The following is a 71,170-nucleotide window of genomic DNA, read 5'->3' on the forward strand; positions in this document are numbered from 1 at the left end:
ATACTTACTTTAGGCAGTTCACCATTTTTGGTAGTACTGCAAGTGTTATCTTCATTTTTATTTTGCTGATCATCATCATCATCATCTTCAGACAGAATCGGAAGACAGGAAGAAGAAGAGGAGTCAGAAGACGAACTGTCTGAATCGGTATCACTGAACAAGAGTGAAATTTTATTTATCAACATATATTCTCCCACAATCCTTATTTTTTATGAAAATAAAAAATGATGTGTCCATAAAAGCCCTGTGATGACATTAAGCACAGAGTCCAATATTTGTTCATCGCAATCTGCTAAGATTTATGGTTGCCACCAAAACAAAAAGTCCCAACTTTGGAGGTATATTGCATGACTGTAGGAACATACCTTCATCTTGGTTCCAAGCTTTGGTTGGAAAGCAGTGCTTCTTGAAACTCTGAGCCTTAGAAAAGTTTAATAATGAGCAAGAGACTTTGAAAGCACCCAATTTGTTAAACAGTAAGATAACCTTTGAAGCAATGAGAGAAGTTAATTTGCTCTTTTTGAGGCTTCTCAAGGCTTATTAAAGCTTTATCCTTGTTTAAGACTCTAAAGAGAAGGGATTCCTACTAGAGCATTCATCTGTGGCCAGTATGTTTGTATCCCCAGCAAGTAATGTTTGGCTGTGCAAAAAAGCATCACAGAGATGCTGCAGAAAAAGTTTTTTAGCATTATTCTTGTCTCACGGAAGACATACCAGGCAAAAGGCAAAACACTACCATGCATGATGACTCAATGGATTCGAATTACAGAAAGGGAGATTCCACCTGAACATTAGAAAGAATTTCCTTATTATAAGACAGGGGTTTTTGTGTGTGTGCGTGTCAGGAGCGACTTGAGAAAGTGCAAGTCACTTCTGGTGTGAGAGAATTGGCCAGGATGCCCAGATGTTTTACCATGTTATAGGAGGCTTTTCTCATGCCCTCGCATGGGAAGCTGGAGCTTACAGATGGGAGCTCACCCCACACCCTGGATTTGAACCGCCGACCTTTCAGTAAGCAGTCCTGCCGGCACACGGGTTTAACCAATTGCACTACCAGGGGCTCCAAGACAAGGGTGAACATTAAGACAGAGGCATCAAACTGATTTTCATTAAGGGCCACACCCAGGCATGTAGCCGGGGGGGGGGGGGGGGGGGGGGGCTTGAGGGGCCCGAAATTCTCAGGGTGGTCCACGAGAAGGCCTTATATTTATTATTTAAACTATTATGTTTATTCATATCATGATCTGATCACCATGCACAATATATCCCATATGCACGAGGGTATTGGGATAATGATACAAAAGATTTGCTAGGGTAGATCCTCTCTCACGCAGACTCAGCTCACCGGAACCAAAATCCCAGCCGCCACCCCCCCCCCCCCGAACCAAAATCCTGGCTACGGGCCTGGCCACACCAGTATTATGGTTTCCTTCAAAGGGCCACTGGATACAGAGAGCCAATTATATTTTCTTTACAAAGTGGTTGGTGCTGTTTCGTTTTTGCCAAGATGCTATTGAACAACAATGCCCATCACTTCTGATTATCCGCCATGAGGACTAGGGATAACAAAAAATTGCAACCCAAAAACACTTGTGGCTCTGACGTTGATAAAAAGTTAAAGGACATGGTTAAATCATATCCACAAGCCTTGCATCTAAATCCAAACCGCACTATTCTGACTAAACAGAACAAAGTGAGCCTTCCAGATGTTACTGGGGAACAACTCCCATTAGCTTTAGTTATTATGTCTAATGAAGAATATAAGAGTTGGAGTTCAGCATCTAGACAGGCACATAAAATGACATAGTGGAACGAATTTGACCTGCGGGACTTGGGTTTGACACATGTTGCAAGATAAAAGGTCAGGAGACCATAAAGAGCTAGGTATGTTTAGCTTGCAGAAGAGAAGGTTGAGAGGAGACATGACAGCTATGTATAAATATGTGAAATGTTGTCATAAGGAAGAGGAAGCAGACTTGTTCTCTGCTACCCTGGAAACTAGGGCTCCTTCCACACAGCTGAACAAAATTCCACATTATCTGCTTTGAACTAGAATATATGACAGTGTGGACTCAGATAACTCGGTTCAAAGCAGGTCTTGTGGGTTTTTCTGCCTTGATATTCTGGGTTATTTGGCTGTGTGGAAGGGCCCTGGGACTCGGAACAACGAGTGCAAATTAAGGGAAAGAAGATTCAACCTGAACATTAGGAAGAACTGTGGAACTCTCTGCCTCGGATTGTGGTAAAAGCTCCTTCTTTGGAAACTTTTAAACACAAGCTGAATGACCACCTGTCAGGGATTACTTTGTGCTTTTCCTGCATAGCAGGGAGTTGGACTAGATGGCCCATGTGGTCTCTTCCAACTCTATTATTATATGATGCTATGAGATTGTGGCATTCCCAGTAGGCATTTGTAAGCATTTCCTCACAGTATGTTATTTTTTCTTCTCCATTATCCCCATCTAGAAGAGCTGGAAATAGGCTGCTGGATCTTTGGCCAAGATGTTGAATAAGAAAAAAAAACTGCACCCAATACACATTTTCTAGAAACTCAATGATATCAGAGAATGTGTACATGCCCTGATACCATCTGGCCCATAAAGAATTGTTATGTGAAGGATGGGGTTGATTTTGGTTGACAGAAATCTGTCTTACCTGTTGATCCCCAGGTGTTTTGGCCTACAACTCCCAGAAATCCGAACCAGTTTAGCAGAGAGTGTTTGATGACCGGGACATCCGTAAAGATAACAAGGTGCTTGTTTACAAAGCCATTGCCCTCCCAACCCTGCTCTAAGTCTGCGAAACGTGGACTGTCTACAGATGTCACACCAAACTCCTGGAGCGTTTCCATCAGCGTTGCCTCAGGAAAATCCTGAAAATCTCTTGGGAAGACAGGCGGACAAATGTCAGCGTGCTGGAAGAAGCAAAGACCACCAGCATTGAAGCGATGCTCCTCCGCCAATAAACTCCGCTGGACTGGCCACGTTGTCCGAATGCCCGATCACCGTCTCCCAAAGCAGTTACTCTACTCCGAACTCAAGAATGGGAAACGGAATGTTTGGTGGGCAGGAAAAGAGATTTAAAGATGGGCTCAAAGCCAACCTTAAAAACTGTGGCATAGACACTGAGAACTGGGAAGCCCTGGCCCTTGAGCGCTCCAATTGGAGGTCAGCTGTGACCAGCAGTGCTGCGGAGTTCGAAGAGGCACGAACGGAGGGCTTAAGGGAGAAACGTGCCAAGAGGAAGGCATGTTAAGCTAACCCCGACCGGGACCGCCTTCCACCTGGAAACCAATGTCCTCACTGCGGGAGAATATGCGAGTCAAGAATAGGTCTCTTCAGCCACCTAAGAACCCACCCCCAAGACACCAAGGAGCTACGAGGGATTACCTAAGTAAGTAAGTAAGTATTTCTGGGAGTAGAAGGCCAAAACATCTGGGGTTGAGAACCACTGCTCTAAGTGAAAGTATTAGTTTAAAAAACAAAACCATGATTTTCAGGTTTGTATAAGCTTCTTTACTGGTGGAAACTCATTCTTTGGAGGCTTTAAACGCAGGCTGGATGACCATTTGTCGGGGGTGTTTCGATTGTGCTTTTCCTGCATGGGAAAATGAGGTTGGACTGCATGGCCCATGCAGTCTCTTCCAACTCTATGCTTCTATGGTTAAATGCAGCTTGACAGTGCAATACACTGCCTCATAGTGTGCTGACACCTTTTTCTTTGGAGGTTTTGAAACAGAGGCCGGATGGCCATATGCTGGGAGTGCTTGTATTGTGTATTCCTACTTGGTAATAGAGTTGGACTGGATGGTCCTTGTGGTGTGTATGATTCTATGACATAAGTGATAAATTTGTTGTAAGATCTAGAGGAAGCGAAGAGAAACAGGCCTTTCAGGGAGAAACTTGAGGAGATGCAACCCACCTTTCGGATTCGGAAGAAGCACTGCCACTGATTTCCATGACTGTGGACTGATCCGACCCGCCATTCACATCCAGCTGAGGCTGAGAGGGACTCCTGGGACCTGGTGCAAGGCTTTCTCCCTCTCCTTTGGGGCCAGAAGCCAGCTCCGCTCCCTCCTCGAGGCCAACCCTTCGCTCCGTCTCCTCCGATTGAGAGAAAGAAGGGCCCTTTCCGAGTGGCGGGGCCCCCTCTTCCACTGCAGGCAGACTCTCTCCATCAAGGGAAGCGCCGGCTCCCTCAGGAAGCTCTTGTGGGCCGGAGGGAATCCCTATGGGGCCGCATTCTGGCGGAGGGGTTGAAGGAATCCCTATGGGGCCGCATTCTGGCGGAGGGCCGGAGAGAAGCCCTATGAGGCCGCATTCTGGCAGAGGGTCAGAGGGAACCCCTATAAGGCCGCAGTCCGGCGGCGGTGCGGCCTTTTCCCCTCCCCCCTCCCGAACGGCTCCCTCGGCAGCCACACTCAGCGCCCTCAGCTGCTCCGCCACTTTTGAGCCACCAAAAGCCTCAGAGGCCTCCTCCTCCTCCTCCTTCTTGCCCTCCTCCTCCGCCTCCTCCATGCCGCACGAGATCCGCTCACTGCAACAACACGCGTGCTCCGTCGACGTCACGTCCGGCCCAAATGCCTTTCGAATAGCAGGGCGCGCGCCGGCGGGTGCCTTCCTGTTCCTCGCTCTAAGGGGCGCATGCGCCTCTATCACTTCTGCGTTTTCTTTCCCCTCTTCCCCATCTGGGTATCACAGTAGACAGGAGCCTCCGATGGCCAAGGGGATAAAAGCCTCGTGACTTGAAGGTTGGGTTGCTGACCTGAAAGCTGCCAGGTTCGAATCCCACCCGGGGAGAGCTCGGATGAGCTCCCTCTGTCAGCTCCAGCTCCATGCGGGGACATGAGAGAAGCCTCCCACAAGGATGGTAAAACATCAGAACATCCGAGCGTCCCCTGGGCAACGTCCTTGTAGACGGCCAATTCTCTCACTCCAAAGAGCCATATAACCCAGAATATCCAAGGCAGGAAATCCCACAACATATGCTTTGAACTGGATTGTTGGAGTCCACACTGCCATAGAACCCAGTTTAAAGCAAGTTAATGTAGGATTTTATTCAGCTGTGTGGAAGTGGCCTTAGTTGGCCAGCACCAATAGAAATTGATACATGCCGGTTTCTGAGGCCCCTTCTACACTATCATACAATCCAGTTTATCAAAGCAGATAGTCGACGTTATTTGCTTTGAACGGGATTATATGAGCCTGCACTGCCATATAATCCAGTGAAAGGCAGATAATCCTGATTTTATATGGTAGTGTAGAAGGGGCCTGAGAGTCACTATTAGAAATAGGCCTAATACTGTGACATACCGTCAACTCTGTATTGACTTGATATTAATATTGAAATATAGTAATCCAAAACAAAGAAACTTAATTTAATGTATTACTTTTATTATAAAAACAGTGTTTTCCCAATTTAAAATATTATTGCTTTGCTATTTTTAAGGTTGCTTGAAAGTTCTTAAAATCTTAAGGAGTCCTAGAGTTGTCTGAGACCCCAAGGGCCATCCAGTTCAATCCCATTCTCCCATGCAAGAACACACAATCCTAGCGCTCTCGACAGATGGCCATCCAGCCTCTGCTTAAAACACCTGAGAACAGATGCCCTGAGGCCACATCATCATCATCATTGGCAATCCCTCACGGCCAAGTATGATTGCCTTCCAAGTTTAGGATCTTGTCAGTGGGCCCATAGCTGGCTGTACTGACCTATTCTTGACCTGCATGTTCGTTTTCAGTGATGACATCAGTTTCCAGGTGGAAGGCAGTCCCAACAGGGGTTGGATTGATGCGTCTTCCTCTTGACACGTTTCTCCCTTTCACCCTCCATTCATGCCTCTTTGAATTCCACATCACGGTTGGTAACGGCTGACCTCCAGTTAGAGGGCCAGGGCTTCCCAGTTCACGGTGTCTATGCCACAGTTTTTAAGGTTAGCTTTAAGCCCATCGTTAAATCTCTTTTCCTGTCCACAAACATTCTGTTTTCCGTTCTTGAGTTGAGAGTATAGTAATTGTTTTGGGAGACAGTGATAGGGCATTCGAACAACGTGGCCAGCCCAGCGAGGTTGAGGGCAAAGTATCATCGCTTCAGTGCTGATCTTTGCTTCTTCCAGCTCGCTGACATTTTCCATCTGTCTTCCCAAGAGATTTTCAGAATTTTTCAGAAGCCCCCACCACCGTGAAAACTATCAACGTATCTCCTTCCTAACCTCTGCTGGGAAAATCCTCGCAAGAATCCTTCCAAACTGCCTTCTACCTATTTCAGAAGATATCCTCCCAGAATCCCAAAACGGCTTCTGCCTCTTCAGATGAACAGTGGACATGATCTCCATTGTACAACAGCTACAAGAACTATGCAAGGAACAAAATCAACCTCTGTACATAGCATTCCTTGACCTTGCAAAGGCATTTGACACAGTGAATCACAGTGCTCTTTGTACCATCTTCCAAAAAATCAGATGCCCGGACAAATTTGTGAATGTCCTGTGGCTCCTCCATTATAACATGATGGCAACATTCTTGGACAGCAATGGCTCCCAAAGTGACCCATTAAAGGTGGAATCAGGTGTCAAACAGGAATATGTTGTTGCCCCAACCTTATTCTCCATCTTCATCACTATGATACAGCACCTGATTGTTTGGAAGCTACCCACCGGCATGAAAATAATCTATTGGACATTTATTTATTTATTGTGTCAGAAGCAAATTGAGAAGACAGTTATAATGTATTTTAAAAAACCACATCTATCAGACATACAGCAAGCTATTGAACCTCAGCATATGGAAAGCCAAAATCAACGTCACAATAGTGTATGTTATAAAACTCCAATGCACTGATGATGGCATAGTCTGAACTCATTCAGAGGAAGACCTACAAACCACTTTCAACACCTTTGCAGAAACATGAAACTTTTGACCTCACTGAACATTAAAAAAAACCAAAATACTATTGATAGGAACAAATCAATCCCTCTGCAATGCCAGAAGTACAGCTTAATGGTGTAACATTAGAAAATGTTGACCATTTTCACTACCTTGGCAGTCACCTCTCCACAAAAGTCAACATCAACACTGAAATACAACACCACTTGAGCTCTGTGAGTGCAGCATTTCTTTTTGAATGAAACAGAGAATGTTTGAGGATTGAGACATTTGTGGGCTGTGGCGTAGCTGGTTAGTAGGCAGCTGCAATAAATCACTACTGGCCGAGAGGTCATGAGTTCGAAGCCAGCCCAGGTCGGAGTGAGCTCCCAACCATTAATAGTCTAGCGTGCAGCAAAAAAGACAGTTGCATCGGCCAAGTAGAAAATTTGGGTACTGCTTTATGCGGGGAGATTAATTTACGACACCATAAATCTTTCCAGCAGCATGCGGAAGAATGAGGAAGTACTCCATCAAGGATTTGGCGTCACAAGTGGACAGTGAAGCAGCAACTCCCCCTGTGGCCAGAATCGAACATACCCTAATGAAGCTGGAAGCTGGAAATGTTAAATTGCCTATGTGTCTGTCTATAGATGTCGGATATCTAATGGCATTGAATGTTTGCCATGTATATGTGCATTGAGATCCACCCTGAGTCCCCTTCAGGGTGAGAAGGGCAGAATATAAATACTGTAAATAAATAAATAAATAATAAATTCATAGGGAGACCAACCCTGTTATATGCTTGCAAAACATGGACCATCTACAGACATAACACTCAAAGAATCATGGAGTTGGAAGAGGCGTCATGGGCCATCCAGTCCAACACCCTGCCAAGAAGCAGGAAAATCACATTCAACGCAGATCCCAGATTATCTGCTTTGAACTGGATCATATGAATCTACACTGCCATATAATCCAGTTCAAAGCAGATAATCTGGATTTTATATGGTAGTGTAGCAGGGGACTAAGAGAGGTGTTCTCTCTAAAAACCTTCAAGGCCCCATTTATACTGTCCATTTAACACCGTTTCAAACTGGGTTTCCCTGTACGGATGATTACAAAGGAATTTACTAATCCCGGAACTAGTTTGAGGCCTATATGGTGCATAGGAAAATTATTTTCCTGTATAAAATGGCAAAATCAAGGTTTGGTTTTTGGATTTTTTTAAAAAAATAATCAAGCTGTGAATGTTTGAATCTGTCAATGAAGATTCTGCAATAATAACAACAACAACAACAACTTCTTTATTCACGTGGCGGCTCACATGGGGACCAAGCCCAATAGTATACAGTAAAATACAATAAAATACAACAACATAAAATGCAATACAATCGTAATAAATTAATACATACAGTAGAGTCTCACTTATACAATATCCGCTTATCCAACATTCTGGATTATCCAACGCAGTCAGCCTTTTAGTAGTCAATGTTTCTGTAGTCAATGTTGTGATATTTTGACGCTAAATTCGTAAATACAGTAATTACTACATAGCATTACTGCATATTGAACTACATTTTCTGTCAAATTTGTTGTATAACATGTTTTGGTGCTTAATTTGTAAAATCATAACCTAATTTGATGTTTAATAGGTTTTTCCTTAATCCCTCCTTATTATCCAACATATTCATTTATCCAACATTCTGCTGGCCCATTTATGTTGGATAAGTGAGACTCTACTGTAATTGTAAAAACACACCATCACACAATAAAATGTGGCCAGAGGTCAAAAGCAACCAAATGGTACTTCGGTCTTCAGTCTTGGGGAGGAGGGGGATAAAATTGTAATTGTGCAATATCTTGGAGGTATTAATAACCTGGGGCAGAAATAAAGTGCAGAGGATAGAGGTTATAGATAGAGGTGGATATAGATAGAGGTGGGGTTCAGTCATCTGTTCATCTTAATCGAAGGTGGTTTGAAAGAATTAATAGAATATTTTGTCCCAATTAGAGTCTATTTATTGAATCGGTGAAATTTTGATAAATCAATGCATATATACATTTTGCTGATTCAATAAATCTAGTTTAGTAGGCTCACTGAATCAACAATTATGTCCTGAGTCAATATTTATGATGAGCAACATAGCCCACCAAGGATGATCTATCTTTTAGCCAAAGGGTTCCTCTGTAATTTCTTTGTCCTTTCCATTTTCCTCTCAAGAACATATAAAATGGTTTTCAGGCCTATGACTATTCATGTGAATTTTATTCCTTGAAAGGAAGAAAGAAATGACACAATTGGCTGTAGCCTGAGGCAAAACAAGAAAGCTCAGGCAGAGCAATATATATATGTATCCCAAAGTCAAGGTCATAATATTGAAAGCCAGGCAAATTGTTTCAGCACGAAAAAATAGAAAATATCACTTGTGTCTCTCTCTGTATCTTGCAGTCCAAATATAATAATACCATATTTTCTCAAGTCTAATGCACAACTTTTTTGCCTAAAACACATCACCAAAATTAGGGTTTGCATTAGTATAGAGTAATCTAAGATCTATACTGCCCTATATCCAGAGGCGATCCACCGGTGAGGCCAATTAGGCAGTTGCCTGTGGCGCATTATTACTGGGGGTGCCATTGAGGCGCCCCTGCGTTTGCCGGGAGTCCCGGCCCGCCTAGACTGCTCTGCGCGGCACCAGGCCAAAGCAATCGCTCCGCGCGGCCTTCCATGTCTGTGCGGTCGATTGGAAGACCTGCACACACACATAGGCCCATCAACCATGCTTTTTGGGCAGTGGGCCTGTGCGTGTGCGCAGGCCTTCCAATTGCCCCCGTGGACAGGTGGCTGGGTGTGCGCACTCTCCAGAGGGCTGCCGCTGCCACCACAGGTATTTTTCAGCGATTTGTTTGGGGGGTGGGGGTGCCAAAATTTAGGGGGGGGCACCAAAATTCTGGTTGCCTACTCCCCAAAATTACCTCAGGACGGCTCTGCCTATATTCCAAGATCTGATCCCAGATTATCTGATTTGAACTAGATTATATGAGGCCCAATCTCCACTGCCATATAAAAATCCAGATTATCATGCAAAACACATGCTTTCTTTTCCTTCCCCCTGTCTGGACTGCTTCATTGCATGTGCATGTTTTAAAAGCCTGAAACAGGTGATCGCCTGACCAGGCTGTCAAAAAATGGAGCCATGGACACACACGTGGCTCAAGGAATGAATAATTGGAAAGCAATTAAAACTCTCTAAAACCATTCCTTTCTCTTGACCTTTAAAACATTAAACAGGACTTGAATTTAGACCTGGGTGAAGAAAGAGAATAAGAAATCTGCCTGAGTGTATATTAAGATATTCGTATGTGTGCATCTTGGAAACAATTTTCTTTAAAAAGCTTCTGCCAGATGTCCCTTGTTCGCCCTCCATCTTGATCTGCTTAAAAAGATGATGTGAGGATGCCGGGGGAGCATTTCCTGGGACTGACAGGTCTGTGTGTGGACCTGTTCTCAGGTCCAGGGATTTTTTGCCTCTGTTTGGAAGCACTCTCAGTCTACAGAGTTCCCCATGTTGTTGCTCAGACAGTGATCACCTGTGCACAAAAATCACACCAAGAGTAGAAAATCAATCAACAGCTTTCACTGGACAATATGTGGGAAAGAGCTAGCTGGGAGGTCACTCTCAAAGACCATTCTCTTCCTCCCGTGAAGGCTCCTTGAGTAAAGTCAATGGGTACTGGATATGTGACAAGACCCCTTTCCCCAGAAATAGAAGTGGGTGGGGTGGCTGGTGGCAAAACATTTTGAGATTGGCGATATTTTGTATTTCTGGATAAGGGAGGCTCAACTGACTTTATTTTTTAATTAAAATATGATATGGTATGGGATAGGCTATATTCAGAGTTCCATTCCCAGCGGCTAGTAGAGGTGTACGTGAAAATTTTTCCTTCACTTCCTTCATGCTGTTGTTTTGTTTTGACCATTCGCTTACACAAAACGAATGGTGACATTTTCGTAAGAAATGAAGAAATGACACAAAAATGAAAGTTGCAGCTATCGTGCTTGCTTTCGTTTTCCTTTCGTGATGACAGAGGGATGCTGCTTTCCCACTACAGCTGATGTGTACCAATGGGCCTTAATACTTTCCATTGCCCGACTTACCATGCAAGGGCCGTTGCAGCTCATCATGGCGCTGTAGGGGGCTTCTTCTTCTTCCCAGAAGCCCCCTGTGTGGTGGGAAATTCCCCCGCCACCTGGCCTCCTGACCAATCAGCAGCAGGCCAGCCTAGGCAGCCCCATTTAAGGCCGACCAGAGGGCCAGAGCAGGCAGCAGGCCTGCTTTTCATTGTTGGGACAGCAGCAAGGACAGAACAGTGGCGGCAGACCCAAGCAGTGGCGGACCTAAGCCGCAGCAGCTCCGGCGCAGTATTTCTGTGGCTCTGGGAGGGTGCTTTGGCATTCCGGGGCCTTGCTCAGGCCTTTTTCCCTTCTTCTTTCTTTAGGCCACTTTGGAGCTACCACCTCCTCCCGGCACGTAAGGCCTGGGAAGGCCCAAGCAGCCCTCCCACCATTTCTGGGAAGAGCAAAGCAGCCTAAAGAAAGAAAAAGGAAAAGAGGCCAGAGCAAGGCCCTGGAAGGCCAAAGCACCCTCCCAGAGCCACAAAAATACATTTTCTGTTAGCAGGCTTTTTTCCAGCCCCAGTCCTTGCTAGGGCACTTCCTGCCTCCCAGCTACATTGGGAGGGTTGCTTTGGCCTTACGGGGCCATATGTGTGTGTGTGTGTGTGTGTGTGTATATATATGCCTCGCTTTTCTCTTGAGGCCAATTCAGGGTCTCTGCCCTCTCCCAGTGAGAGAGCTACACCCGGCCCCATTAGGGCTCTTGCCTCTGAGGCCGGCTTCGGCAGCCTCCGGCTCGGGGCCTCACTTCCCCTGGCCTTCTATCACCCTGCTTTCCCTTGCTTTTGGGCTGAAATGCCCTCCATGTGTGGCAACTTTCACCCCTCTAGCTCAAAAACTGAGCGGGAGGGGGGGGGGTGAGCCTCAGAAGCCCTCCCATTGCAGCCAATGGTCTGGAAAAAAATGGGTTTTTTTCATTAGCCAGATGGAAATTCATGTCATTTAGGGTCCCATTTTTTGTTAGCGGGACACAAATACGAAAATGAAACTACACAAATTAAACTACACAAAACGAATAGCAATTCAACATAAATGCACAACTCTAGTGGCTAGCTATCTCCCATGAATCTGCTATATAAACCCAAATGAAGTCTCTCACCAGTGAATTTTTCTACTTATAGTAAATGGCATGAAATATTGCTAATTCAAGGGCACTGTGGAATTTAATAAAACACACTTAATTCTTTAAACCACCTATTGCCTGTACAATGACAAGCAAATCCTCCCACCCCACAAAAAACCTAGCAAGAAATAATACGAAACGCTCACATGCTTGCCAATATCAACAAATAGGATTTTGTTGTATAATCTACACCAGGGATCCCCAAACTAAGGCCCGGGGGCCGGATGCGGCCCATCGAAGTCATTTATCCGGCCCCCATGGCACAAGGGCAGAAGGGGGTTGGGCTAAATGACCCAAGGGGTCTCTTCTTCTCTTACAACCATTATTATTATTATTATTATTATTATTATTATTATTATTATTATTATTATTATTATTATTAGAAACACAACAAGATGAGTCCACAGCAGACACTCTGCTGGCTGTTGTATTGGATCACACGTCAGACACTTCCCAAGTGTCTAGGACTGTGTGATGTATCGGCGAATAATGCGTGCAGATCCCAGTAAGATGGCCTTCTGTGGCTGGCAGATGGTAATTTTGTCAGCGCCGATTGTGTTTAAGTGCAGGCCAAGGTCTTTAGGCATTGCACCCAGTGTGCCAATTACCACTGGGACCACCTTGACTGGCTTGTGCCAGAGTCTTTGTAATTCGATCTTGAAATCCTCATATCGTGTCAGCTTTTCCAGTTGTTTCTCCTCAATCCTGCTGTCACCTGGGATTGCAACATTGACAATCCATACTTTGTTTTTTAACACGATTGTGAGGTCAGGAGTATTGTGTTCCAAAAGCCTGTATTATTATTATTATTATTATTATTATTATTATTATTATTATTATTAACATTGAGGCTGGGTGGCCATCTGTCAGGGATGCTTTGCTGGTGCACAGAGGCAGAAGGAGGTTGGACTAAATGGCCCAAGGGGTTGCTTCCAACCCTCTTTATTATTATTATTATTATTATTATTATTATTATTATTATTATTATTATTATTAACATTGAGACTGGGTGGTCATCTGTCAGGGGTGCTTTGCTTGTGCTTTCGGTGCACAAAGGCAGAAGGGGATTGGACTCAATGGCCCAAAGGGTCTATTCCAACCCTCTTTTTTATTATTATTGTTGTTGTTGTTGTTGTTGTTGTTATTGCTCGGTGGCCAACTATAGTCCAGCCCTCCAACGGTCCGAAGGATCGTGAACCGGCCCCCTGTTTAAAAAGTTTGGGGACCCCTGATCTACACTGAGAAAAATCCTTTCCTTTTCTTTCTCGTACTATACAGTCCTAAGCAACAAGCTTCAATAGGATCAGCCCAATGACTCATTTCAAGTAGAGTTATTTTTCCAAACTTGAGGTCCTTGAGTTGTGTGTGTTTCAACAAAAGTATACTGGTTCTCAAGAGTACAGTTTGTTTACCGATGAACAAAGATGAGTATTTTTCTGCTTCTTTTGGCAAGTGGGAAGATTTTACTGGTAGGTCTCTGTGCTCCATTTTGGAGCAAAGTCATCTTAACCCAAAATGATTGTTTCAAAAGCAAACATATATGAAGCAAATGGTGTGTTCTGTGATTATATCTAAGGTGCATCCAGACAGCTCGCAAAATGCGCAAGCTCCCACGTTTTTACCTGGCGCGTCCAAACAACACCTCAGGTAAAAGCGAATTAATTCAGCACAAAACAAGAAAACCCTACTTTGTGCCTAATTAATTTGACACGTTGAAAGACCTGGGTCTTTCAGAAGACTTGGGTTTTTCCAGCTGTGGGTCCTGTGTGGATTGGGCCCAGGGATCGCTGTGCGTGACTACTGGGTCCAATCCACAAGTTGATTCAGGATGTCCGGGCTCCTGGAGCCTGGGAAACGAAGACAGCCCTCCTTGCCCAAAACCCCTTAAAAAGCCTTAAAAGCTAAAAAAATTACCTGCCCGCCTGCCGTTACCCTGCTGCCAACCCCCTCCTGGCACATAAAAATGGCGCGTCAGGACAAGGGGGGCCAGGAGTCATTTTCCTCCTGCTCCCTTTCTCCTGGCCCATCATTTCTACATGCCAGGAGAGAGTCGGCAGCAGGGTAATGGTGGACGGGGAAGTAATTTTTTCGGGGGGGGGGGGGGGGGGGGAATTCGTGTATTGGCATCTGGACTCCCCCCTCCCAGAAAGTGCAGAGGGTTTTTTTGCCGGTGTGGAGATAGATGTCTGGCCTGACCCGGGTTTTTTAAACCTGACTCAGACCAGACATTTCCCCTGTGCTTTTAAAAGTATCTTAGGAGATAGTATTAAGGTTGAGATGGTTGCTACTCTTCCCTTAATTGTTTGAGCCATACTAAATTCAGTTGGTTTGCTGATAATTACAAATCAAGTCAATTTCAACTCATGATGCCCCTATGAATGAGAGATTTCCAGATCATTTTACCATCACTAGTCCTATTTAGGTTCACCAGACTCAGGACCACAGCTTGAATCTATGCATCTGGAATTAGGTCTTCCTTTTTTCCTAGGACTTTCTGCCTTGCCAAGCATTATTGTCTTTTCTAGTGAATCATCTCTTCTCATAATATGGCCAAACTATAATAGTCTCACTTTAGTCATCTTAGATTCTAAGGAGAGGTCAAACTTTATTTACTCTAAGATCCATTTATTTGTCTTTTTAGCTTTCCTAAAATCCTAAAATGCACCACATTTCAAATGAGTTTTTCTTTTTGGCTTTCTTCATTGTCTGGCTTTCACAACCATATATAAAAATTAGAAATACAATGGCATATATCATTCTAACTTTACTATTCAATGATATATCTTTAATATATAATATGCATACTGTTGCTATAAAGTATACATAGCCGCAGTGGTACTATGGGTTAAACCCTTGTGCCGCTGAACTACTGATCTGAAAGTTGGCTGAACTGCTGACCCAAAGGTTGGCCATTCGAATCTGTGAGACGCGGTGAGCTCCCGTCTTTCAGTTCCAGCTCCTGCCAACCTAGCATTTTGAAAACATGCAAATGTGAGTAAATGTAGATAAATAGGTATCGCTTCTTTGGGAAAAGTCAAAGAGATGCTCCAAGCAATCTTGCCGGCCACATGACCAGGAGGTGACAATGCAGGCTCCTCGGCTTGATATGAGCATCACTTCCAGAAAGCTGGAAATGAAAGGAGAAGCCTCTGCCTTTGCTTGCATGTCTCATTTGTATTTGACTGTAAAGACATCGAATGTTTGCCTATGTAAATGCAGTAATCCGCTCTGAGTCCCCTAGAGGAGAATATAAATAAAGTGTATTATTATTAATAGTATTATCTTCAATATGTTATTTCCGATTTTTGTAAAGTTAGTTCAGATGGATTTGGTACCTTTTGGAAACAAACTCCACAAATGTATCTTTAACAGAAGTAGTCTATCTCCCTAAACAGCATGGGGAGAGATGGTAACTTATAAGAAATAAAAAGACCACGTTCAGTGAGATTTAAATCAAAATCAGTATGTAATACACCAGAATAGTGGCAATATCTTTTACTTGCTGTAATGCAGACAGTACTATTGATGACATTTAAGAAGCCTAATTAAAAGACTGAATCAAACAATATATTGATTTTTCGTGGAGGTAATACATTGTATTTATTTACTATAGCACTGAACTGTCCGACCTGATTTAAATGGCAAACAAGAATGGAGTGATTATATATTTGAGAGATGAGTCCAGATGAAAGAGCATTTGAAATCAATCAGACTTTAGTTAGTCATGACTAAATTAGGTCCCATTGATTTTAGTGGGTGTACACTAAGTGTGTCTCACTGTAGTTTCAATGTCATAAATAAAACACATGGACATCTTTTCAAAACAATAGCAAGCTGGAAAACATGGCTGCTGTTCAACTGCTTTCAATTTTCTTCTTTTTATATGTTAATGTTTGAGGATCCCTGACAGTTTGGTTCAAATATCTCTGAATATTATCATAGGCAATTTGTGACACAGATTTGAAGCTCTACAGACGTGAAAAAGAAGGCATGACATCATTGAGGAATCACTCCAAATCAGTTTTTAACTCATGCCACAGGAATACTTTTCTATAAATTGGGAACACCCATTTTTAGGTAGCTGAAAGTACTTTGAATCTGTGTTCAAAGCTTTGAATCACTCTTCAAGGTGGTGCGATAATGTAAAAATGCTTCTGCAGTTAGTTTGGAGACAGTGATATGCAACTGTGGACATGTTGGGTGGGTATCACTTCAAACTGCTTCATTTCACCTTGGCCATCATGCTAGTCACTTTCCTCTCTCTTCCCATTCATTTCCTTTTTTAAAAAAAAATGCACAGAATCGCACAGTTTTACTGCTAATTCCCAAAATTAATTGGGATTTCCCTCCTTTAGTAAGCATTTCTATTTGCTATCCTTCCTTTGTTTTGTGTTTTGGTTTGTTTGCAAACATTCCTGCAGTTTATAAGATAGCTGGTACAAATTCCAACCTATACAGGTTTGGTAATAAAAAGCAGACCTCCCACTTGCGGAATACAGTACACAAGACAGGTAAAGACTAGCAATCACAAAAACACACATTTCCTTTTTTATAAATATGCTAGTTAAACCGTCCACGCTTTGCTGCTGCTCAGTAGATAGTGGATTGACTACATTTTTGGTTTGTCTTTTTTTCTGCATAAACAGTAAGATTAGACGGTTTACCGACTTTGGAGCATGCGACTTAGAGTTGCCCATGAGAGAAGCAATTGTTTTCTAATTTCAAACCACACACTTGCAAAGATTGCCCCTGTGCTTTATTGATAGTCATTGCGATCGCAAGGCGTATTGAAAGTTGAAGTCGTGTGAACTCGAACACCATGTCAGTCGGAATGAGTAGGATTCTCAGGGCAATCACCCCCAACTCCTGCATGTATGTAGAGTTGACCATGTTGGGTCTGTGTGCCAGGTTTGGCCCAGATCTGTTGTTGGCTGGGTTTAGTGCACTCTGAATAAGGGTGAACTACAGTTCTCATAATCAAGGTCAATGCCCATAAACTACAGCAGTATGTTCAGTTGGTCATGGGGGTTGTCTGTGTCAAGTTTGGTCCCAGTCCATTGTCAGTGGGGGGGGGGGGGGGTCACAGTTTATCTGGATGCAGGTGAACTATAAATTCCATCAATCAAGGTCAATATTCCCCAAACTTCTCCAGTATTTTCTGTTGGTCATGGAGAGTCTGTGTTCCAAGTTTTGTCAAGGTCCATCATTTGTGTGGATCTCAGTTGTTTGTTGACGTTGGAGCTGAATTGGGTGAAAGTACTCCAAATCCCATCATTCATGGTCCATCCTCCTCCTATCAGCACCAGGACGTGAAGTGAGTAATGGGGTGTCTGTGTGCCAAATATGGCCCAGGTCCGTCATTCGTGGGGGTTGCAGTGGTCTGATTTGGGTGAAGGTATTGCAAATCCCATCATCTGTTGTTTGTCTTGCCCTAACCGCACCTGGACATAAAGTGGGGCATGGGGGTCTCTGTGCCAGGTTTGGTCCTGATCTGTCACTGGTGCAAGTCGCAGTGGTCTGTGGGAGGTGAAGTGATTGAAAGTACTGCATATCCTATCATCCGTGGTTTTCACTTCCCTAAACTAAAACATGTGTATTGGTATGTCATGTTGTGTCAAAATTTCAAGTTGATCAGCCAACTACTTTTCGAGTTCTGCGTGCACAAAAATAGAGATACATTGTAGCATCATAGGAATTATGTGTCAGTTTTGCTATAATGATGGTTGTGTGTCCCTAGAGAGATCTGCACCAGGGCTAGGCTTTCTTTGGATGATCACTGGTGTGGATCTGTTAGCAGTTGGGAAGCAGGAAGCTTCCTTTGGCCACTGCAGCATCAGGACCTGGACAAACATTTGGTAAGCTTGAGTGTCACCGGTGGGGACCCTCAGGTGCGCTCAGCTCCAGGCGACCCACACTCGACCCTGCCATATCCTGAGGAATGGTGGTCCTCTCCGCCTATGTGCTGATCCGGACTGACTTAAATTAAACAGCTGAGCCAAAATATGTACATGGAAAGGGAAATGGGCTTCATGAAGTTGGGTTTTGCTGCTGGTCCAGAAAGGGTGGTGGTCGGAAGGCCTCATATCATGGATGGGGACTGTTGCAGTTTATCTTAGCCTCATGTCCTTATTTATTTATATATTTATTTACAGTATTTATATTCTACCCTCTCACCCCGAAGGGGACTAAGGGCGAATCACAGAACATACATATGCGGCAAGCATTCAATGTTGTTTATACACTGACAAGACAGAGAAATGTACATAGATAAAGGTATATATAGGTTTTTCCCATCTTCGGCATCTTGGAGGCTTATGCTCGGTTTCAGCCATGGGGGCGGGGTGCTGTCACTCCATCTTCCTGCTGAAGAGCTTTGTTTGCAAACTTCCTCCTTAATTGAATCACCAACATTTTCTGGCATTTCCTTATTTGTAGATATGTACAGATGTCTACGTATCTATGAAAAGTCAAATGGTATAGTACAAAAACAGAAGATTTTAAGAAAGCACAACTATTAGAAAGGCTCAACAGACAGATAGAAGGGAATTACTACAAGAACAACACACACACAAAAATGATCGCATTATTTGGCCACTCACCCTTACACCTTATTCTTCTAAAATTCGTAAGACCATTAACAAACACTGGCACTTATTACAGGACATTAGTGTATGCAAGCAAGTGCCCATGGTGGCCCATAAAAGATCTAAAAACTTTTTAAAAATTCTGGTCCATTCAGACCTAACTGTTGCCACCAGGACAGAGAAGACAGATATCATAGGCCATTTTCCTTGCAGCCACTGCAATTGTTGCAATCAAGCTTTAAGAATTAAACATTACTCACACCAGGCACGTAGCCAGGGCAGAGGATTGAGGGGCTTCACTCCCCCCCCCCCCGAAATTCTCAGGGTGGTCCACAAGAAGGCCTTACATTTATTATTTAAACTGTTGTGTTTATTCATATCATGATCTGATCGCCATGCTCAATATATCCCATATGCACGGGGGTATTGGGATAATGATACAAAAGGTTTGCTAGGGTAGATCCTCTCTCACCCAGGCTCAGCCCCGCCCCCCGAATCAAAACCCCAGCCCTCCCTGAATCAAAATCCTGGCTACAGGCCTGACTCACACCCAAGGTTACATTTTAGAATCACACTAAGACAATTGACAACTTGCGCCTCAGAGAATGCTATATATGTGATTGTATGCCCATGCAATATGTTATATGTAGGAATGACCATGAGAGCCTTAAAAACGTGGATGCATGACCACCGATCGAGGATCAAAAATGGGTGCATGGATTTCACTCTTTATACACATTTTCATGAGAAATCCCATTCCTGTGACAGTTTTAAGTTTTTTTGCATTAGAGAAAGCAAAACTCTGTGGAGACACAAAAAGGTTTATTGCACAAAGGAAGACCTATTGGACTATTAAACTTGATTCTGTATTCCCCCAAGGGTTAAATGATAGACTTGATTTCACCTGCTTCCTATAGGTTACCTTAGTATATTAAGACAAGCAGTAGATTATCTGGTGCTCGCAATTGTAACACTTGAATACATCAGTGCACAGCTGACCACATGTAAGTCTACATTTTCTTAAAATATGTTGATATTATGGTTATACAGTAGAGTCTTACTTATCCAACATAAACGGACCAGCAGAATGTTGGATAAGCAAATATGTTGGATAATAAGCAGGGATTAAGGAAAAGCCTATTAAAAATCAAATTAGATTATGATTTTACAAATTAAGCACCAAAACATCATGTTATACAACAAATTTGACAGAAAAAGTAGTTCAATACGCAGTAATGTTATGTTGTAATTACTGTATTTACGAATTTAGCACCAAAATATCACAATATATTGAAAACATTGACTACAAAAATGTGTTGGATAATCCAGAATGTTGGATAAGCAAGCATTGGATAAGTGGGACTCTATACTGTATATCATAGGGGGGTGCTTTTTGCATGTCTATTTTGGTGTTTTCTAGCTGTATTTCTGGATTTTTCTTTTCCTATGTTTACAGTACAGGAGTACTGATGTACTGAGAAATCTCAGCAGAGCCATTTACACATAACAAACTAGAGACTTTTATGTACCTTTCAAATTATACTCAGGAAGAACAATACCTGAAGGAGATACCGAAACAAGGACTGCGTACCTAGGATTACCTTGTTGTGTTTATTCTTGAACTACAAGATACCACCGTTATCACCTTTGTTGAACTCTTGAATACCACCTGCATCAGTATAGTGAATATATACAGACTTTATATCATATGTTCTTGTGTGACTTATAACAGTGTGTATTTGTTATAATTGATGTCATTATAAAAGTGAGTACCCTGTGAGGACATTATATAAACAGGATACCTATGTTTTCTTTACATCAATATAATCATAAATAAGGCATAAGGTAGTGTGAATACTTATATGTAAATTATCTTTTCATTTCCTTATGTGTGCCTTAAAATGCCTCCCAACTTTTAGCGGTACCTACTCACATTTTGCTTTCAAACTTCTAGGTAGATAGAAGCTGGGCTAAAGACCAGGAGCTCACCCTGACCTTGGGAAACTATAACTCTATTTCAGGGTCAAACGATGTCTCCCTTTTATTGGGGGTGGGGGTAGGTGTGCTCGATAACACTTTGTTCAGTATTGGCTCTGAAGATGTGCATGGGAATGCATTCTTTTTAATGGTGCAGAGTTCTTTAAAAAAAAACTTAATGTTTAGCATAAATGCCCTTTGCTTCCCGTCCCATCAAAACTAGGAAAATGCCTTTGATTGAAACCAGCAAACCTCCATCGTGAAAAAAATGAGGTTTTTTTTCTGCAATCTATCTTGATGTTTAAAAACCTGCGCCTTTCAGTAGTTCTGTTTGATTTGGGAATTGCTTTGGATGTTCCACGAAAAGAGGACCATTAGTGACAGATAAAGCAACAAACAGGAACATTTCTTCTGTCTGTTTCCCTCATAACATAACAATACAATCAGCTTTCTGAATATTGTCTTATATTGCCTCATTTATACACTGCTTTCCCCCAAAAGACAACTTACAAGTTAAAAGGAAATACATAAAACACATATCATTAAATTATATAAAAAGTTGTTTAAAACAGATTTAAACTCTATAAAATTAAATGATTTAAAACAACCCTGTTTATAAATAAAAGCATTACAGCACACTTAAGAAAACTCTTTTCTTGTAAATGTCACTTTTTCTATTTCTAAAAGCCTGTTGAAACGACAGAAGTTGTCCTTGCCAGTAAAAGGACAGCAAGGAAAATACTAATCTAGCCTCTTGAAAAGGGGAATTTCATACCCTAGGAGCAGCCTCCCAGGAGATTTTCCTTCATCTTTTCACAAATGTGCTTTTGATGGTGGTCAGACAGAGAGAAATTTCTCCACCAAAGACCTCAGAGATCATATGGGTGGGTACACTTCTTCAGATAACCTGAAGCCAAGCTATTAAAGACTTCCTATTTCAGATCTACCATTTTGTACTCAGAGACAGATAACTTGCAGAGCTCTTGTAATATGCTTCTTGTAATCAGTCCCAGTAAGCAATACAGCTTTTTGGACCACTGGACATCTCTGAATATTCTTCAGGGTCAGCCTCATGTGCAGTATGTTATAGTGATCCATGTTGAATTAGAACATATATCAAATGTTGTTAGGAATGGGCACTTTTAGCATATTATCTTTAATTGTTCTCATGTGTTTATGGACATTATCAAAACCTGGCCATCCAAGTTCAGGGCTGGATCCAATAAACCCAAACTCAAATGTGTATCTTCAGGGTGAGCATAACCCTATCTAGTTCAAGTTAAATCTTTCTTCTTTGGTTTCCCTTTGAGGCTCCATCTACACTGCCATATAAAATTCAAATTATCTGCTTTGAACTAAATTATATGGCAGTGTAAACTCATATAATTCAGTTCAAAGCAGATGATCTAGTTCTCGAAGTGTGCTCCGCGAAACCCTTTGGGCTCCGTACAACAGTCAGGGGCTCCACTACAAACAAGATATGGGCAGTGTGTATAAGAATTTGTTCATGTTTTCTCAATGAAATCCTGGGATATGCAATTTGTGGGATATTTACATTTTCCCCTGGATTCAATAGGATAGAGCCATGGTAAGTAAAGTGGTATTAAGCTGCTATAATTCTGCAGTGCCTTGGCTCAGTGCTATGGAATCATGGAAGCTGTTGTTTTACAAAACATTTTGTCTTCTCTGCCAAGGAGTAGAGGTGCCTCACCAAACTACAACTCCCAGGATTCCATAGCATTGAGCACTAGGAGCTAAAGTGGTGCCAAACTGCATTAATTCTACAGTGTGGATACACCTGCTGATTATCTATATGTCTGGATCAAGCTCAGTCTTGTGCTTCTAGAATATTAACTGAATTGCATTTCCCATCCATTTTCTTTTTTTTTTTCATGTAACACAAGAAAATCATATCAGTTTTACAACCATGGTTCGTTCTTATCCAATAAAAACTTTAAAAGAATATTTGGACAAAACCAGAAATGATATTTAATGAGTTACTGAGAAGCACATTCATGGAAGTCAGTAGTAACTATCCATTTTTACATGCTGTCAAGGAGAGCGTTGTATTACTGCAGACATAACATTCATTGTGAAATTCAATGAGACCAATATAAACAGCTGTTGTTTCACATTTCAGCTTACAAGCTTCAAAACAATATCTGCTGTTGTATGGATCAGATCACTTAGAAAATGGAGATCCAACTTTTCTGCCTATGCATTTTAACTCCGTCTTTCCTTCAAACAAATGCATAAGTAAAATACTGAACTCATGAGTTCTTTGCATGCTCCCAAACATTATATACAAGAGGAAAACAGGTTTTATTTGATGCAGAAGTTGTCTACAAATATGAAAAGCAATCTCATTGCAATAATTATTTGTCGTCCATCTTGACACAGCTGTGGTTATTTACTCTTTCGTTTCTTTGTCAAGACCAGTGAGGAGTAATTTAGTAATTTAACCTTTACACAGGCTTGGGCAAACACCAGGGAATAAAACTGTGCTAGAGATGGTAGAGACACAATTTCTGGTTACTTGGAAGAACAAACGGATGGGAAAACTCTGTGGTTCCTCTCAAACATGTTGATCTGGACTCTGAAATACTTAGGAAGAGTTCATCCATTAAATTAATAAGGCATAATTTAGTTTTGAACAGCTTACATTTCATTGATCTCAGCGGCTCAGTTCTAACCATGGCTAATCCTGAATGTAATCCAAATACACCTGATATATACAATATGAAAGAAATTATGTACCAACTTTAATCTTGCTTTTGAGTATCAGGCATGCTGGATGACAGAAGAAATATAAACTGATTTTTCCTAAAATATTTTTCATTTTTTAAACTAAATAGTATCTCATTTACATACACTAATATTCCTGTGTAATAAACAGAAGAAAAAAAAGGAGGAAAGTAATTGCATTAATCATAGTTTTCTATAAAAACTGACCAAATGAGCTGTTAAATTAAAATCCTATCACTTCCAGCAGGCCTACTCAGTCAGTATTAACCTATGAATTTAAATTTACCTTTTATTGAAACTTTTTATTGGTATGAATAATTTTAATGTATTTTAACCTTATTCATATGTCTTTTAATGTATGTGTTTTAATGGTGTTATGTGTTATCTATGTATTTTAACTATGTTGTACCTTGCCTTGAGTCTTGGGGCTGAAGTGGGTAAGAAATAAAATGTATTATTATTATTATTATTATTATTATTATTATTATTATTATTACAAATATTATGTATATTTCTAATATACATAATATAATTTAAGTGTTGTTAGATCTTCTATCCATCACAGATGGAGGAAAAAAAACCAGTATCAATCTTTTCACAATGATGGGAGATGGTGGATGGGAGAAAATAAAGTGTATCCATTAGACCCCGTATTGCCTACTCCTGATATATAATTCTAGAATCCTAGGGCTGGAAGAAACCCCCTTAAAATGAAAATGCAAAATGAAAATAGCTAAAGCTTACAACCAACAAGTATCTAATTTAAGTAATAATTTTTATATATTTTTAACCAAAATGGTTCCTTACCAATTTGCAAGTCTGGATTTCCCCCAAAAAGTCAATTTAGCATGAGTGCATGTGTCAAATTGTAATTGCAAGACCATATTTGCCACACAGTTTTATGTACTGAAATTGTTGAGAAAACACCTCCCTTTTTAATAACACGAAAACAAATACTATCCATTTTAATAAAGGAATGGAGACTCCAACACTGACCATGATGGATTACTTAGCATGATGGATTACTTATCTTAAGTGGATGTGTCAAAAATACTACAAACAATGGTATGTAACAAGATCTGTAAGAAAAATAGCAACTTCTTAGATAGGAATGTGCATTCTTTTCATTGAAATTCTAAGAGGAAGTGGGCCCCTAAGAGGAAGTTGAAAATAATTGTTAGGTGTGAGGAATTCCATAAATAACATAAGCAATTCTAGATGCAGCATTCATTTACCTTACCGCACAAACTCATCTGTAACCTGCCCATCTCTCTTAATCTTGTGCAGTATCTTTTAGCATCTTACTTATATTATTCATAGTCCGATTTTAATTCCTCAAGATAAGTTTCTATAATAGTCCAAATAATTATTTATAATACAATTTCAGCAACAGTGAAGCTGCTGTGTTTACAATATGTTAGAGTCTAGCTTGTCTCCTACTAATTGGATATTTCAGCAAAATTATTTATCACTGATATTAACACAGGAATGGACTTGCTGGGCCCTGAAATGAACAACAAATGGTAATTTGAGAAAAGAGCTTTTTAACCTCTAAATCAAACTTGGATGAATTTTGTAAACAATATATTTTTCTCTCTATTATTTTGCTAAAAATAAAAATGATCATCTGATTCAGGGACTTTTGTTGTGCTCATTAATTTAATGGATAACTCCAAAGGAGCAGATCCATTTTTGTTTCATGTGACTTCTGTCAGATAAAAATGCTCAGTCAGATTATTTTTCTACTACAATAAATATTCATCTTTTTTATTATTAGGGCTGTCACTCCGTTTAAAGAAATGTTGTTGCATCCTGCAACAGTGTGTACCTGGTTAAAAATTTCAACGACCCATTTGTGCTTATAGCTGCTCTTTCCTAATTAGAATAGTTTTCTTTGTGAATGAAGCATTCAGATAAATCAGATTTCACAGTATATGTGTGTGTGTGTGTGTGTGTGTGTGTGTATAAGCATACTGTGAGCACACCCCAAACAGTCTCTTACTTACCATCAACTATTCAACTCCTGTTGCTTTTAACGTAAGGATAAATTATTATTTACTTCCCTCTTCTCCCATCTGAATTGAAAGGCAAGATCAGCCAGCTCAAGGAAGAAGAGGGAAAAATATAATGCAGTGATTTCCTTCTTCTCTTTTGCAACAGGAAAAGTCAGTGTAGCTCTAAGGGTGCCCTTACAAAAGCAATTGGTGACCCACTCTTAAGAGTACCAATATCTTTTTAGCCACTATAGGAATGCCATTGCTTGAATTTATATAACAATCTGGTTGTCAAGGGAACAGAAACCAAAGTCAGACCTTGCTTATTATACATATTTACCCAGAGGAAATCTTACTGATTGCAATGATATTTATTTCGAGGCAAGCATACATAGGATTGTAGTTTCAGTTTTGAATATCTATCTTTGAAATGCCTTTGAATGCTTGTTGATGCCTTTTAGTCATAAGGACATCTGCAGTCCTAGATATATGTCATACTTAATGAAGTCATGAAGTTAGGACATTAGGCAATATATTGGCATCTGCTGCGGTTTGGTTTTAGGACCCCATAGATACCCAAATCCATGAATACTTAAGTCCCATTATATACAGTGACATAAAGAAACAGTGTCCCGAGAATAAAATTGCATCCTAAGGACAATCTCTGAATTAAATGTATTAATACTAGAATGGTGACAAAGCCACTGTATTCATTTTGATAAAAACTAATCATATACAATAATTGTAAAATTAGAATTCTTTTGATGATTTTCATCACAGTTCTTTTTGATGTAATTTCCCCTTCATTATTAGCTCTTGGAATATGGAGCAGTTTAACAAAAGTACTAATGCACTCAACGTATTTATCCAAAATAGTTAAAAATGTGGGTACATCTGATTGAAATAATGGGTACTGTTTCATAATCTGGACAGAGGCCTCTAAGGGGTGCTAGAGAGAGAAGGGTAGTCCATTTTACAGGGGGTAGTTGAAGGAGGAAAACCATTTCCCCTGTTTTCCCTGGTTATTCCCCCCTCTCCTCTCCCCTTCCCTTATCATAAATGAGGGATGTTTCCACAATGGGGACATGGGTGGGGGAATAACAGGGAAACGGAATGGTTTTCCTCCTTCAATCCACCCTGCAAACCCACAAAATGGACTATCCTTCTCTCTCTCGTGCCCCCTAGTGGCCTCCTCCTGGATGATGTAACAGTTCTGAATAATGTATTAATTGCTTAAATGTATTATGAAACAAAGTAAACATTAAAATAAGAAATCAATTAAGCAAAGGGATGTAGGGCATATGATAAAATTATTCATGGTAGTGGAGGAAATTAAAGATTGAACTATCAAAGATAAACATGCAACAGCTGTGGATTAGGCTGATAAATGAACACCTATCACAGCAGCAAGGGTAATTTATTGTTTTCAGAAATGGTTTATCTAAATATAGAAATCAATAGCAATGGGGTTGACCAATCAATACAACTATATTGCTTCGCAGTTCCCTCTTCCTCTCTTGCCTGAACAATGAAAAGTTCAGGAACAAGCAGATAAGTTTAATTGTATATCACAAAGCTGACTTTTAATTAAAAGCAATATTTATGGTTTTGTGAATAGAGGGAGGGGATCAATTTATTTGTTTAAAGTGTTTAAAAATCACCTTTTATAGAGTAAAATCTGCTCCAAAGATGGATCAATTTGAGTTTACAGGCTTTCCTCATTCATTCACTTGTCAGCTATTTTTCCTATTTGGAGGATTTCACTTGCATATTTCTTTGCAATTAATATCTGTCTGGAGATTTGAATCTGTAGCACGATTGGAACAGCTTCCATGAACTAATGTATTTGGACTAGTTGTACATTCTGTCTAGACCTTTAATTTGGTCCCTGGAAAGAAGTGAAGCAAGTGATTAAAGTTTCCAAATTAGACTTCAGTGAACACAGTAAGAGATGAGAACAGCATGGAACCCAAATCCGGTTCAACTCACAGCCAAAGACATTTGAGCAAAATCAGTCAGTTGCTAAATCAAAAGTATCAGAAGTTTAACCTCTTAGCCCCAAACACCCCAGCCTCCATGGCCAATGAAAGGCAAATTCTAATGCAGTGAACAATCTCCCATTGAGTCAGCTCAAATGATACTCCTTTAAGCCTATATTTTACTCTCAGAGGATCAAAATGTTTTACTTCTTACAGCCAAAGATCCACACCTCTTCTGTTAAAATGCAGCCCAAAAAAATGGGGGGATCAGAAGGTAGCAGTCATGCCTCATAAAATTCTATCAGATGCCTTGGAAATCAATAACTGTGGTTAACGTGGCTTTCTGGTAGGATATTGCAGCATCTTTACAGATAACTCACGGAAAGAGATTATGAAAGCACAGATCATCTAAGAAAGCAACATGGAAGTATACAGTTGCTGACCAGATTATCACCCGTGCTAGAGCCTACTGGTATCACAAAGGGAATCTCACCTGTGAATAACCACAGGCTTGCACAGTACTCTGGCAAGAGATGGAAATCTCTTCCCTGTTTCCATATAGCCATATATTAGTAGTAAATTCGAGAGGCGAAAGGAGCACTGGGCTATTTTTTTAAATCCTGTATAACTGCGCTAATATTTCATCTCATGGTTAACCACTTATATTGCCTTGATCCGCTAATCCCAAGAACACTACTTGATATGCTCTGACATGCTACATCAAACATTTGGGGTTGATGTAAAATGATCATGGTCCAAGGTCTTAGTTAGTCATATGCAGGGCTGATGGAAAGAAGCATTATCCCTCCAAACATATTTTGGAGGGATAGTGCGCGCACATACACACACACATATACTCATAAATAAAAAATAAAGATTCATTTTGCAATTTCCACCCTTTTCCTCATTAGTGTATTCTGCAAGGAGGAGGTATATTTGTGACTGGATCTACACTGCCGTATAATCCAGTTTCAGAATGTGGATGAATTGCATTGAACTGGACCATATCAGTCTACACTGCCCTATAATCCAGATCAATGAAGTTAATCCATATTCTGAAACTAGATAACAAGGTATTGTAAATTCAGCCTTGTTTTGTGCTGCCGAGACTTAAAGAAGCTGAAACTTTGGCCATTTTTTTTTTTTGAAGTTTTGCAAACAATAAGGAAATGCTTATGGAACAGAGGTAGTCTTTATAAGTGTCAGGAATTAGCTGATTATTGTTTTTAAATCTGGCTGAAAGTGGCTGAAATTGGGAAGTTATAGCTATGCTTTCTGGATGCTCATCAGAAGTGGAATGAAGAGCACCTTGAGGACGGGGGAGTGAAATTGTGGAAAGTGTTGCCCGCAACCATACCTATTCCCTAAAACTAGCATCAGCAGTTGGCAGACCACTGCCAACACAAAGCACTTTCTGCAGCCTAAAAATGTGTCTTCCCCCATGTATAGAAAAACAGCCTAACAATTGCTTGCAAACTGGTTTGAAGTGAGTTTGGGATGGTGCTGTGCAGTCAGGATTGTTTCCAAACATTGTTAGGGAGCTGCTTATGTGAGCCTCAGTGCTCATGTGATAATCTCCTTGGTGTCAACCAGTGAGTCATTGTGTTAATATAGACTACAGATTTTGATTAATTAAGATGAATGAATCCTGTAAAAAAATAACTCAAGATGCGTATGTTCAGCTTCTCCTTGGTGTGCTTACCAAATTTCACTGTTGTTATTGGAAGGGGATCAACTGTTGTGGAGACAGGCATTTTCTCTCTTGTTGTTGTCATTGAGGATTCTCAGTGGATTCCTCTGCCATTAAAAGAGCACCCATTTTTTGTTCTCCCTTTCTTTTTATTGAGGTACAAAGAAGAGGAGGAGGAAATTAAATACTGAGCAACTTGTTTGTAGATTTAATGGTTGTTGATTAAGAATGCTGTTTTTTTCAAAATGAGAGGGTATGGCAGATGCCGGTACGTGAAGAAACGACTCAAATTAAGAAAAGGTCAATCTGCAACTGGGTTATGTTGACTGATGGAACAATATGCAGACCACCACAAGCATAATGATTATGGCTCGAAGGAAATTAGATTCTTCATTATCATTCGCATAAATTAGCTAGCTGACGGGAAGATTTCAATGCAGTACATTATTGTATAAACTCAGTTTAATTTTATTTTAATATCCAGCCATGTAACAGCAGGAGACTCAATAGGTTCTGTCATGGGACACCAGATCCACAGATCTGAAGTGACTAATGAAGAATGGCATAATTTTAACTTCATTAAGAAGAAATGTACATTAGACAGAATTAAGACTAAATGGAGCCAAGAGCTACAGAAACAAACAGTGTCAATACTTTTCTTAATGGTGCCCTCAACATGGGATTTGTCTTTAAGCATGATTACATAATATTTTGTCTCAGTTCTATACATTATAGTACATAATCTACTTTGGAAATTTATAAATGTTTATTAATCAGACATATACATGTGGAGGACAAATTGTGATATTTGCAGCTAGAAATTTCAAAATTATAATGAAACTTACGAATTTTTGTAAGTTCCTCATTAATGGCTAATGCGCATGCGCATTAAGGAAAACATCATTGTTAATGGGGAAACTTCAGGTGCTTCTTTCTCCCTCATTGTTTGAGATATCCTAATGATACTTGCTACACATTTATTACTGTTAGCAAACCAAATTTCAGAATGTTTGATTTATCCACGGAATTTTGGAGAATTTTTAAAGTTTTTATGAAAAACATTTTAAATAATAAAGAAAATCTGTTCCTGATTTGAAAGTGTTATTTCCTGTTTCATTGTGTGGTCTTTACTTTGAAAGTAGTTGTTCTACTCCATAAACTTTGTTTGGCACAAACTGTGTTAAATTTCTGGAGAACAGAAATCATAGTACAGAAGCCATCAAGGGACATCTAAACTGACCCCCTTCTTCGGGGCAGAAAGGCACCATCCAAACGCTCCTGATATTCATTTGCTTCTCCAATTGAACTGGAGGGGACCCTCAAGACACATCCATATAGTTCACTACTTTTTTACAGCCCAGCACAGAGATTGGCTTAGAGCAAATTAATTATCCCCCCAACAAGCGACAACAGCAATCCCCTTGAATAGTGACACACAATCAACCATATAACTTCAGCTTAGCACAGATTTATACCATTACTTACTTTTAGTTCTCTTTGCAGATTCAGTCATTTTATTTTATCATTACTGACTCTAAACGGCTGGCTGGTTGCCTCCCAGGGTGTTTTGCTCATGGCAATCAGGCTAATGTAAAAGTATGGGGTTTTTTAAAGCAGTTTATGTTTTCTTGGCTTTGCAAAAGTTGCTTATTGCTTGCTTGCCTTAGACCTCTTTGCAGATTCAAACAGTTTATTTGTTTTATATTTAGACTAACTATAAACAGAGACTGCTACAGCCACCTATTTGGGTCCCTCAGCCATCTGGGAAATGTAGTTTACAGCAGGGTCTTTTGCAATCTCTACCATTGGGGGGCCGGCCTTCCCAAACTATAGTTAAGATTGGCCATGCCCACCGCCTCCCTTCTGACAGCACCAGTGAAAATGTGGCCAAAAGAATGAGATTTTAAACATTCCCTTGGCTTTACCAAAGTTGCTTAATGGTTGTGAAAATTAAACTGACTTTCAGAGACATCCAAATGTTACAGAAGATTTCTGAAAAAAAATGGGTAAGTGATTAAAATTCTAAATCCCCTCCCCCCCCCCCCCACACACACACACTTTTCCTGCCTACCTTGGAATTCACCTTCATATGTCGAAATTTGTATGTCCAGATCCGAGTTCTGACCTAATCTGAAATTTTGCACAAGCGTACTTGTGCTGGGACATATATGGCTAAGCAGAATGTTTTCAAGGTGGTCGAAGTCATTACTAAGGAAAATCACAAAAGCTAGAAAAGACTACAGCGCTTTGTTTTTACAAGATTCTACTAGGAAGGGCAAATTCCCACCTTTTCCTTTCCATTCTGCTGAATTAACAGAGTGCAAACTCCTTTTGCACTTTGAACTCAGTTTTTGACAATTGAAGTAAGCTGAGGAAAAGGGGGGAAATGGAAGATGGGGAGAGACAATTGGGTATTTCAAAAGCAGCTGAGAAAAGTAGGGCATCAGAGGATTTGTTGGGATTCTCCTTGCCAAAATGGAATAGCTGAGGTTATGACAGTGGAATAAGATGGTGAACCTTAGGTTACCTTTCCTTTCTATCTTCCACTGTCATAACTACGAGGGTTGAATGAAAAGTAATGCCTCCACCTTTGTAACTCCTCAACGGATGGCAGTACTGGTATGCGGCAGGTACTGCCTTGTTCAGTAGGCTCTCCTCTACAGTTCCATTTGGGAGGAAGCCTTAGCATTGAATGGTTGTGTTGTTAAAGTGCGAAGTATGGAACCCTGTGCAGACGGTCGGTCAATGCGACTTAAGCAACATGCAGTCACTGAATTCTTGGCAGCAGAAGGTGTCACCCCAAAGGAGATTCATCAGAGAATGCAAGCTGTTTATGGTGATTGTGTTGATGTGAGTACTGTGCATCATTGGGCAAGATGATGTAAAGATGTTGAGGTGGGAACATCTGACTTACATGACCAACAAAGAGTTGGACGTCCTGTGACAGCAACCACCAAGTTTCACAAGCAAAAGGTTGACAGATTGATTCAGGACAATTGCATATCACTCAGAGAAATTTCAAGTATAATTGGCATTTCACAAGAACGTTTGGGTCACATTATGGCTTTGCTTTGCTATTGGAAGATCTGTTTACGATGGGTACTGTGAGACACTGGTTGCGGAAACAGTGTCGACTTCTGTGACGGCTTCAGAAAACTTGTTCATCGTTGGCAGAAATGTATCCAATTGTCTGGTGATTATGTGGAAAAGTGAATAGTGGTAGTTAAAGAGCACATTCTAAGGAGCATTTCTGCATTTGATTTATTAAAATATTCCCATCCAAACCGAAGTAATGAAGGTGGAGGCATTACTTTTCATTCAACCCTCGTATATAGTTAGTTGAAAGATCACTAGTCCTCAGGCACATGTTCAGTCTCAGGGGACCTATCTGTATGCCCAGTACTGAAGTTGATCAAAGAAGGCATTTTTCTTGGGAGCCCTATAATTGTTGAATTCCTTCCTCCAAGACTTCTGTTTGTCCCCCCTCGTCTGTGGACTTTAGGTACTTAAAGACTGGCTAGGCTAGACTGATGCATTTTTGTTTCAGTACACCATTTTTATTTATGATTTTTTTTTTAAAAATCATTAAGAACCTCTTATCATCGCAGCCCCTGGTGGTGCAGTGAATTAATCTGATGGACTGCTGACTTGAAGGTTGGGATGCTGACCTGAAGGTTGCCGGTTCAAATCCAACCCGGGGAGAGTGCAGATGAGCTCCCTCTATCAGCTCCAGCTCCATGCGAGGACATGAGAGAGCCTCCCACAATGATGGTAAAAACGTCAAACATCCAGGTATCCCCTGGGCAACGTCTCTGTAGATGGCCAATTCTCTCATACCAGAAACGACTTGCAGTTTCTCAAGTCGCTCCTGACACACACACAAAAAAATTTATAGCAGCTGTCATGAACATTAAGCAGCATTGTGCTGCTAAACAGAAATGTGCTGGAAACATTGACACCTCTCCCCTACCCTCAGTTACCTTGGTGATATGGTGTTTCATTTTCACCGATTCACTTTGAATAAGGTCATAGTGATCTCAATATCATTTTAATGAAATCCTAGGAGTAAAATATGCCAGCTACACTGCATTGGGGAAGGGCTGATAAACTACAGAATAACCAGGCCATTTGCCAAAAATACATGGCTTACTCTTAATCATATAAAATTAGGAATAATGTTGTATACACCTTTAAAATAAGTTATGCTATGATCCTGCAAAGCAGTCATTTGCAAAACATTTACAAATAAAGAGAAAGGAGTACTTTAACCTAAATTTGAAAGATCTCTACTGGTTCATACTTTCATTACTTTGTGATGTATGCAAGCTGTTGAAACTGGATTATAAGGAAAACGTTAGAATCCTCAACAGGTCACTAGACAAATTAGAAAATAAAATGCCAATATGCAAATTTGTGAAACAGTATTGTGAAGGCAGTACCAGAAAGACTTGCCTTGAAGACAGTCATTCACAGCTTAGAAAGGCAGCAAAAGGGTGCTGCATGTGAACAGGATGTCACAAAAGTAGAACTGTGCCTCTGTGAGTGTCATACAGGGTTTTTGAAGCTGATAGGCAAGGTTTTGGATTTCAGAGAGAAGGGTGGATTTGACAGAGTTGGATTAAGGAGGGACAGGGTAGCCAGTTGGAAGGTAGAAGTGTGTTTTGGGGGACCTAATGTAATAAAATATTAGAGATTAATATAAATTCCCACTGTGCTTAATAAACCCCTTCTTGTTGTTTTAAAGCTATCTCTGGCTGTCTTTATCAAACCTGTGTTCAGGCTAGGCAATACGAACCCACTACAATAACACTACCACAGATCAACATTCAAAGATTCACCATGAGGCCCAGAGATCCAATCCAGGAAGGGCTTAAGTGAGGAAGCAAGGGCTGGATAAGTGGCAGGGGTTTTAAAATTGGAACTGCAGGACCAGTCTGATAAAAGGCTCTGTCACAGGTATGTATACATGAAGAAATAGTGATATCATGTCTACAAGCAAATAGAAACATGGGAATCCCTCTTCTAAGGTGGAAATAATTATGTGACCCAGGTGTCCACTCACCAATGTGTGGGCCTCATCCCACCCCCACCCTATCCCCATTTCTGATCCCAATTTGGGAGTCAAACCACATGTTTTAAAAATTGGCTCTTCCCCAATACAGCAGAGTAAAATGCAATTTTAAAAAATCGCCCTAAAGCCCTAAAGAATTGTTTTCAACCACAAATGTGACCATTTATTTTGTCCTCAATTATCCCAGTAGGAGGGACTATGCGTTTTGTTCTACCAAAGAGAAGATGATAGAAAGGGACACCGTCTTGTCCCTCCCAGTAGGGCTAAGGAAGGACAAAATGAGGAGTTTCTACGTACACACCACTTGAATGGTTGTCCTGCCTCAACAGACTAACCCCAGCAGATTATTCCAGTAAGGAAAGAGAATAAACACAATACACACAGGGGAAGAGGCGAAACCCACTGTCATATCATAGCTAGAGGAGTTCTTCTACAACAAAGGAGGATAAATGTAATACCAGATAATAGGCTCCAGTAAGAGACAGAGGAGGTTGGCAACCCTGCCTTAAGACTGTCATTGAAACTGCCCAGACTGTCACATATAGGCCTTGGAGCTGAAATCTTAGTGATTTCACTCTTTGAAGCATCACGGACTAAAACAATAGCAACAAAAACACAGGTAAGGCAATAGTCTGCCTTAAAAGGTGAATGCTGAGATAATTGGACCATTTCTGTTCATTTCTATGTTGTACAGCTAGCTCAGGCATCCGTGATATTCTATGCTGTCTAATTTCCTCAATTCCAGCTTGCCTTTTGGCTTCCTTCGTATACTCCCTGTCTTTGACCCTGCTTGGACTATATTTCATGCGTTGATCCTAGTTTGCTTAGAATATTCTTCTGTTCTTAATGGGGTTGGACTGGCTTGGTTTCTCCATTATTTCTCGAAATAGAGAGGCATCCCGAAAACAACAGACCGCCAAGAAACAGGATACTTGTTTGAGAATGTGCATTTTGAATTACAGCATTTCAGTAATTTCAGCACAAGACTTCTGCACACAAGAATAAAATTTCCTTCATTTAATGGATTACAAATTCCCTCTTCATCTCCTGTTACTCCGAGATAGGATTGATTCTGCATAAAAACATTCCTGATTTGAATATTTTATATCCCCTTCAATTTTGTCAATAAATTTGTTTATTTTTCAATTTTGCTGAAATTGTATATTTTAAAGTTTAATTATATTGATTTTATTCTCTCTACTGCATTCCATTTGATTTACTAATTCTCTGGGTGTGCATGCTGTGTCATTGAAATGAAATTGTAACTTGCAGAGTTCCAGCAGTGGAATAGATTTACTGGCTATTTTACTGTGAGAGAGGCTTCGGCAGAACAATATCCCATTTACTTTTCCAATGCAATCATACACCTGCCTGCTCAGACATATGCTCCAATGAGTGTAGATTCTATGTAAATCTGTACAAGGCTGTAATCGAAATGAGATGTTCTAAAAGATCATCAGGAATGTATGGCCTTATTTTCCAACTTCGTAAAACTTTTCTCATTTGTACATTATGATATCATCTACACAAGATGTTCTAAAGGGCCATCAGAAATGCATTGATCTTTTCCAACTAGGTAAAACTCTTCTTATCCCTATGTCATTATGATACAAAAAGCTGCAATAATTTCACTTTGCTTATCTCCTGGAGCTAAAATTACCATATGTTATTTGTCCTATTCCCCTACCAACCTATTTCTTCCTACCAACAACCCTGTTGTTAGGCTGAAAGGCTGTGCTTGACTCAAAGTGGCCACGTGGGGTTTATGGCAATCCTGGGATCTGACCTGATCTATAGTATTCATTGGTCAGAAGGGATGAGTGTTGACATGATTTTCCTTATTTGTGTGTGTTTTGTTTTTGTTTTTTTTTCATATGGAAGCTTCATTTTGCTTGACCCAGATGACTCATTGCTTGTGTGCAGAGCATAACAGTAAAGCAGTGCTCTTTGCCTTCCTTTTGGTAATTATTTTATATTTAACACTACTTTTCAAGACCTACATTGTCAATCATTAAAACAGGAGTTACGGTGCAGTGCCAACGTAAAACAGATACAATTTGATCTATTTGGTAGCAGAACTTTAAAATAATTACTGAGAGAAATCACCTGTTCTAATGAATGGAATAATGGAATAATAGAGTCTGAATGCTAAAGATATTTTAGGGTAGGCACACACGGTTCATCTTGCAACTCTTGTACATTTTACCCAGGATTTCTCCACAATATGATTAACATTTTTTTAGTAGGCAGCACAGAAAAAATTAGGTTAAGTAAGAATATAAGTATGAGGTGACTAGATGCTGATATCTTTAAGTGTTTTGTAAAAGAGGAGAAAGTCAGTTGGTGCAGCTTTTCATATTGTAATGATACAAGGCTGAAAAGATTTTTCCCTAGTGAACGCTTCTCCACAGGAATATTTTTTGAGGGTAGGATTGTTTTATTTGATTTCTTAGTTCTAAAAAGATGGCATTTCAAATGTTCATCTGAAACATAGCCTGCACTTGGCATTTATTAGCTGTCTCCTACCCAAGCACTAACCAGAGTTGGCTATGCTTAGCTTCCAAGATCGGATGGAATTTGGCACCTTTAAGGTATTTAGGCCACCAATCTAGAGATAGTGAGAATCAAACTTAGGACATTCTGTACTCATACAATGTGTTCTTCCACTGAGAGATGGCTCATTGTCCTCAATACATAATTATGGACAACGAAAGGCAATAAAAATAACTCCGGGTGTTCAGGATTGTGTACACTGCACAACATGTTGCTTTGTTTAAATGGAAGTCAGAAATCACATCAGCATCCAGAACTTTTCCATTCTGTTGAAATTTATAAGACAGTCCTTGGACTGACATAGTTCTCATGAAAAAGACTATGATAAGATTCAACCATCCAAAGGCATATTAAATCTCAGGGATTTTTAATACTACATTTATATACTACATTTACCAAGATCACACAAACACACATACCTGAATGTATAAGCACAGCTGCTGAAAAGGAAATCATGCAGGGAATTGTCCCTATCTTACTTTTAGCAATGAGCCATCCCAAACATGTTCATTAAAATATTATTACCTTTCTGGACTATAAAGCAACACAGCTGCTTCTTCTCGTTCTTATTACTTCCAGATGATATTATGTTGAGTGCTGTAAAACTTTCCAGGGAGCAGAAGGGAAGATCACTTAGTCATCAGATGTCTCATTATGGCTCTTCAGCAACAGCAGAACTGATCCAGAGGCAGTAGTAAGTCCAAACCACCAGTCGAGATCAAAGGAAAGCGACATGTTGAGGCTGAATTTCTAAGCAGTAGAGCCTGAAAGCAATCCTGTGGGAACCCAAGTCCCACCGAGTCACAGCCTGGAAGATTTAGATCAGTGGTTCTCAACCTGTGGATCCCCCGATGTTTTGGCCTTTAACTCCCAGAAATCCTAACAGCTGGTAAACTGACTGGGGTTTTTGGGAGTTGTAGGCCAAAACACCTGGGGACCCACAGATTGAGAACCACTGATTTAGATGTTGTGGATCATGAATCTGAAAACTTCCAATGATCCACTGGAACAATACATTTGGACAGAATGGCTAGGATGAGAGAGAAGCACCACTGATGTCTGAAAAAATGATTTACTTTGCTTGGTTAGGTTACCCATCTCAGTATGGAGAATGTGGCAACTATCTGGGGTACAGCAGTGATGCTCAGTTTGTTTTTGCTAAACCCACAAGCTGTTCTCATCAGATGAAGGGCCATGTCCTCTAGCATTTGAAATATGAAATTCAAGACACAGTGGCCAAACAACATCAGAGTGTGGTCAGGATGGCAAATGTTATTAATGAGGAAGAACACAAAAGCTAGGAGCAGCGGTAGCAATTTGCTTCTAACTGAGGCTAATGGGAAGGATACAATTCTGCCCATTCTTGCTTTTCTTCCCTGCGTCATGAATTGAATGCAAACTATTTTGCACTTTGAACTCAGCTTGTGGAAAATAAAGTAAGTTAAGGACAAAAAAGGGAAAGTGTGAGGAGAGTGAAAAATTGAATATTTTAAAACAGCTTGAAAAGTAAAGCGACAGTAGATTAATCAAATCAGGACAGTTGGGGGGTATGATAATGATGATGATGATGATGATGATAATTTATTTATTTATATCCCACCCTATCTCCCCAAGGGGACTCAGGGCAGTTAACAATAAATATCAGCAAACATTCAATGGCATAAACACTAGACCAGGACAAATAACCCAAGCCACCCAGGTACTTGGGTCATAACTGCATGCAGAAAATGTCTTGGGTGTTCTGTATTAAACTGCCATTTCAGATGCAGCAGGGATACTATCCTGTTCACATCCAGACCCACTGACTTATGTATGTGGGAAGTGGGGTGCCATCTAGTTTTTCACATCAAGCAGCAAATAACTGCTCAAGTCTGAGCTGATCTCCAAGCTCAACCTCACCGGTGAACACCAGTTGAGGAAATTTTAAAATGTTTGATTTTAAAAAAATACTTTTAAAGGATTTTAACATTTTACCTTTTACATATCTTTTGATTGACTTCATTAAAATATTTATATTCTACTCATGATCTCAATGTAAATAATTTAAATCAATTTAAAATGTAAAGAATTAAAAGTTCATTTAAACAGATTAAAGACGTATAAAATACTGTAACAAAGTAAAACTAGGTATATGGACAAAACCTTAGAGCTTTCACAAACACATACCTTTTTTAAAGCCATGCTTTAATTTAGTGTTGAAAAAAAGACAATATCAGCACTTTTTTCGTGTCAGGAGCGACTTGAGAAACTGCAAGTCACTTCTGGTATGAAATAATTGGCTGTCCACAAGGACGTTGCCCAGGGGACGCCCAGATGTTTTGATGTTTTACCATCCTTGTGGAAGGCTTCTCTCATGTCCCCGCATGGATCTGGAGCTGATAGAGGGAGCTCATTCACACTCTCTCCTGGTTGGATTCGAACCGGCAACCTTCATATCAGCAACCCAAACTTCAAGTCATCAGTCCTGCCAGCACAAGGGTTTAACCCACTGCACCACCAGGGGCTCCAATATCAGCACTAATAATTGTGCTTTGAAAAGATGTGCATTCCATAGTTGAAGCACCACAGCTGAAAAAACCCTCTTTCACATTCTTTCATAATGTATGACTTCAACTGCTATGGCAGACTATTTAGCTTTCCACCGCCATATCTTGAAGATAGGACCCTAGCCTGAACACGAAATTCATGTATGTTTTACACATAGCCTGAAGGTTCTTTTATACACAATTTTTAAATGATATTGTGCATGAAACAACATTTGTATGCATTGAACCATCAATAAGCAAAAATGTCACTATGTCAGCCACCCAATTTAGGAATTTGGACAATTTCAGATTTCTGGATCAGATGCATTCAATCTGTACCTAATCTAAAAAATGAAGAGATCATATACATTCCACAAACTCCTTCCCAGTTGCTTCATCATGGCATGGCAGTGTTTCTGCATTTTTTGAAAGATCTAACAGTACAAAATAAATACCAGCTGGTTCTTCCAGGCTGATATGGCTCTGAGTGGAGTCCTGTTGATGGACATTGGCCTATCACCCAAGGATCAACATAAATACAAATACTCTCTTATCAGAAAGAGAGGAAATAATGGACCCCCTGTAAAAGTTCGTATTTTCATCAAGCACACACAACATTTATGTGCCTTTCTCTGACCTTGACTACACATTGAAGTTGCTGCTCTCTGTCCTTCTGGAAGAATCAATCTGAGTTTCAGGCAAATGAATAGTTTTTAAAAAAAATAAATAAAATAAAGGCAGTAGTCTCCAGAGTAAAGATAATTAAAGTCTCAGCAAGATGTGTACCTGTCACCTTAGCCTGCTGATTTGAAAACTGGATGCTTCCAACAGGAAATGAATGCAACTAATAATTATCTCATCCATTAAATTCAATCAAGGAAAGGTCAACACAAATAAATACAGATATTTATGGGGAAAGTAGGAAGGCTGTTTATGCCATCTTGAAATCATCAGTGTCCTTGTTCTATGTGTTTTCCTGCTTGAAAAAACTAGCTAAGGAAACGTCTTAGGGTATGCATTTTAGAAATAAATATTAAGCCACCTGTTGATTCTTCCTGAAGGTTTATTAAAATGGAAAATATTTAATTTACTGCATGGGTTCACTCATTTACAAGAGCACAACCTGTATAAAGGAAATTAAGGAACAATAGAGAGGGGATATGATATTTGAATTAAAGTCATGATTTTCTTCTTAACCAACCTGTAGTTTTTTCCATTTAATGTTGCTTTTTCAAAAGTTTTAAGGATGTTGGTGTTTTTTTTTTTAAAAAAAATTAAGTCACAGTGAATTACTGTGGGGAAAATGCAGGTTATAAATAGCATTCCTATTAACAACAACAAGTACTACTAAGGTAAAGGTTTTCCCTTGATATTAAGTCTAGTCATGTCGGACTCTGGGGGTTGGTGCTCATCTCCATTTTCTAAGCCAAAGAGCCGGTGTTGTCCGTAGACACCTCCAAGGTCATGTGGCTGGCATAACTGCATGGAGTGCCATTACCTTCCTGCCAGAGCGGTACCTATTAATTTACTCACATTTACATGTTTCGAACTGCTAGGTTGGCAGAAGCTGGGGCTAACAGCAGGAGATCACCCCGCTCCCCAGATTCAAACCACCGACCTTTCGATCAGCAAGTTCAGCAGTCAGTGGTTTAATTTGCTGCACCACAGGGGGCTCCCAAGTATTACTAGTAATATTAAAACAGTTTGTAGCAAAGATCATCAAATTAAAGGGAAATAAAAATGCCAGATATTAATTATTAAAGGTAAAGGCTTCCCCTTGACATTAAATCTAGTCGTGTCCGACTCTGGGGGTGGTGCTCGTCTCCATTACTAAGCTGAAGAACCGGTGTTGTCCATAGAAGCCTCCTAAATCATGTAGCCAGCATGACTGCATGGAGCACAGTTAATTATTACATCCAGTAATCATGAATTAAAAAAGAAGTAGATGGGGGAAGAAAATAAGTCTTGTGGCATGTTAAAGACTTACTGGGATTTTTATTAGCATTAACCTTCCTGGATTTTGGTCCACTTCTTCAGGTGCCACACAGATTTTCCTGAAAACTCATGTTAGCGTAAATCACTCCTAAAAGTAATACAATCCCTCTTTCTTTGACCCTTCTCCCCTTTTTATATTGAAATGCACTTACACAGCTATCATTATGCAAACCAGTCTTGCCTATCTACTAGTCAAGAATTGGTGGTTGGTACTCTTAATGGTTAAGAGAGCCAGTGTGGTATAGAGGTTTGGGCATTGGATTTGGACTGGGAGACTTGGCCATGGAAGCTTAGTAATAATGGGAGTCCAGCCTTAGAAGACAAGGGCTCTGAATAAATTTTGCCAAGAAAATCCCATTATAGGTTCATATTAGGGTCTCCATAAGTAGAAATGACTTGAAGGTATACAACAGCAACAAAAACAACATATGATGGTAAGGGAAGAGATATGTCTTTCCCTTCCAAGCTGCAGCAACCTCTTCTAGCTTGTGTGTTCTCCCTCCTGAATAATGTTGATGGTGCTTGGCTCCTGATTTTCATTTGTAAAATACTAGAGGGTATACAGAGTGCTCTAATTGTGTACTGGGAAAGAGTCCCAGATAATGCTGTTACCACTAGTTATGTCAGGGGTCCCCAAACTAAGGCCCGCGGGCCAGATCCGGCCCGCCGGAGCCATTTATCCGGCCCGCGGCAGCTTTCCTCCCTTTCCTGCATTGTCCCGCTCCCTGCACAAGCCTTGGAGACTTGCCTTTCCGCCTTCCCGGCCACTTTTCTGCTCTATGAGCCTTTGAGCCTCACCTGGCTCCCCACTCTGCCTGCATAAGCTGTGGAGGAGCCTTGCCTTTTACTGCTGATCAAAAGGTATTTTAATTATTATTTAATTAATTATTAATTACTAAGGTGTGTTTCCTCCAGGTTTAGCAATACGTTGATCAGCAATATACTCCGGATTTCTCCCTGGGCTAGAGACCTGAGTGAGGGAGAGTTTATTTCCCCACTCAGACTTCCAGTCCTGGGAGAAATCTGGAGTATATTGCTATTCTTGATTAGCAATATACTCCGGATTTCTCCCTGGGTTGGAGGCCTGAGTGAGGGAGAGTTTCTTTCCCCACTCAGACGTCCAGTCCAGGAGGAAATCTGGAGTATATTGCTATTCTTGATTAGCAATATACTCCGGATTTCTCCCTGGGCTGGAGGCCTGAGTGAGGGAGAGTTTCTTTCCCCACTCAGGCTTCCAGTCCTGGGAGAAATCTGGAGTATATTGCTATTTCTGATTAGCAATATACTCCGGATTTCTCCCTGGGTTGGAGGCCTGAGTGAGGGAGAGTTTCTTTCCCCACTCAGACTTCCAGTCCAGGGAGAAATCTGGAGTATATTGCTATTTCTGATTAGCAATATACTCCGGATTTTTCCCTGGGCTGGAGGCCTGAGTGAGGGAGAGTTTCTTTCCCCACTCAGACTTCCAGTCCTGGGAGAAATCTGGAGTATATTGCTATTTCTGATTAGCAATATACTCCGGATTTTTCCCTGGGCTGGAGGCCTGAGTGAGGGAGAGTTTCTTTCCCCACTCAGGCTTCCAGTCCAGGGAGAAATCTGGAGTATATTGCTATTTCTGATTAGCAATATACTCCGGATTTTTCCCTGGGCTGGAGGCCTGAGTAAGGGAGAGTTTCTTTCCCCACTCAGACTTCCAGTCCTGGGAGAAATCTGGAGTATATTGCTATTTCTGATTAGCAATATACTCCGGATTTTTCCCTGGGCTGGAGGCCTGAGTGAGGGAGAGTTTCCTTCCCCACTCAGAATTCCAGTCCTGGGAGAAATCTGGAGTATATTGCTATTTCTGATTAGCAATATACTCTGGATTTTTCCCTGGGCTGGAGGCCTGAGTGAGGGAGAGTTTCTTTCCCCACTCAGACTTCCAGTCCAGGGAGAAATCTGGAGTATATTGCTATTTCTGATTAGCAATATACTCCGGATTTTTCCCTGGGCTGGAGGCCTGAGTGAGGGAGAGTTTCTTTCCCCACTCAGACTTCCAGTCCTGGGAGAAATCTGGAGTATATTGCTATTTCTGATTAGCAATATACTCCGGATTTTTCCCTGGGCTGGAGGCCTGAGTGAGGGAGAGTTTCTTTCCCCACTCAGACTTCCAGTCCTGGGAGAAATCTGGAGTATATTGCTATTTCTGATTAGCAATATACTCCGGATTTTTCCCTGGGCTGGAGGCCTGAGTGAGGGAGAGTTTCTTTCCCCACTCAGAATTCCAGTCCTGGGAGAAATCTGGAGTATATTGCTATTTCTGATTAGCAATATACTCCGGATTTTTCCCTGGGCTGGAGGCCTGAGTGAGGGAGAGTTTCTTTCCCCACTCAGACTTCCAGTCCTGGGAGAAATCTGGAGTATATTGCTATTCTTGATTAGCAATATACTCCGGATTTCTCCCTGGGTTGGAGGCCTGAGTGAGGGAGAGTTTCTTTCCCCACTCAGACGTCCAGTCCAGGAGGAAATCTGGAGTATATTGCTATTCTTGATTAGCAATATACTCCGGATTTCTCCCTGGGCTGGAGGCCTGAGTGAGGGAGAGTTTCTTTCCCCACTCAGGCTTCCAGTCCTGGGAGAAATCTGGAGTATATTGCTATTTCTGATTAGCAATATACTCCGGATTTCTCCCTGGGTTGGAGGCCTGAGTGAGGGAGAGTTTCTTTCCCCACTCAGACTTCCAGTCCAGGGAGAAATCTGGAGTATATTGCTATTTCTGATTAGCAATATACTCCGGATTTTTCCCTGGGCTGGAGGCCTGAGTGAGGGAGAGTTTCTTTCCCCACTCAGACTTCCAGTCCTGGGAGAAATCTGGAGTATATTGCTATTTCTGATTAGCAATATACTCCGGATTTTTCCCTGGGCTGGAGGCCTGAGTGAGGGAGAGTTTCTTTCCCCACTCAGGCTTCCAGTCCAGGGAGAAATCTGGAGTATATTGCTATTTCTGATTAGCAATATACTCCGGATTTTTCCCTGGGCTGGAGGCCTGAGTAAGGGAGAGTTTCTTTCCCCACTCAGACTTCCAGTCCTGGGAGAAATCTGGAGTATATTGCTATTTCTGATTAGCAATATACTCCGGATTTTTCCCTGGGCTGGAGGCCTGAGTGAGGGAGAGTTTCCTTCCCCACTCAGAATTCCAGTCCTGGGAGAAATCTGGAGTATATTGCTATTTCTGATTAGCAATATACTCTGGATTTTTCCCTGGGCTGGAGGCCTGAGTGAGGGAGAGTTTCTTTCCCCACTCAGACTTCCAGTCCAGGGAGAAATCTGGAGTATATTGCTATTTCTGATTAGCAATATACTCCGGATTTTTCCCTGGGCTGGAGGCCTGAGTGAGGGAGAGTTTCTTTCCCCACTCAGACTTCCAGTCCTGGGAGAAATCTGGAGTATATTGCTATTTCTGATTAGCAATATACTCCGGATTTTTCCCTGGGCTGGAGGCCTGAGTGAGGGAGAGTTTCTTTCCCCACTCAGACTTCCAGTCCTGGGAGAAATCTGGAGTATATTGCTATTTCTGATTAGCAATATACTCCGGATTTTTCCCTGGGCTGGAGGCCTGAGTGAGGGAGAGTTTCTTTCCCCACTCAGAATTCCAGTCCTGGGAGAAATCTGGAGTATATTGCTATTTCTGATTAGCAATATACTCCGGATTTTTCCCTGGGCTGGAGGCCTGAGTGAGGGAGAGTTTCTTTCCCCACTCAGAATTCCAGTCCTGGGAGAAATCTGGAGTATATTGCTATTTCTGATTAGCAATATACTCTGGATTTTTCCCTGGGCTGGAGGCCTGAGTGAGGGAGAGTTTCTTTCCCCACTCAGACTTCCAGTCCAGGAAGAAATCTGGAGTATATTGTTATTCTTGATTAGCAATATACTCCGGATTTTTCCCTGGGCTGGAGGCCTGAGTGAGGGAGAGATTCTTTCCCCACTCAGAATTCCAGTCCTGGGCGAAATCTGGAGTACATTGCTATTCTTGATTAGCAATATACTCCGGATTTCTCCCTGGGCTGGAGGCCTGAGTGAGGGAGAGATTCTTTCCCCACTCAGAATTCCAGTCCTGGGCGAAATCTGGAGTACATTGCTATTCTTGATTAGCAATATACTCCGGATTTTTCCCTGGGCTGGAGGCCTGAGTGAGGGAGAGATTCTTTCCCCACTCAGAATTCCAGTCCTGGGCGAAATCTGGAGTACATTGCTATTCTTGATTAGCAATATACTCTGGATTTCTCCCTGGGCTGGAGGCCTTAGTGAGGGAGAGTTTCTTTCCCCACTCAGGCTTCCAGTCCTGGGAGAAATCTGGAGTATATTGCTATTTCGGATTTCTCCCTGGGCTGGAGGCCTTAGTGGGGCCTCTCCAGTATTATTATTATTTTTATTATTATTATTATTATTATTATTATTATTATTATTATTATTATTATTATTAACATTGAGGATGGGTGGCCATCTGTCAGGTGTGCTTTGCTGTACTTTTGGTGCACAAAGGCTGAAGGGGGTTGGACTAAATGGCCCAAGGGTCTCTTCCAACCCTCTCCATTATTTTATTATTAGTAGTAACATTGAGTCTGGGTGGCCATCTGTCAGGGGTGCTTTGCTGTGCTTTTGGTGCACAAAGGCAGAAGGGGGTTGGACTAAATGGCCCAAGGGTCTCTTCCAACCCTCTCCATTATTTTATTATTATTAGTAACATTGAGTCTGGGTGGCCATCTGTCAGGGGTGCTTTGCTGTGCTTTTGGTGCACAAAGGCAGAAGGGGGTTGGACTAAATGGCCCAAGGGTCTCTTCCAACCCTCTCCATTGTTTTATTATTATTATTAACATTGAGTCTGGGTGGCCATCTGTCAGGGGTTCCTTGCTGTGCTTTTGGTGCAGAAAGGCAGAAGGGGGTTGGACTAAATGGCCCAAGGGTTTCTTCCAACCCTCTTTTTTATTATTATTATTATTATTATTATTATTATTATTATTATTATTATTATTAACATTGAGGCTGTATTTGTTTCTTTTTTTAACCTCAAAATAAAATATGTGCCATGTGCATAGGCATTTGTTCATAGTTTTTTTAAAAAAAACTATAGTCCGGCCCTCCAACGGTCTGAGGGACTGTTAACTGGCCCCCCGTTTAAAAAGTTTGGGGACCCCTGAGTTATGTTGTTATGACTTCATTGCCCTCCCCCATCTCCTTATTAAAGGCAATTACATGACTTATTAAATCCCATCTCTATTTCCAGCACATGTCTCTTAGTAAGTGGGAATAACAGGTTATAGCCATTACCCTCATGCCTTTCTTGTGGTCTTCCCATAGGCCAGTAGTTCTCGATGTATAGGTCCACAGATATTTTTGCCTTCAACTCCCAGAAATCCTAACAACTGGTAAACTGGCAAAAACTGGTAAACTGGAGTTGTAGGGCAAAACACCTGGGGACCCACAGGTTGAGAACCACGGAAGTAGAGCCTTGTTCTGATCCAGCAAGTTTCTTCTTGAAGTTGTAATAAGAAAATAAATTTAGCTTGTCCTGGGCAAATTTTTGTTTTCTTTTCCAAGATGATGGATGCAACTCTTCCAGCTTTTAGTATTTTGTGGTATAGAAACGTTACACCTTTCCAGTCATTTCAAAGTGGTTACCGCTTCCTGTGCTAACATTGGTCAACACAGGATTACTTGCTAACTTTGTGGCATTGCAAAGGTCCTCTGTTAGCTTTATTCTTTCAGAGAGCCCCTTTTCCAGGATTCCAAACTCTAAGGTATTCTACTGTGTAAAAAAATCCTCAAAATTCACATTATTCAGCCTGTTCAGTCAAAACACGTAATAGATGACTCAGCATTTGTTCCAGGTTTTGGAGCTCTTGATAGAAATAGGGCCTCTCATAAACCACATTCCTCTTGGGAGTGACATGGGTATCAAGCTTGGCCAGAACAATTTCATAGATAATGTTCTTCTGTCCAAGGTAATGATTGATAAGCATCCCTGTCCTCTTTTCCATTGCATAAAGGACTAAATTTCTCGCAGTCTATCTTCCACCTTGTGCAACAGGCAAAAACAAGCAAATCTTCCTTTTGTTCAAGGGTTATTTGAACTGAAAACTTCAATGGAAGGGAACCGGCCAGTATTTATTTGTTTTGTTTTGCCTAGCAAATCTGTGAGTTTAGATTTTGATTTCGAACACCATCTCGGAAACTTAAAGACAGACTGGTCAGAAAACAATACATGACCTTTATTGCCTCCCTTAAACAGGAAACCTCCCTTAAACCATCAACTATGGCATTACATGCAGGGAGAGGGAGAAAAGTCTTATAGGAGCTAGTTAAGGTGCTGAAACCTATGCCAACTATCTCAGATTGCTCTTTTAACTGATCTCTTTAATGCTATTTGCTGTAGATAATTACTATTTTATCCGGGCTTGGCCCATGTAAGCCGCCCCGAATCCCCTTCAGGGAAGATGGAGGCGGGGTATAAATAAACTACATTGTATGACACTTTATATTTATTATTATTATTATTATTATTATTATTATTATTATTATTATTATTATTTCAGGATGCATCATAACAAACATTCATGCCTAAATCCTAAGTCCCAGCTGAAGTAGATCCATTGAATCAATTGCTACATACTGAATCAACATGTATTCAACTGATTTTATAGGCATACACAGTGAAAATTTAACCTAAATTAAGGCATTAATTGCTAAAATGTATTATTGGAACAAAGCGTAGTACAGGTAAAGGTTTTCCCTGACATTAAGTCTAGTTGTGTTCAACTCTGGAGGTTGGTGCTCACCTCCATTTCTAAGCCGAAGAGCCGGCGTTGTCCATAGATGCCTCCAAGGTCATGTGGCTGGCATGACTGCATGAAGCGCCATTACCTTCCCGCTGAGGCGGTATCTATTGATCTACTCATATTTGCATGTTTTCAAACTACTAGGGGCTAACAATGGGAGCTCACCCTGCTCCCTGGATTTGAACTGCCAACGTTTTGGTCAGCAAGTTCAGCAGCTCAGCAGTTTAATCCGCTGCGCCATCGGGGGCTCCAAAACAAAGTATATATGTGCCAAAAGAATCTGAGCACAATTGTTTATAAAGTGTATTTTTAAATAATACATATCTATCCCATACCATTAATTTGGGCCCCTGGTGGTGGTGCAGTGTGTTAAAACTCTGAGCTGCTGAACTTGCAGACCAAAAGGTCCCAGGTTCAAATCCCAGGAGCGGAATGAGCGCCTGCTGTTAGCCCCAGCTCCTGCCAACCTAGTAGTTCGAAAACATGCAAATGTGAGTAGATCAATAGGTACCACTCCGGCGGGAAGGTAACGGCACTCCATGCAGTCATGCCGGCCACATGACCTTGGAGGTGTCTACAGACAATGCCAGCTCCCAGAGTCGGTCATGACTGGACTTAACGTCAGGGGAAAACCTTTATCTTTACTTTACCTACCATTAATTTTTTTTTAAAAAAAGGATATATTTTCAGCATTGGTGTAACTAAATGGCATGTTTTCTAGAGGAAAACATTTGTTACCGAGCCTTCACAGAGCAATGAGATGTGGAACAGTACACCTGTTTTACACTTTCATTAAATAAGGACTACTTTGACCCTGTTTATCAGTTAAACACTTAAAAGGCTTTTTTCCCCTTTGCATTGTGAAAGGTAGATTTCCCCCTTCTGCTCCTGAAACATTTCTCATAACTTGATGTCCTTGACAGTGAAGGATGTAAATGATATAGCATTTATCGGCAATCCACAGAGGGGGAAAAGAGAAGTCAGAAAAACACTTGAATAGAAGTCTAGAGAAACCATGAACTAAGTGCAAGTCTTTGTAAGAGTTCTGTCCACCCTGCACAGGTATTTCACAAGCCTTGATGTGCCCCCTGCTGTCTCTTCAGGTACTACAGCCAGAACATCTCAATTCTTATAGTTAGATTACCCCCCCCCCCTTCATTAGAGTCATTTTATATAGAAATAATAAGGCAGACCTTTGCTCTTCATTAGAATAACTTTCCAAAAAATAATTAGCAGAAATATTCTATTGACCATTCCATGACCTATGACTTGATGGCTCATAACAGAGCCTCCAATTGCATATGAATTAAAGCTTTCAGTTGATTAAATGCATTGTGGCCGATTGATCATCTCTATCTTTTGCCCAAATTGGCCATGACCCCATATCTACCGACCTAGGAGAAAGCCTTATTGAAATCAGTACATCCCTGCCTAGTTCTCCCCCAGGAATGGCATGGTGAAGCAGCCATTGTCATTTATCTCCAAAAAAAAAAAAAAAAAAAAACACTGTTCCTACAAGTGTAGGAAGCAATCCGATTTATGTATTGAGTACCACTGGCTCCATCACTAAACAGCCATTTGCTTTCTAAATAAGAAGCTACATCCCACACTCCTTGCTGATGTACCTGATGTAGATTTTATATGGGACATAAGGAGCTCAGAGCATCATCTACTAAATACTAGAGACGTGTGCAAAAAAATTTCCTTCGTTTCCTTCATTTTATCATTTTGTTTCAACCGCTGGTTTACACAAAATGAATGGCAACATTTTCGTATGAAACGATAGACGACACGACAATGAAAGCCTCAGTCATCGTGCCTGCTTTCATTTACCTTTCTTACTGACAGAGGGCTGCATTCCCATTACAGCTGATGTGTACCAATGGGTGTTATAATATATTAATAATGACAGCTACTCTGGGAATCTTGACCATGGAAGAGGAAAGCCTCCGCATTACATCTGATGTGTGCCTGCCAAAGGGGTGTTAATAATATATATGTGTGTGTGTGTGTGTGTGTGTGTGTGTGTGTGTGTGTATATATATATATATATATATATATAGAGAGAGAGAGAGAGAGAGAGAGAGAGAGAGAGAGAGAGAGAGGGAGAGGGAGTAGTTGAGCCAGTGAGTAATGCTGCAAGCAGTAGTATGAGTACCAGTAGGGGGAAAAGGGTTAATCGCGAGCAGGTGTCAGATGAAGAACAGCAAAGGAAAAGGATTCGGGATATACTTATGGCACCTACTGATGAAGACACATTTGAAGGGTTTTCACGTGGCGGGGAGTCGATGAGCGAGGAAGGAGTGTGGTGGATGGGAATAGCTGCATAAAGAGGGTTACGCGGGAGCAGGAATCAGATGAAGAATGGAGAGGAAGAAGATCCAGGATATATTTACTTCTCCCACAGATGAGGAGTCGTTTATGGGTTTCTCTGGGAATGATGGGTCTGGGAGTGATGAGGATGGGGAGAACACATTGGATTGGACTAGGGTACAAGAGATAAGGGATATATGTGTAGAGCCAACTTCTAGTGACACGTTTGTGAGGTTTTCGGGACATGAGGATTGGCAAATGGGAGATACATCTGAGTCATGGGGAAACCTAAGTCTTGACAGGAGATGGAGGAACTGGAGAAATGGAAACAGGAGTTCATGTGTGAAGACAAGGACAGCTGTAAGAGATGATGATGGGGTGGAGGCCAGCTCATCATCGGATAATGATGTGTAAGTTGAAAGTAGGCTCTGAAATGGGGAATCTTTACAGAAGGCAAAGTGTTAGTATCGTGTGGGTTTGTTGCTGCCTGTTTTCCTGTTGGTTTTTGAGTTTGGGTTCTATAGCCTGGTGTTCGTGGTTCCTGTGAATCTTCAATTTGGACTGGCTTATCGTGAGTGTGGCTTTCTCCCTTCCCGGGCTCTTGGACTGATTCGACTATGGCTCTGTTTGTCCACCTTGGAGATGACGTTTGGATTGGCTTATCATGAGTGTGGCTTTCTCCCTTCCTGGGCTCTTGGACTGATTCGACTACAGCTCTGTTTGACCACCTTGGAAACGACGTTTGTTTGAACTACTTCTACGGTGACTTTGGGACCTCTGCTAGCTTTGACAACTCCTCTTGCATTTAACTCTTTTGGTGCAGCGCTGTCTGTTGGGACGCTTTCGTTACAGTGCTGTTTGCTCGCTGTTACTTTGACTGTGTTTTATCCGGGTTATTTTCCGTTTGCCTTTTGGAGCCCAGTTTGGGCAAATTCTTTGAGTTTTGGCCAGAGACACTGTAGTTAAGTGTCTCTGAGCATATTTTGTTTTGCAATAAACCTTTTGTTGGACTAAATGGTGTGTGTAGCTCTTTAAGGCTGTGTCTTGAGATATATATATATATATATATATATGAATAAGATAGCTACTCTGGGGAACTTGAGCCTGGAAAAGGAAAGCCTCCGCATTACATCTGATGTGTGCCAAATGGGTGTTAAGGAAAGCTCTGGTTTTCCTTTTTCCTCTTTCCCACCCCTTGCTTCTACAGCAGTCTCACACACCAAGGGAGAAAAAAAATGAGATTTGGGTGATGGGAGGAATGAAGAACAGATAGAAGAAGAATACTTTTCCTCACTTGAATGGAAAGATGTGAATCACAATAGTGCTATGGGGACGACCCAAATGTTTTAAAAGTTACTGGGCTAAAAGGGGTCAAAAATGCCCTCTGTGTGTGGCAATTTTCACCCCTCTAGCCCAAAAACCGAGCAGGAGTCTCGAAAGCCTTCCCATTGCAGCCAATGACACAAAAATTTTCACATTTTTCGTTAGCCATATGAAAATTTGTGTCATATAGGCGGCCCATTTTTGTTAGCATGACACAAATACGAAAATGAGACAACACGAATGAATCTAGACAAAACGAACAGCAATTCCACACAAACACACAACTCTACTCAATACACGAGGCACTAGAGTTGAAGGGAGTCCAGATGAAAGTTCAAGGGTTACCCAGCTCTATTCTAATTCTAAAGCAAGATCTTTAATAAAAAGTTACTAGTGAAATAAGTAATTCTCAGACAATAAGTGACTCGAATTTTAGTGAGTATTCCATTAATTCAGATGACTGTTTGTATAATTAAGCTTCAATATATATATATATATTGAAGCTTAATTATACAGTTATCTGAATTAATGGAATATATATATATATATATATATATATATATATATATATATATATATACACACACACACACACACACACACACACACACACACACACATACATACTAGCTGTGCCCGGCCACGCGTTCCTGTGGCGAAGTCTGGTGGTCTGGGAAATAAAGTATTGAGGAATTGGTGGTAGTTAAGGTAAAGGGTAAAGGTTTTACCTTACATTAAGTCCATTATAAATGGGTAATATAGCTGTGTGGAAGGGCCTTGAGTCTACACTTTTGTTCTCTCTCTGAAAGCTCTTCACACATGGAAGTCGACTCTTGTCTTTGCAATAATGAATATATGTGTGTGTGTGTGTGAACTTATTCATAGTTTTTATAGTATTACAAAATTTTCAGACTAATTTACATAATTGCCTCTAATAAGATTAGACTGTAAATTGCTAATTTGTAATTTTTATTACCAATGTCCTAATAAAAGAAATTAAGTAGCTGAAGGATCCTGGTGAGCTACAGATTCCCAAAACCCAAACATCACAGCAGTACCTCAACAAGCTCTTACAATTCTTACTATAATTTAATATTATCAGCATTAGGATCTCAATGGTTTAGTCAGAAAAATGGAATAATCGTATTTTTACTCACACAGCTATTGTAAGGCTTAATTAAATGGTGTTTGTATAGCCTTTTGAAAAAGACATCATTGTTCATATAACTAATTGTATTATTCATCTAATAGCTGCTGAATGAATAGGAGCAACAGACTGGGTAAACCAGACAGTATAATGAAAGTTATGAAGGAAATAATGATAATTTGAGAAGCTAACATGAAAGCAAAATATAGAAAGCAAAATAGAATCTTACAAATTGCAAAATAAACTTTGATACGTCCCCATATTGTCATGCTTCATAGAACAGAATTGGCTTGATTGTTGTACTATGATAATCATTATATCATGTTGAAGCACAATCTTTGAATATTTGCTTATTCTAGCAAATATGCTGTAAAAAAATTTGGTTGTATTGGAAGCAACCTAGAAAATGTTTTTGATCTATGCCGAATGTGGAAGAAAATAATCATTTATATATACTACCCCATTAACGCATTTCACCCACATTGCTTTGAATTCAGTACGGGATGTATGTCTACTCATGTCTTTCTAAGTCAGTGGTTCTCAATCTATGGGTCCCTAGATGTTTTGGCCTTCAACTCTCAAAAATCCTAACAGCTGGCACACTGGCTGGGATTTCTGGGAGTTGTAGGCCAAAACACCTGGGTTGGGAACCACTGATCTGAGTGGATTTATGTCTGCTGATAACAAAACAAGCCATTTTGTAACATGTACAGTCAACAAAGAATTGCTGAGATGTTACTATGTCAAGGTGTCAACCAATTGACTATTGGATTTCAAGACAGCTGGGAGCAAAATTACAAACATTTTTACAACTCACAATATGGGATAGACTAACGTTATTATCCACATTACCTGCTTTGAACTGGATTATATGAGTCTACACTGCCATATAATTTAGTTCAAAGCAGATAATTAGGTTTTTATATGGCGGCGTAGAAAGGGCCTCATAGAATCATAGAGTTGGAAGAGACTTCATGTGCCATCCAGTCCAATCCCCTGCCAAGAAGCAGGAAAGTCACCTTCAAAACACCATCAGATGGCCGTCCAGCCCCTGCTTAGAAGTCTCCAAAGAAGGAGCCTCCACCACACTCTGGGCCCCAGTGGTCTGCTGTAGTTGAGATGACAAATTGTATGTAGGCCATGTGAAGCTTCCTAATACCACATTAGATCACAGATCCATCTATTCCAGGATCAGGTTGGATAATCATAAACTGGATACATTTTGTTTTGTTTGCTTTTATTACCTTGTGTTAGGAACCTCCATCTGAAGACCAGAACATAAAACATACACAGGAGTCCTATTCGGGGATTCTCAAAGTGAAGTGGATATTCTAATGGGGAGAGGCAATATGCTGGCTCCAGCCTCTCCATCACTATTTCTGATGCCCCATATGCACCACAGAAGGAGACTGTCTGTTGAAGCTTTTCACACAATATGGAAGTCAAGACTTCAAATTGCGAACATGGTCTCCATAAATAGAGAAGATGCTCTGATGCAGAAAATTGTTGTCCAGTTTGGGAGGAAGGCTCCCTTTTCCTGCATGATTATTAAAAAGGTCTGAATAGAAGTTTACAGTTAAGCTATTTTGAGTCCATGTAATAATAATATTTGTTTTAGGTACCAGAACAGAAAGGCATTTCCAAACCTTCTTCACCCCAGCAATCTGATTTAGAGAGTGTGTGTGTGGTGTCATGGTAGTGTTCTTTTGTTGCTGCTGTTTTGAAGCAACTGGCCATCAGAAATTCTTCAAGGACCTGAGGATTATAAATTGATCATAAGTTTAACATGACTCAGCAGTGTGATGCTAAAGCAAAGAAGCCAAATAATATTTTAAGCTGCATTCATAGAAACATAGGTTCCAAAACAAAGGAAGTTATAGTTCCACTATAGTCTGCTCAAGTGAAGTCTCATATGAAATATTGTATTTAGTTCTAGGTGCTCCTGTTACATCTCCCAATTATTAATATCCATGGAGGTAAGATAGGAGAATCCTTTATAAAACCAGGAAGTAAACCAGAAGTTGAATCTAATTAGGCAGCCTCCAGTGGCGTAATGAGTTAAACTCTTGTGCTGGCAGGACTGCTGACGGAGTGGGGTGAGCTCCCATCTGTCAGCTCCAGCTTCCCGTGCAGGTACATGAGAGAAGCCTCCCACAGGATGGTAAAACATCTGGGCGTCGCCTGAGCAACGTCCTTGCAGATGGCCAATTCTCTCACACCAGAAGTGATTTGCAGTTTCTCAAGTCGCTCCTGACACACACAAAATAGCTAGTGTTAAACAGTCACAATTTCTCCTCAAATAGCCTTGGGAAAAATTGGGGGAAGGATTTTTTTTCCAAAAAGAAATTGGGGGATGCTGCAGGCTTTGGGATCTTCAGAAATGGCAGCATGCAATTCATACACTGCTTTTTACCAACTCTTGCAATGCACGTGTAAATGGAACATAAAAAGGGTGCCTATGACCAAACATAAATGAGATTGTGCTTTCAGACTGACTATACACTGTAGAATTAATGCAGTTTGATACCACCTTAACTGTCATGGCTCAGTGCTATAGAATCCTGAGATTTGTAGTTTGGTATGGCACCAGCATACAGAGACAGCAAAAGACCTTATAAAACTACAACTGCCATAGCATTGATCCATGATGACTGAAGTGATATCAAGCTGCACTAATTCTACAAATCAGTCCATACACTGACTTGTGAAACCTGTAAAGATATGTAACGGAAGGTGACAGGAGTTGTTGATCATGTTAAAAAGTGCCTTTGATGAAAACGTGCCTTTGCCTCTTGGGATTTCTGCCAAGACCTTTCATCTTCCAAGCTTTCAACATAATTCCGTTCCAGTCAATGAAACTTCAAAGACATAAAACTCTGGACATCTCTGGAAAAGTAGCTTCCCCACACTTGAATTCTTCTTGTTGTCACGGTGAAGAACAAGATCTATAATATCACTATGGTGATATTTCAAACAGTAATAACTATAATGGTTATATTTCTGCCAGTCTTGCATAGGCCTTGTGGGCCTGCTGTGTCTTCTGCACATATTGGTTTTTGTATTTGCTGTCCCCAAAAGACATAGACTCGCTGCCACAGCAGTTATCAGTACTGCTGATAGCAAGCAAACGAAACCACAAAGAAGGGTGCCAACTAGCCAAGGGAAAGAAAACACTGACCTTGTTTGCTCCTGTTAGCTGAAATTGGGAAGGCATAGCAGTATTATTATCTTCTTTTTTTAAAAGAACAAAATTTCTGTTAGGCAACATCCAGTCTATAGCCTACAGCAGCTCCACCACCCAACCACAGTGTCAAAGAGAAATCTACTTTAAGTCAAAAGGAGTTGTATGATTTTCTGCCAAAGTTAAGTAATATAGTTTGAGAAAGGGGAGGCCAGGGGGCTGCAAAAACAGTTACAGGCACCAGTTTATCAGCTGGCAACTCGTAACAACATGCATTTGGGCAAACAAAGCATTATTTAGCAGCTAGCTATCATGATCTAGAAAATTTTACTCAATGCATTTCTTTTTATCTTGCAGCTATTACCCATGGCAATACTAAGGAAAATGTTTCTCCCCCTCCCCCCAACTTGTGTGAATAGAATAGTTGTCCAACTGTACATTTAAATCTGTCATCTTCACCTGATTTAGAACAAGATAGGTTTACCAGCTGTTAGGATTTCTGGGAGTTGAAGGCCAAAAACTTCTGAGGACCCCAGGTTGAGAACCACTGCCCTACAGCTACAGCAACAACAGGCTTCCAACAGCAGCAGCAGCAAAAAATGTATTACCCACCTCTCCCTATGGCTCGAGGTGGGATACAACATCATTAAAACAAGAGATAAAATACTATTAAAAGACATCCAACAACATATACAGAGTTAAAATACAAGTTAAAATCCATGGATAAAGTGCAAATTAAAATTTACAACTTAAAATTGACCAAGTAGGACTGCCGGAATAAATGAGTCTTCAGTTGTGTCTTAAATTCCGACAGCTGATCTAGCTGTTGGAGCTTTCTGGCAGGTCATTCCACAGTCTTGGGGCGCCCAATGAAAAGGTCCTCTGGCTAACGGTTGCCAGTCACAGTCTGGCTGGCTGGGGTAGCTGTCCCCCATAGGACCTAAGTGTTCTGGGTGAATTGTACAGGAGAAGGTGGTCCTTTAGGTAACCTGGACCAAAACCATGTAGTGCTTTAAAGGTCAAAACCAACACTTCGTACTTTGCCCGGAAACTAATTGGCAACCAGTGGAGTGACTATAGAACAGGTGTAATAAGTTAACTTCTGGGTGTTCCTGTGACCTATCTGGCTGCTGCTTTTTTAACCAATTGGAGTTTCTGAACTTGGTAAAGAGAGCCCAATGTAAAGGACATTGCAGAAGTCCAACTTTGGGGTTACCAGCATGTGCACGACCATCTTTGGGTTCTCAGATTCTAGGAAGGGGCACAGCTGGCCTGGTAGTAAGCACTCCTGACCGTCACATGTCAGAATAGGGCTGACATTTGGAGAGATGGATCCAGGAGTACTCCTAAGCTGAAACTAGAACTGGTTGACACAGGGCCATAGCCAGAAAAAAAAATTCGGGGGGGGGGGGGGGTTGAAAATTTCGGGGGGGGGGGGTTAACCCCTAGCACACACCCCTCCCCACTTGTCACGACCCAGGTTGCAAAGGCACCAATAACCAAACACAGAGGCCAGAATCTAACTAATATCTTTATTGAAGGAATATATAAAGTTAATAAAAGCAAGTATATGAAATAGTCCCAAAGCAGACCTTTCAGGAAAGGTCTAAATTAGTCCAAAAAGGCGATGTCCAATATGAAATATTAAGGTCCAAAGTTGTAATCCAATAACCGAAACACTCACTTTGCCAGGCAAAGTGAGGGGAGATGACAAGGTCCTTTAGTCCATAACTTGAGCAAGGCTAGGAAATAACTTGATACTTGAAACAAGGCTTAAAACGTGGAACAAGGTAACTAGGAACAAGAACAAGGTCCGTGGAATAACTTGGTAAAATCCGTGATACAAGGCAAGGATTGGTCCTGGGCAACAAGGCGAAGTCCGTTGGTAAACAAGGCTGGGAAGCAAGGCGAAGGCTGGAAAGCAGGGCAAGGCTTGAGCAGGAGCGAGGCTTGAATCGGAGCGCGCTGTCCAGACACAACTCGCTCCGTAGGCTGACGAATTGACTCCGCGAAGTTACTACGCGGGTAAAACACCTAAATAGAGTCTAACTTTCCCGCCGAAGCAGTTCTCTGGGAATCAGAACCGAAAGCTAAACTCTGAGACCAGATGTGAGACTCCCCAAAGATTCTCACGAGAAGCAGTCTTAATTGGCCACATTCTTAGCTGCAATCCTCGCACTCCTGCGCGAAGCTGATTCCAAACTTCTCTGTTGTTTACAAAACTCCCGGCGCAAGAACACGGGAGAAGTAGGCTCTGGGGTTGTTTGACATACTTCTGGGAGACAACTTTCTTGCAGGTGCAAGGTTCCCAGATCTGCCTGGGAAAGATCTGGCTGAGGGGAATCCAGTTCTGACTGGGAAGGTAAAAAACCCAAGTTTTCCTCCTCATCAGGAATTACAATGTCCTGAGCAGGACTACAAGGCCCATGGGTCATCACACTATCCCCCTCCTCAAGGCCCCTCCCAAACTGGGGCCCTCTCCCCGAGGCGCGAGGTCGCGGCTTGGCGGGATAGGTCTGATGAAAGCGGCGGGTTAGATCAGGAGCATGGACTGTGGAGGCGTCTTCCCAAGAGCGTTCCTCAGGGCCAAAACCCACCCAGTCAATGAGATATTGTAGGCGGCGGCGATGAAAGCGAGAATCCAAAATGTCCTCAACCTCGAACTCCTCCTCCCCATTCATCAAAACAGGAGGGGGGGCCGGTTGGTCTGTATCAGGACGCACACCATCCGCCGGAAGGAGCAGGGAACGGTGAAACACTGGGTGAATGCGCATTGAACGCGGAAGTTGGAGTTTGAAAGTCACGGGGTTTAATTGCGCCACCACTGGATAGGGGCCAATGAAACGGGCATCTAACTTCCGGCAAGGGCGGTGGGAGGGCAGAAAGCGAGTGGACAGAAAAACCCGTTCTCCTACCTTGATTTCAGGGCCCGGCTGGCGGTGTTTGTCAGCGTGGCGTTTATAGTCCTCCTTGGCTTGGTCCAGTTGCTGGAGCAAAAGTTGTTGCACCGCTGTGAGTTCCTGCAGCCAATCCTCTGCTGCGGGAACTTCTGAAGTTTCAATGACAGGGGGAAAGAAACGTGGATGGAAGCCGTAGTTTGCAAAGAACGGCGTTTCTTTTGTAGAAGCTTGAACTCCATTGTTGTAGGCAAACTCTGACAGTGGTAACAGAGAAGCCCAATTGTCCTGTTGGTAATTTACATAACAGCGAAGATACTGCTCTAAAGTGGCATTGGTGCGCTCCGTTTGTCCATCTGTTTGGGGATGATGAGCTGAAGATAAGCGAGAGTCTATGCCCAATAGTTTTTGTAGTGCCTTCCAAAAACGAGAGGTGAATTGAGATCCACGGTCTGTGACTAAACTCTTGGGCAATCCATGTAGTCTGAAAACATGTTGAAGGAATAGATCCGCAGTCTCTTTGGCCGTGGGGAGGCCTTCGCAGGGAATGAAATGGGCTAACTTGGTGAAAAGGTCCACCACCACTAAGATCGTGGTGAATCCACAGGAAGGTGGTAGGTCAGTGATGAAATCCGCAGAAATTATTTCCCATGGGCGAGATGGGGTAGGAAGGGGGTGTAAAAGCCCTGAGGGCTTCTCCCTTCTTATCTTGGAGCGCTGACATACTGGGCAGGTGTTGACATATTTTTCCACATCCTTGCGGATCTTGGGCCACCAAAAATCCCTTAGGATCAGATGCATGGTTTTAAATAGTCCGAAGTGTCCTGCTGGTTTGCAGTCATGACACAGACGAAGCGCTTTTTCCCTGCCCGGTCCGGGTGGGATATAAACATGATTTCTATAGCAAAGCAGCCCATCTTTAAGCGAAAAGGGAAAATGCAGACCTTGGCGAAGTTGGTCCTGCGCCCAGGCATCTGCTTGCTGACTAGCCCTGATTTCTTGAGCACAGATGGGTCCTGGAGTAGAGGAAGTTGAACCAATGGAAATGGATTTGGTGTTCCCCACTGTGAGCGTGGCAAAGTTCTCGGGTTGTAATAGTTGGGATTCAAAGGTCTCCTTACGTCCTGCAGCGTATTCCGGTTTACGTGACAGGGCGTCTGCTTGCTTGGTCTGGGCTGGGGTCACGTAATGAATCTGGAAGTTGAAACGTTCGAAGAATAAAGCCCAACGTTGCTGCCTCTGATTCAGTTTGCGGGCAGTTCTTAGATGTTCTAGATTACGATGATCAGTATGGACTTCAATGGGAAATTTGGCCCCTTCTAGCCAATGTCTCCAAGTTTCAAAGGCTGCCTTTATGGCCAGTAGTTCTTTTTCCCAAATGGTGTAATTCCTCTCTGGTGTGGTTAGTTGACGAGAGTAAAAGGCACAGGGATGGAGGTGATCTCCCACCGGTTGTAAGAGTACAGCCCCAATTGCCACATCAGAGGCGTCCGCTTGCACAACAAAAGGGGTTCCAGGATTTGGGTGCTGTAGAATTGGCTGGGAGGTGAATAGTTTCTTTAGTTGCTGGAACCCTTTCTCTGCTTGATCAGTCCAGCGGAAAGGCTGCTTTCCACGGATGCAGCTAGTGATGGGGTCGGACCAGCGGGCAAAGTCTGGAATGAACTTGCGGTAATAGTTCGCGAACCCCAAGAAACGCTGCACCTCTTTCTTGTTAGTTGGCGCCCGCCATTCCAATACTGCTGAAACCTTGGCTGGATCCATGGAAAGCCCTAGAGGCGAGATGCGGTAACCAAGGAAATCTACCTCTTGTAGATCAAAGGCGCATTTTTCCAGCTTGGCATAAAGTCCATGATCCCGCAGTCGTTGTAACACCATTTTGACGTGGTTCTCATGTTCTGATTGTGATCTAGAAAACACCAAAAAATCGTCCAGGTAGATTATCAAGAACCTGTCTAGATAGTCCTGAAAAATGTCATTGACAAAATGCTGGAACGTTGCGGGAGCTCCGCATAAACCGAAATTCATAACTCGGGACTCGAATAATCCGAATTTGGTCTGGAAGGCGGTCTTCCACTCGTCCCCTTCCCTGATGCGAACTAAGTTGTAAGCCCCCCGAAGATCCAGCTTGGTGTAAACCTTGGCTCCTCGAAGCCGATCCAGTAGATCCGAGATTAAGGGCAGGGGATAGCTGTTCCGCTTGGTGATATTGTTCAATGCTCTGTAGTCCACCACCAAGCGTAGTTCCCCTGACTTCTTCTTCACAAACATCACTGGGGAGGCGGCTGGGGATTGAGAGGGTCTGATGAATCCCTTGCGAAGGTTTGTCTCTATGAATTCCCTGAGAGCTTCTTGCTCTGGTTCGGTCAGGGAGTAGAGATGCCCTCGCGGGATCGGGGCCCCCTCCACCAAGTCAATGGCACAGTCATAAGGTCTATGTGGGGGTAATTTTTCGGCTTCTTTCTTATTGAATACATCCCAATACTCGGAGTACTTCTTTGGCAAGGTGATGATGGGCTCGGTGTCTGTGGCATGGCAGACCTTGGCTACGAGGCAATGGTTTTGGCAATACGGTGAAGCAAACTGCAGTTCTCTGTTGGACCAGGAGATGTTAGGGTCGTGGAGAGTCAGCCATGGGATTCCCAAAATCACAGGGAAATGGGGAACCTCGGTAACAAAGAAGGAAATCTCTTCCATATGTTCCCTTATCCACATCCTGGTGGGTTCCGACCACTGACTTACGGGGCCCGTCTTGAGGGGGCGGCCGTCTATGGCTTGCACCACACGGGCATTCTTGAAATCATGATATTGTAATCCCAGAGAGTCGGCATACTCTCTATCAATGAAATTGTTGGTAGCTCCAGAGTCTATCATGGCGTGGATCATGACGGGTCCCCTTTTTGCTGACCATAATGTGACCACGAGAAGGAACAGGACCCCGGTTGGCGGCTCTTGAATAGATTTTTTGACCGGGTTGGCGAGCCTCTCTACACCCGGTCGTTGGCTTCCCCCGCCGGCTGTGTGCCAGTCGGCTCAGACGCCTTCGTCTCCGTGGAGGACGCCGCCGCAAGACGGGCGGCAGGCTTCCCTTTGGCTGGGCACTCTCTGGCGAAGTGGCCCCCATTCCCGCAGTACCAACAGAGGTTAAAGCGTTGACGACGGGCCTTCTCGGCGGCATCCAGTCTGGGACGCACATTGCCCAACTGCATCGGCACCTCCTCGCCTCCTCTGGGGTATGGGGTTGGCGGTGGGGGTCTCCACACTGGACGTGGCTGAACGCTGGTGGGAGCGGGGGGTTTTGCCCCGGCTCTACTGCCCTGGCCTCGAACCCACTGTTTCCTGTTGGCAATCATGACTTCAGCCCGCAAACATTGATCAATGAGTGCCTCGAGGGTCTGGGGAGGATCCACCTTGGAGATTTCTTCCAGCATTTCAATGTTGAGACCCTCCCGGAATTGTCCTCTGAGGGCTACATCGTTCCAGCCGGTGTTGTGGGCCAGCACTCGGAACTCGGCTATATACTGAGACATTGGTCTGTCTCCTTGGAAAAGGCGACGGAGTTTGTGGCCGGCTGCCTCCAAATTGTCCTCGATTCCCCAAGTCTCCTTGAGGTGGTCCAAGAAGTGTTGCGCTGATCTTAGGTGTGGAGAGGCTTGGTCGAACAGTGCCGTCGCCCAATTGGCCGCTGGCCCGTCTAGAAGACTGTAAACCCACGCCACTTTGATGTCTTCTTGGGGAAACTCGGCATCACGGGCCTCTAGATAAGCTTGACATTGGCGACGGAAAACATGAACCTTAGAAGCTTCTCCAGTAAACTTGGTAGGCAACGCCATGGCCGGGAGGCGGATTCCGCGCTCCCGCAAGCCCTTTATTTCTCCATCCTGGGCGTTGAGTCTGTCGCCGATGCGATCCACCTCATCCTTGTCGATGGTGTAGGTAAGCGGCTGCCCACCCGGCACGGTTCCGGTAGACATTCTGGCCTTGGTTAATTGGTGCTTATGGGTGGCGGAGTCAAACTGTCACGACCCAGGTTGCAAAGGCACCAATAACCAAACACAGAGGCCAGAATCTAACTAATATCTTTATTGAAGGAATATATAAAGTTAATAAAAACAAGTATATGAAATAGTCCCAAAGCAGACCTTTCAGGAAAGGTCTAAATTAGTCCAAAAAGGCGATGTCCAATATGAAATATTAAGGTCCAAAGTTGTAATCCAATAACCGAAACACTCACTTTGCCAGGCAAAGTGAGGGGAGATGACAAGGTCCTTTAGTCCATAACTTGAGCAAGGCTAGGAAATAACTTGATACTTGAAACAAGGCTTAAAACGTGGAACAAGGTAACTAGGAACAAGAACAAGGTCCGTGGAATAACTTGGTAAAATCCGTGATACAAGGCAAGGATTGGTCCTGGGCAACAAGGCGAAGTCCGTTGGTAAACAAGGCTGGGAAGCAAGGCGAAGGCTGGAAAGCAGGGCAAGGCTTGAGCAGGAGCGAGGCTTGAATCGGAGCGCGCTGTCCAGACACAACTCGCTCCGTAGGCTGACGAATTGACTCCGCGAAGTTACTACGCGGGTAAAACACCTAAATAGAGTCTAACTTTCCCGCCGAAGCAGTTCTCTGGGAATCAGAACCGAAAGCTAAACTCTGAGACCAGATGTGAGACTCCCCAAAGATTCTCACGAGAAGCAGTCTTAATTGGCCACATTCTTAGCTGCAATCCTCGCACTCCTGCGCGAAGCTGATTCCAAACTTCTCTGTTGTTTACAAAACTCCCGGCGCAAGAACACGGGAGAAGTAGGCTCTGGGGTTGTTTGACATACTTCTGGGAGACAACTTTCTTGCAGGTGCAAGGTTCCCAGATCTGCCTGGGAAAGATCTGGCTGAGGGGAATCCAGTTCTGACTGGGAAGGTAAAAAACCCAAGTTTTCCTCCTCATCAGGAATTACAATGTCCTGAGCAGGACTACAAGGCCCATGGGTCATCACACCACTACAAACCTGTCAATATCTGCTTGAGATAGTGCCTGGAGGGGCTCTTAATGTTTTGTGTCTCATAGACTTAGCATGGGGATTTGGTTAACCAGTTAAAATTCATGAGTAAACCAGGTTTTTTTACAACCTGAAAAATTTCGGGGGGGGGGGGTGAACCCCTAAAACCGCCCCCTCGCTACAGGCCTGGGTTGACACACCTCTATCCCTAGATTAGGACCCTTAACGGCAGCCTCTCTGTTTCGTCTGGATTCAATTTTGTTTTTCCTCATCCAGTCAATTACCTCCTTCAGGCATTCATTCAGAGGAGACACACTATCCTTAGCTAGAGTTATTTTGGAAGGCATGGAGAAGTATATTTGGGTGTCATCAGCATACTGATCGCACCCCACCCCATGCCTCTGGACGATCTCTCATATAAATGTTAAAAAGCATTGGGGATAGAATGGCACCTTGTGGTCAGCAGCCCCTCTTCCGCCTTCCATGTCATGTGACTAACAAAAAAGCCTAGGGGGGTGTGGGAGGAAAAGCCCCCCTCCCTTTCCCCAGGTTCCTTTGCTAGTCAGATGGAAATTAAACAAGAAGGAAGCCTGCTCAGCAGCAGGTATGTAGCTCTGTCACCACTGTAGCTGGCAGCAACAAGGATAGAGAGGGAGGAGACAGCCACCCTTCATCATTGAGCCAGCATTTTTTCTTTCATATCAAGAGAGACTTGAGAAACTGCAAGTTGCTTCTGGTGTGAGAGAATTGGCTGTCTGCAAGGACGTAGCCCAGGGGATGCCTGGATGTTTGATGTTTTACCATCCTGTGGGGGGCTTCTCTCATGTCCCCGCTTGGGGAGCTGGAACTGACAGAGGGAGCTCACCTGCTCTCCCTGGATTTGAACTGCCAACCCATTGGTCAGCAGTCCTGCCGGCACAAGGGTTTAACCTACTGTGCCACTGAGAGCTCCTATGGAACCCAAGGAGCACAAGATAGCTGCCAGGACACTTGCTGCCAATTCCACATATGGGCGTTTACCTTGCCAGGACACAGGGGAAAGCCTGAATCCAGGTGCAAGATTTTATTTTATTTTATTTTAACCCAAGGTGTAGCTGTGTTGCCTGGCTTTTCCCAGGTTAATGCAGATCAAGCCGTGTGCATTTTATAGCCATCTTATCTGACCCTACATTGACCTAAATAGTAAGTGTAGATTGGCCTAGAGACAAAAAACTGCCCATCTATTAACATCATTGGGAATGTCATCTATGATGGACTTCCAGAGCCTGGGTATAACCCCCATGTTCCCACTAGCTCCTCTTCCTTTCACACAAGATAAACACTCAAATTTATTACTTGCTCATGCATCAGGTAAATGATAACATCTAACTACTCTTGACTCAAGTAAACAGTGTGGAGTTGTATATCAGATTGCTTTCAGCGTTTTTCACATAACTATTCTTTTCATACACGGTACAAAAATTTTAATGATTTTTTTTATCATGCTACCTGCTTTGACCAAATATGGAACACATGTAGGATTGACCTTTCTAAAGTTAACTTTAATTTCATGCTCAAGTTAGCTCAAAAATGATATTGTTAAACACAGTTTGCAAATGATTTGTGTATGTCATTAAAAACACTTAGCAAAGGAAATATTGTGCTATATAAAAATGAGATACCTAAAGCAGACCAGTCAACCAGATTAGAGTGAAGAAAAAATGTGCAGTGCAATTTATCACCCCAATTCTTGAGAATAATCAGTTCTTCATCATCTCCTTACAGCCAACTGAATTTCTTTAGTTATAGAAATAATCCATATTGTATTAAAATGTTGCCATATTATGAAAGATGCTTTGAAAGTCAAATACAATAGAAAGTGTCCTTAATTCTTCTAGGTATAGCTAACATTTACAAAGGGGGAATTAAGTTTCTTTTTGGAGAAGAGGATTATACTTGTTCTGCATCCTACACATCTATCCTACTCAATAAACCCACAGAGTGCTGGAATGACTCAAGTGGTCTTAATATTCCCAAATCTTAGCTACAAAGTGGTGATCGTGAAAATAGTTACCAAGATTTACTCATCCATAACAATTTTGTATTCACAACTGCTACTTAGTCACAAATGTGACACGATTGTAACTCCCACTTCAGCCTTTTTTGCTGGGCATCAAATGCATATGAAAAAGGAAGTTCATTCTGTCAGTGGGTAGAACGCAAGTGAATTATTTTGGTTAGTTACTACATCAGTATAAATCCACCTTGGAACTGTCTCAGTTCCAACAATTATGTGCTGAATCTGGAGCAAGTATTCAGACAGCCAGGACTGCATCAGACCCATGGGTGCCCATCTCATCCACCATGTCGCTGCTGCTGCTCTTCACTGGACAAGGAGCTCTATGCAAGCACCTGATCATCACCTTTCACATCTGCTCATGTCAGAATAGGTGCCTGCATGACCAGGAAGAAGAAGGTCATCAATCAAAGGAGGAGGACAGCAGACATGACTTTAATGGTCAGCACTTGCAGGGAGTTCCATAGCAGCCATAGCAACACAAGAACAAGGCATCCTCTTCCCATGTTGATCAATGCAGAGAATTAGTGGTGGCAATAGTGCCTGTTTGGACAGGGAAGCCATCCAAAATGAGCGTAATCCAGCTGTCCAGACTGCCAAAAAGCCCTAATACTCAGGAGTAACAGCAGCCTCCTAAGTATCTTCTGGCTTTGCCTAAATCAGGACAAAGTCAGGTTAGATCTATGAAACCTCAAGCAGAAAATATTCATGTATCATGGGGATAGACGATGGTGGACTTACCATGGCTCCAGATTTTCTAGTTGTGTAGACAAGCTCCTAGTTAAGCATATGTGGTTACTATATAAAACTAAGTAGCTAATGTAGAATACCAGCCAAAATATTTGCAACATCTCTGTGTGGATGTTTCAAAAATCACCCACAAAGTTTTGTATGTGAGTAGGCCTGCTATGTTTAGATCCAAGACAACTCTTTTGATGAGGATTTGTTTGATTGTTTACAGATATGTAAAGGTAAAGGTTTTCCCCTGACATTAAGTCTACTCGTGTCCGATCCTGGGCATTGGTGCTTATCTCCATTTCTAAGCCAAAAAGCCGGTGTTTTCCGTAGATGCCTCCAAGGTCATGGGGCCAGCATGACTGCATGGAGCACCCTTAGCTTCCTGCTGGCGCTGTACCTATTGATCTACTCATATTTGCATGTTTTCGAACTGCTAGGTTGGCAGAAGTGGGAGTTCACCCCGCTCCCCAGATTTGAACCACCAACCTTTCGGTCAATAAGTTCAGCAGCTCAGCGGTTTAACCTGCAGTGCCACGGGGGCTCCTCACAGATATACCTTAGTTAAGGCAGTGGATGTGTTACTGGGCATTACATCTTTCAAATAAAATTAGGTACCAGAGGTAGAGGTAACATGAAAACAATAGGATAGGTTCCTACAATTCCAAAAAGAAAAGCAGTTAAATATATTTCAGCAAAAGGTTTATTCAAAACCAACAATGAGCATATGTAAAATGTAACAAACAGTCAGGTATGCCTTGCATAAGTAAGGCAGCTGCTTGTTGACTTTGCCTGCTGTAAGCAAGCACACAGCTGTAGTAGGATTAGAGTAGAATCCCACTCTTTCCCAGGTCAAACTTCATTGCATTTTTATCACAGCCACACTTTTAGACAGGGAACAAGAAGAAAATGGGTTTGAGAGCAAAAGAAGACTTTGTAAAGGGGATCTCCTTTTTTGAAATCTTTGTTAGCAGAGGCATGCTTTATATGCAATTAATGCCCATGATGAGGGAACTCTGCATGCATCCTCCCCCCTTCTAGTAATCAAAACTCCCACAGATACACTTTCATTGTGGACAAAGATACCTACAAAACTCAAGGGTGTTGTCAGCAACAGATCTACATGTGCAGATAAGATAAATTAGATTTTGAACTGCTGCTCATAACTTACCAGTATATCTATTACAATTAGAAGTGGGTGACTTTTAAAAAACTGTCTTGAGTTGAGATCAAACCGCATCGTGGATGTAATTCCTTAGTTTTGTCTTGTAGACAGGATTCTTTTACACAAATGCTGCTGCGATCTAAAGTGGTAAATGATCATTAGGGTAAGAAAGTATATACAGTATTAATTATTCCTTCCATTACAGTTACATATAATCCATCTTAATCCATCTAATCCATCTGAAAACGCAGGTGTGTGCTTTTCATTTTAAGAACAGACAAGCATCTCGAGCTCTGAGGATTACCTGGGAAGGAATCCCACTGTGGCATTACAGCATACCTGGGAGTTACTCTGGACCATGCTCTGACTTATAAGAAGCACTGCTTAAATGTCAAGCAAAAAGTGGGCAAAGAAATAATATCACACGAAAGCTGACTGGCACAACCTAGGGATCACAACCAGACACAGTGAAGACAGCTGTCCTTGCATTTTGCTACTTTGCTGCTGAATATGCATGCCCAGTGTGGAATACATTTCACCACGTTAAAACAGTGGATGTGGCTCTTAATGAGAATTGCCCCATTATCACAGGATGTCTACGCCCCACGCCACTGGAGAAATTATGCTGTTTAGCCAGTACTGCACCACCTGACATTCATCGGGAAGTAGCAGCTAGCAATGAAAGGACCAAGGCATTGACATCTCCGGCCCATCCTCTGTTCAGATATAAGCCAGCAAGCCAATGCTTCAATTCAAGAAATAGTTTCCTAGGATCTACAGAGATGCTTACAGGAACATCTCAGCAAGTGAGAGCCCAAAAGTGACAGGTTAAAACCCAGAACCTCAATCAGTGGCTGATGCCAGATGATTATCTCCCTCCTGGGCACACAGAAGACTGGGCGACTTAGAAGGCACGGAACAGACTGCACTCTGGCACCAAGAGATGCAGAGCTAACCTTAAAGGAATGGGGCTACCAAGTGTAGTCCATTACACACGAGTGTGGAGAAGAGCAAGCCACAGACCACTTACTACAATGTGGTCTGAGCCCTGCGACATACACAATGGAGGACCTTCTTACAGCGACACCAGAGGCACTCGAAGTGGCCATCTTCTGGTCAAAGGAAATTTAGTATAATGTCAAGGTTTTAACTTTGTTTGTGGTTTTTCTATACATTATAACAGTATTCTCAATTTGCTTCTGACACAATAAATATAAATAACATTACATATAAAACAGTTGTTTGTATTTCATTTGAGAAAAAAAGTTATGTCCCACTTCCCCTGCATTCCCATTTAAATTGCACGCTCAGTGGCTGGATTCATTCATTCATCTGGGCAAACATGACAGCAGGGGTTTAAGTAAGAAAAAGGTCAACATCGCAATTTCCCAAGATCTACTTGCAAAAAAAAATCAGGCTACATGTCATCTCTTGTGTTGTTTTCAGTTCTCAAGCAAGAAAACTAGCACAAATTCAGCGCGGATTTCTAATATTCACCGGAAGTTTGCAAAACATATCACTTGTACTTTTTATTAACCCATTACATATGAAATAAGTGGAGAACGTTTAGCACAAATTTTATTTTATCTGTTTCCAAGTTTCTATTAGCCCCAGCTTAGCTTTGTTAACATATATATTGATTCTAGTATCTTGTGTAATACATTTGTTTAACCTCAGGCAGGGGAATGGGCAGAGGAAACGGAGACAAAATGCATTAGCAATGTGAATAATTAACCTTTGTCTACGTTCCCTGTTTTGTTGATCTGTTTGTTATTTCTCTCTGGTATACTAACTCAGAGGATGATGCAATACCCCAACACAAGGCTTTCTGCCAGTGTGGAAGGAAAAGGTATTACTGTCTAATGAAAAGCAGGATTTGGAGCTGACAAGTTCAGGGTCCAAACCAATTTTGTTTTAAAGCTAGCTTGAAATATTTCCAGAAGTCCCACTCTGCCACAAGGACCAGGGACTGAAAACATTTGCTTGATTTATTATGGAATGACTCAGATTGTGTGGAGACAGCAGCTTTTGCTGTAGCTGATTTAGCTCTAAATCAGAAAGACAAGGCTGAGGAAGGACTCTGCAGTCTTCACTTTGAAATATCCCAGTGGACTCAATAGAAAAAAAACTTTTCGGAATCTCACTTCCCCAGTTGCCCAGACAGCATGCAACTTTTCCAAGCTCTAGGAGTGATCTTCTCATGTAGCAAATGCTGGGTCTGCAATGGGGACAAGGTGGTATGTCATTGGATAAACATCTCCTGTTGGCCTCAGAACCAGAGAATAACTCAATTTCTGCATGTACATATAAATATTACACTATTAGACCTCAAGGACCATAGGGCTAACCAGTCATCGATTATCAATGTCCCTCACCCCAGGTTTTCTTCTCACTTATAAAGTCTACCACCCTATTCAGGGATTTGATACCTTCTATGTTGGAGTGAGGCCAAGGATATGAAAGTCAGCTAAAAGGCAATTATCTCTGGAAATCACTTTTTGTGAAATTGCCTCTCTTGAGATCCCATATAATACAGACAAGGCTTGTTAAACAATGATAGAACAGAAGCAAGTACCCTGGGGTCCCTAGCATTTCCAACTGTCTTGATTTGGCAGAGACAGACCTTTTTAATCTTGTTATTCCATTTATTCAGATGGTTTTTAAAGTCCCAGTTCTATCCCCTCCTCCCTCTGTCCCTCTTTGTCCCCAGCCTATATCAATTGCTGCAAAATGGTTTCCAAATGCAAAAGTAGTCTGCGCCTAATTTACTAGAGGAAGAAAGAAGGTGGCAGAATCTTGCCTTTCTCAGTAGCTCAGGAAAAGGAAATTACTGTAGCCTTTCCTAGCCTGAGATGTACTGTACAGGGTGTTTGAAAAAGAATTGATTCATGGCAGGATTGATTCATATTAGGTTTGCCAGTGCTTTCTTTTGGGGCTAAGAGAAAATGGGATGTGTCCAAGATTGCTATGTGAATTTCCATGACAGAGCAGAGACGTAAAAGCTGGGTTTTTCAGCCCTTTTTTAGGGCTGAAAAAGCCCCCCCCCCTCGGCTTATACACGAATGAGAGTCCTGGTCAGCTTATATTCGGGTCGGTTTGCTTGAGTATATAGGTAATCAAAGTTGGACAGTCTTATCTTATTAAAGTCTTATTATTATCTTAAATTAGTTTTATGTAAATATTCAAAAACGTTTAACCCACAGATGCCTCCGTTAATGTAATTCATTTGGCACCTATTTTTATTTTTGAAATTTACCAGAAGCTGCTGCAT

General features: G+C 41.8%; 1 protein-coding gene and 1 long non-coding RNA gene across 2 annotated transcripts in view; both read right to left on the reverse strand.

Moving 5' to 3' along the window:
• naf1 (nuclear assembly factor 1 ribonucleoprotein) overlaps nt 1–4,577 on the reverse strand; it is a 21,542-nt gene extending 16,965 nt beyond the window's left edge. The window contains exons 1-2 of the mRNA XM_062981340.1: nt 3,922–4,577; nt 9–153 (exon numbers count right to left, since the gene is read on the reverse strand). Of these exons, the coding sequence (XP_062837410.1) occupies nt 9–153; nt 3,922–4,517 (741 nt within the window). The 5' untranslated portion in view covers nt 4,518–4,577. The remainder of the gene's footprint in view (nt 1–8; nt 154–3,921) is intronic.
• A 12,327-nt stretch (nt 4,578–16,904) lies between these two features.
• On the reverse strand, nt 16,905–31,489 carry LOC134299207 (uncharacterized). The gene is made up of 2 exons (XR_010006374.1): nt 31,207–31,489; nt 16,905–18,623 (listed from the first exon to the last, which is right to left on the reverse strand). It is a non-coding gene; the product is annotated as an uncharacterized LOC134299207 (long non-coding RNA).
• Nucleotides 31,490–71,170: the final 39,681 nt, after the last annotated feature.

Source organism: Anolis carolinensis, chromosome 5 (genome assembly GCF_035594765.1).
Source record: "Anolis carolinensis isolate JA03-04 chromosome 5, rAnoCar3.1.pri, whole genome shotgun sequence".
Taxonomy (NCBI): Eukaryota; Metazoa; Chordata; class Lepidosauria; order Squamata; family Dactyloidae; genus Anolis; species Anolis carolinensis.